This window comes from the organism of the source record quoted next, unplaced genomic scaffold (assembly GCF_019419815.1).
Source record: "Pyrus x bretschneideri cultivar Hongxiangsu unplaced genomic scaffold, Pyrus_bretschneideri_v1 Contig14, whole genome shotgun sequence".
In the NCBI taxonomy this organism is placed as follows: Eukaryota; Viridiplantae; Streptophyta; class Magnoliopsida; order Rosales; family Rosaceae; genus Pyrus; species Pyrus x bretschneideri.
Genome location: NW_025999435.1, coordinates 7948945 through 8021033, shown reverse-complemented (window position 1 = coordinate 8021033; position 72089 = coordinate 7948945). Strand labels below are relative to the sequence as shown.

General features: G+C 38.4%; 3 protein-coding genes and 1 pseudogene across 5 annotated transcripts; 1 reads left to right on the top strand and 3 right to left on the bottom strand.

Annotated features, from left to right (window-relative positions):
* Positions 1 to 9355: 9355 nt before the first annotated feature.
* LOC125475161 lies at positions 9356 to 11425 on the bottom strand (the record flags this gene model as incomplete). The annotated part of the gene is made up of 3 exons (XM_048579534.1): positions 9356 to 10097; positions 10194 to 10300; positions 10694 to 11425. Coding segments are annotated over 3 exons (1581 nt in total), but the record flags the coding sequence as incomplete, so codon positions are not given.
* Positions 11426 to 32767: 21342 nt separating this feature from the next.
* Positions 32768 to 34074, top strand: LOC125475160 (annotated as a pseudogene).
* Positions 34075 to 41785: 7711 nt separating this feature from the next.
* LOC103931903 (proline--tRNA ligase, chloroplastic/mitochondrial) lies at positions 41786 to 45934 on the bottom strand. The gene is given in 12 exon segments (XM_009341433.3): positions 41786 to 42107; positions 42229 to 42312; positions 42551 to 42750; positions 43051 to 43212; positions 44141 to 44278; positions 44487 to 44693; positions 44779 to 44892; positions 44992 to 45078; positions 45192 to 45302; positions 45405 to 45461; positions 45547 to 45698; positions 45701 to 45934. Coding segments are annotated over 12 exon segments (1641 nt in total). The 5' UTR covers positions 45888 to 45934; the 3' UTR covers positions 41786 to 41965.
* A 21090-nt stretch (positions 45935 to 67024) lies between these two features.
* Positions 67025 to 71920, bottom strand: LOC103931904 (NAC domain-containing protein 7). Of its 3 annotated transcripts, none has more exons than XM_009341434.3 (4): positions 71282 to 71920; positions 68690 to 68882; positions 68321 to 68595; positions 67025 to 67885 (listed from the first exon to the last, which is right to left on the bottom strand). In XM_009341434.3, exons 2-4 carry the CDS (start codon positions 68850 to 68852, stop codon positions 67205 to 67207), a joined length of 1119 nt encoding a protein of 372 aa, XP_009339709.1. In that variant the 5' UTR covers positions 68853 to 68882; positions 71282 to 71920; the 3' UTR covers positions 67025 to 67204. The 3 variants fall into 3 exon arrangements, with proteins under 3 accessions (XP_009339709.1, XP_009339710.1, XP_018499169.1); XM_009341435.3 differs by having other exon boundaries at positions 68690 to 68861; positions 71282 to 71919; XM_018643653.2 differs by lacking the exon at positions 71282 to 71920 and having other exon boundaries at positions 68690 to 68948.
* Positions 71921 to 72089: the final 169 nt, after the last annotated feature.

Here is a 72089-nt window from a genome sequence, read left to right as displayed (position 1 = left end):
GCTCACATGCATGCATTAATATATACATGACTGCATTCTCATATGTATGAATGAGGAAAAGCCATCACTGTAAAAGCCTGCTGAGAGCCATTTGTTGCTGTTTGTGGGGATATGAGGATCTTTGAATCTCTCTCTCTCTCTCTCTCGTCTTTGGGGATGGGGGTATGGTGGGGTGATAAAGCTGAAATCTAGTGTTGCTCTGGCGTCTGAAATATTTTGGCATCTCCAAACTAGCCTCTCTTTGAAAAGCGTTCTCGGATTTGAACAATTGAGTTGCTATAATTTTGTTTTTTAATACAGTTATTAAAAAACTATTCTTTTATTCCTATGCTATACCGGTGATGCGAGATTTACTTGACACTCAAATTAAACCCTCGTTTGACAATTGTAGTAGAATGGATAAGTGAGGGATCGTTCTAGACCGGGGATTAGGAGGGCTTGCTAAAACCTTCTAAATTGACTTAAGAACGTAAAAACAATATAAAACACTAAACTAGACTCAAAGAATGCAAAACTAAAATTTAAAACATTAAGACAAACCAAAAGACTCAAAACTAATTTTGGACGAATTTAAGATTATGGCTTGATTCAAAATACTTTAAAACATAAACTAAACAGATTCTAAGCACTAAAGAACAAGAAAGTAAAAGGGGGGGGAAAAGTTTTGATTTGATGAAAATTGAAATAACAAAACAAGTTAATAAACTAAGCGGAATGTAAATATGAATTTGTGATGGAATGAATGGAATGAAGGCTAGCTAAGGGGTTCTTCTCCACATATGTTATACTTGCATACAAGATTGATTCTCAGTTGGTCTTTCAATAAATTATGAAACTCAACACTCCGGATTAATTAGGTCCGCTTAAATTAACCGTCAAGTTTTCCTTAAGTTAATGAATTGGATAGGTTTGCGCAACGCAATTCACAACATTCTCCAAAAGTCCTTTACGTGAACAGCACAATAAAGATACAATCAAAGATCATTAAGCATTATGAAAACTATAAGTGTTGACAAGGCATTCGTTACTATGATGAGCATGAAACTCGTGCCAAGAATTCATTTAACGCGATTGTTTATAAGCAACATCCACTACTTGTGAATATAAGTTCATAACGATTAGGTGAAATTCACTTATATTCTAGCGTCATATTTATGCATGAAAATTAAGCGCGCATTCTTAATAAACATTCATAAATAAGTTATCAATCAAACGGTTAAACAAATTGAATCCACAACTTATGAAATTCCAACGAAAGTTAATCAATTCATATTGCAAATATAAACATAGTTTCGAATCACCCCCTAGCTAAAGGGGGTTTAGTTCCTCATACCTTTGAAATCAAAGAAACACCTAAACATTCCAACAACTCAAAACTTGAATTGTATGAACGTTTAAGCACTCTTCTCTTCCATTCCTTATACGTACAAAACAAAGAGAATTAAAATGAAACTTTGAAATCAAAGAAACACCTAAACATTCCAACAACTCAAACTTGAATTGTATGAACGTTTAGGCACTCTTCTCTTCCTCGTTGTTGTAGCACAAGGTTTAAGGATAGGTTGGTTGGGGGGATGGAAGTGTGGAATGGAGTGGAAATGGAGAAGATGGAGAAGATGGAGAAGGGGAAGTGTTTGTGTATTACAATGGAAAATGAGATGCCTTGGTGAATGGAATGAATGGGTATTTATAGGAGGATTAGAGATGTGAATGGATGATTGTTTAAGGTATTTGGTGGAAGGGAAAAGGTGTGGATGGTAATGGAATGGTGGATGGACGGTTTAGTGGATGTAATTTAGGGTTTATTTAGGTGAATGTGGATGCATGGTTTAGTGGATGTAAAGGATAATGGGATGGTGTGGAATTAAAAGCTAAAAAAATGGGATAATGGGCATTTAAGTGTGAATGGAATGGTGGGGGGGACGGCAATAATGGGAATTATGGAATGGAATGGTGGAATGCACGGATTAGGAGGAAGAATTAGGGTGAAGGGCTTAATGCATGGATTTGGGCCTAAAATGCCCCCCCTTGCATGGCAAGGGAAAGGACTTGGGCTAAAGCCCACGGCAATGGCTCTAAAATGGGCTAAGGTTAGGGTTTAGGTCATCTAAAAGCCCAAAGCCAAGAATAGAAACTCACGACAATGGAAACCTCCAAGAATAGAAACTTCCAACTTTAGAAACTTTGGTTACCAATTCTGACTTCCTTGCTCTTCACTTTCATTTCTTCATTTCTTAAGCTCCTTTGACCTTCAACCTCGTCCATTCCTCGTGCTCCATTTGCATACACCACATTCCAGCTCAGTTTTGCTCCAAAAGCTCCCAATTGCATCATTTCATGTAATATGTCCTTTAAACCTGAAAACACATGAAAGTAGCTTAAAAGACTACTTTAACGAATAAAACATAACAAAAATGCATAAGAACTAGCTAACTAAGGCGCATAAATATGCTCCTATCAAATTCCCCCACACTTAGCTTTTGCTAGTCCTCGAGCAAAACAAAACAACTAAAGTAAACAAAACGCAACAAAACAAACAAAACATAACCTAAACCTTCCAACGTTTTCCTCAGGGATTTCCAATGAAACATGACATGTCTAAGATCATCACACACATAGCTTTTAGTCTTCTTTCCCCTCAAGCACATACTTACTCATAGTCACCATTCACTAATTCGCATTTAATCAATTAAAACACATTTTGAATGTAGTAACATGCCTTAGAGAATTCCCTCAATTCCTCACTAGTTATGCACTCAATTTTCACTCAGACTTTCTGACTACACACCCTATACTAGTTATATGTGAGAAGATTGATGTAAACATGAAAGACTAGTACTCACATATGTTATAACCAAGAACGCAATTTCTGGAATAATTAAACGTGTTTAGATATGATCTCATGAATGGAATGCTACTACTTAAATGCGAGAACCAGTGACACCATATGCTTATTCCAAATTCAAACTCCACAATTGAAATGCACAACACTCAAGATAGAAGTCAAGGGTTGTAACGGGGCTTGGGGTATTGGCTAACAAAGAAAGGTAGGGATAAACAAAAGTTCTTTAAGCAATAGTGAGTAAAGTAAAGAAATTAAGACCTAGAATTCCCTTAGAATGCAGAAATCAACTTTTAGACAAACAGGGGAGATTCAAACAACTCTTAGGGCCTAATTCATTGTTTTGGGCCCTTGCTTCAACAACCAATACTTTTCAACTCTTTTCTTTTCTAACCGTGCCTATGGCACAAAAACTCACATAAATACTCTTTCCCCCACACTTATTTCTGCAACACATTAATCAAAAGGAATTCATTGCTTACTATGCTTCAAGAACAAGGGTAAGGATGGTCCTAATCTAGGCTAGGTGAGGATAATGCGGGTTAACAAAGAAAGTAGGCTAAACAAGGCTCAACAGGGTTAAATCCTACAAAACAAATGAAAAGGTAAATATGGCAATTTGGCTATGGTGGTGGTCACTACACAACTTCATCTTGAATATGTGGTATGCAAATCAATGACATGCTTTGAATGAAATGGGCATGAGTTCTAGCATTTGGAACTAAGTGATGAAACGCCTTCTAAGTAGTAACCAAGCAATGAATAATGAGATCATACAACGACTTAGAAAACAATGATGCATAGATTATAACTCTCCAAATAACGTTTAGGCTCAAGTCTTATAGGGATGTAGCGTTTGTTTAAGTTCCTTCCTTCAAGCATGTTACAAAAACTAATTTTTTCTTTTGTGATTACATGTGAATTCGTAAACTATAACTACAACCAAGCATAAACCAAAGAGTATATCAAACGTCCAACCATGTTTGTAACTTTCTTTAACCATCATGCAATTAAAAACCAAATCCTCATCATTGTGTTGGAAGGTAACCTATGACACAAACACACAAAAACAACTCTTTTTGGGTTTTTCAAAACAATTTTTCAAATTTTTATGGGATTTTCGAATTTTTAAGTCAAAACACACTAAAACAGTTTAAAAACATTTTAAAACAGCAAGGAACAACACTTGAAGTTATGGGTGATAAAATCCAACAAATTTGCATCAACATACTTAGTTACCCCCCCCCCACACTTAAATCAAACATTGTCCTCAATGTTTTAAGCTTAAAACACACCAAACAAAAGAAAACATATAAAACAGCAACTAAACATACTAAACATGGCAGAATGTATCTAACAAAGAGAAGAGTTTTTAGAGATGCAAATCTGGTTATGGAGTGTAAATTCCATCTTCTCCTTGGTGATTGCAGTAAGGCTTCATCTTGAGTGATTCCACAGGCTTACTCTTGAAATGCGCTGCTCCCATCGTTGATTTTCCTTTGTGCTACTCTTGAACTGGGCCGCAGGCTTCCTTTGGTCTCCCCCGAAGGTCTGAGCTTCCTCCTCTTATCTGTTTCTTTGTTCAATCTCTCCAATTCGTATTGAAGAGGGTTAGAGGATAGCTCAGCAAAGCTAGGTAAGCAACCAGGGAATAGAGTCCAGATAGACTCCAAGTGCCGGCTGATTGCTTCTTTCACTTTGCCATGCAAGTAATATCAAGGACAAAGGAAAAGACAGGGAAAGAGCATGATATGAGATACCTTTGCTTTCGCCCTTGATGATATGAGATACCTTTGCTTTCGAAGAGGCAGCGAATGAATCCACATGTTTCGATCCACCGTTTCCTTCTTCCTCATTTGTACTACAGGCATGTGGTATCTTCTTTGGGGGATACATCCATGTTTGAAAGTGTGTTCTCAAGAGAAGGAGAAATCTGAGCATGTTTGAGAGGGTTGGTTGCAGCTTACATTTTTCGGCCGAGAAGGAAAATTATACATTTGTGGGTGTATGCCTTGCCATGAAGGTTGATGTATATAGGAATTGTAATGGCAAATGGCAGTGTGGATGCGGCAATCTCCTCCACGCGTCTTCTGAAAAGCTGGGAGCTTTTGACAAAGTGGCACGCGCGTTCTGAAAAAGCCGGGAGCTTTTGACAAATTTGCACTCGCTTTCTGGAAAGCCGGGAGCTTTCGGCTTTGTCACCCACATTTGTCTGCTAAAGTGTGCAGCTGATTTCTCGCCTTCCACGCGTCTTCTGAAAAGCTGGGAGCTTTTGACAAATTTGCACACGCTTTCTGAAAAGCTTGGATTGCGTCTGAAGAGCTGGCGATCTTTACGCCAGAAAATCCGGTGTTGAAGAGCGGTGTCTCTTCAATGCTGAATTGGTGAACGCCTCTCCTTTAATAGAGGTGATCGATCACCTCTATCTGCACACTTTGAAGACTTCCCAAAAATCATCTTCGGCCCGTCTAGATTTTCCTCCATCCAACCCTTCTCTTTTAACTTCTTGAACAATGGCTAGCTCATCCAACCCATCGAACCTTTGTTTAGATTTGAGTCTAAGCAGTGATCCTGTCGCTCCTCGTCAGGGTAAGGTATGGTGCCCGTCTTTCTTATCTTCCCATGGCCCTCTTACAGAGGAGGACTCTGTGATGACGGATCCCACAACGGCTACGATAGTGGCTCGGAACCTCCTCACTCCCAAAGACAGTCAGCTGCTTTCAGGACGGTCCAATGAGTTTGCCGTTCAAGAGTCCCTGGCTCTTAGTGTTCAGTGCGCTGGCTCTGTGTCCAACATGGGCCAACGCCTTCTTGCTCGCTCTCGTCAGGTTGAATCCTTGATGGTGGAGGTGGAGAGTCTTAAGCAGGAGATCAGACAGCTTAAGCACGAGAATCGAAGTTTGCACGTGCTTGCCAACAATTATTCAACAGGCATGAAGAGGAAGCTTGATGAGATGCAAGAATCTCAAGGTCGGATGCAAAGTGACCGTCAACGGCTTGCGTCTTTCTTCCAGGGGCACCTTTTTCCTGGGTCATCCAGCGTTCCGCCAAGTATTGGGGCCTGGAATGCTCTATATCCTATGCCTCCCGCTTCGATGCCTCCCGCTCCAATGCCTTCTGCTCCGAGACCTCCTGCTCCGAGACCTCTTGCTCCGAGAGTGTTGCCACGTAGTGGGGCCTCACGTACACAACCTTTGTAAAGGCTCCATCTTTCTGCCATGTTTAGATACAATTGTAATTTATCGAAAAAAATCAATGAACAAGCAAAAGTTTTATTTACTGTATTGGGTTGCCTCCCAAGTAGCGCTTTCTTTTACGTCTTGCAGCCGGACGTTGCCACGGTGATCAACCTTCATGGAAACCCATGGCATAGTGGGTTGTCTCCTCAACATCATGTTCTACAAAGCCCTCGTAGTAAGGCTTCAATCTGTGCCCATTCACTTTGAACTCTTGACCTGTTTTGAAGCTACGAACTTGGACTGCACCATGAGGAAAAACGTTAGTAATAACAAAGGGTCCAATCCAACGTGAACGTAACTTACCCGGAAATAGACGAAGACGAGAATTAAACAACAACACTTTCTGTCCAACAGAGAAGGACTTGGTGCGAATCATCTTATCATGAAAGGCCTTCGTCTTTTCCTTGTAAAGGCGAGCATTCTCATAAGCTTCATTCCGTATCTCCTCAAGTTCATTCAATTGAAGCTTACGATGAATTCCCGCTGCATCCACATCCATGTTGAACTTCCTCACGGCCCAATAAGCCTTGTGCTCCAACTCCACAGGTAAGTGGCATGGCTTGCCATAAACAAGCCGAAAGGGGGACATTCCTATCAGTGTTTTGTAGGCGGTCCTATAAGCCCACAATGCATCTTCTAGCCTTAAGCTCCAATCTTTTCTTGTTGGACCCACTGTCTTCTCAAGAATCTGTTTTATCTCTCGATTCGACACCTCGGCTTGCCCGCTTGTTTGAGGATGATAGGGTGTGGACACCCTATGTGTAACGTTGTACTTCTTGAGCAAGGCCTCAATTGTACGATTACAGAAATGTGAGCCTCCATCACTTATAAGAATTCGAGGCATTCCGAACCTAGCAAAAATGTTAGACTTCACAAAATCTGCAACTACCTTGGAATCGTTAGTACGGGTGGCTTTTGCTTCCACCCATTTGGAAACATAATCCACCGTCAACAAGATATAGAGAAAACCATGTGATGAAGGAAAAGGACCCATAAAATCAATGCCCCACACATCAAATATTTCAACAGAAAGTATAGGGGTTTGTGGCATTTGATCCTTAGCACTTATATTACCCATTCTTTGACACCGATCACATGTAAGGCAAAATGTCCTAGCATCCCTAAAGATGGTTGGCCAATAAAACCCACATTCTAAGACTTTAAGGGCAGTGCGTTGGGTGCCAAAATGTCCCCCACATGCATATGAATGACAAAATGTTAAAATAGATTGAAACTCAGATTCATTCACACAACGTCGGACAATCTGAACGGGACAAAATTTCCAAAGGTATGGGTCATCCCAAACATAAAACCTAGCATCCTTTCTAAGCGTATCACATTGATTCCTATTAAGTGTGCTAGGGGTATGTTTAGACACCAAAAAGTTCACCAAATCTGCGTACCAAGGCTCACTTACCTGGATAGACATTAATTGTTCATCGGGAAAGGTTTCAGAAATTGGCATTGCTTCCTCATGTACCATTCGGCTTAGGTGGTCAGCCACCACATTCTCCACGCCCTTCTTATCCCGAATCTCAATGTCAAACTCTTGTAGAAGCAACATCCATCGAATCAATCTAGGCTTGGCCTCCTTTTTCGTGAGCAAATATTTGAGAGCTGCATGATCAGTAAAAATAACAACTTTAGTACCAAGTAAGTAAGATCGGAACTTATCTAATGCAAAAACCACAGCAAGTAATTCTTTCTCAGTGGTTGAATAATTTAATTGAGCATCATTTAGTGTCCTAGAAGCATAATAGATAACGTGGGGTTGCTTGTTCTTTCGCTGTCCCAAAACAGCACCAATGGCATAGTCCGACGCATCACACATTAACTCGAATGGAAGGCTCTAATCTGGAGGTGTGATAATAGGAGCCGAAGTGAGAGCTTCCTTCAAGTGCTTGAATGCCGTGGAGCATGCTTCATCAAACTCGAAAACCACCTCTTTTTGAAGCAACCGGCATAGTGGCTGTGCAATCTTGGAGAAATCCTTAATGAAACGCCTATAAAAACCTGCGTGGCCAAGAAACGAACGGACATCTCTAACCGAAGTTGGAGAGGGTAAGTGGCGAACAAGGTCTACCTTAGATTTATCTACTTCAATGCCTTTTTCAGAAATGATATGGCCTAGAACAATACCTTGCTTAACCATGAAGTGGCATTTTTCCCAATTAAGTACAAGATTCGTTTCAACACAACGTTTCAAGATTAAAGTCAGATTATTCAAGCAATGATCAAATGAATTGCCAAACACGCTAAAATCATCCATGAATATCTCAATAATCTTCTCCACATAATCAGAGAATATACTCACCATGCATCGTTGAAACGTCGCCGGAGCATTGCACAAGCCAAATGGCATGCGTCTATATGCAAAAGTGCCAAAGGGGCACGTAAATGTTGTCTTCTCTTGGTCCTCCGGAGCGATCACAATCTGGTTATATCCGGAATATCGATCAAGAAAGCAGTAAAATTCATAACCGGCTAACCTTTCCAACATTTGGTCGAGGAATGGTAATGGAAAGTGATCCTTCCTTGTCATGGCATTTAACTTCCTGTAATCAATGCAAACACGCCAACCAGTCACAACACGAGTGGGGACAAGCTCTTGTTCTTCATTCTTCACCACTGTGACGCCAGACTTCTTTGGAACAACCTGCACAGGTGACACCCAACGACTATCAGAAATAGGATATATAACACCACAATCAAGTAATTTTATAACCTCCTTTTTCACTACTTCCAACATAGGTGGATTAAGGCGACGTTGAGCTTCACGAGATGGCTTGGCTTCCTCCTCCAAAAGGATGCGATGCATGCACGTGGTGGGACTAATGCCTTTGATATCCGCCAAAGTCCATCCAATGGCAGATTTATGCTCTTTTAACACCCTTATCAACTTGTCTTCTTCTTGAGCTGTGAGTAAGCTTGAAATGATGACGGGTAGCGTTTGATCTTGGCCCAAGAACACATACTTCAAGTGACTAGGTAATGGCTTTAACTCAAGTGTAGGTGGCTGCACAGTTGATGGAAGTAACTTGTTAGTCAAAACCGAATCTAAAAGTGAGATTGGAGACTTACCAGAGTGGGAGGGCAATGACTCGAGGGCAGCGACCATTTCAAGTACTTCCTCACAAGGGGGCACGGCAATATGGTCAGATTGCATGCCGTGGGTTGCCAAGACTCCCTCACACTTATTTCTTGTTCCTATGCCGTTGACTAAGGCTACCTCAAGTGCATCTTCGTTCATTCTATCCAAATGCACCTGTGCCAAAGAATCAACAATGTCAATAGCAAAACAAGAATGGTCCTCAATTGGATGTTTAATGGTTTCAGAAAGATTAAAATGAATAATGTCCCCATCAAACTCCATGGTCAATGTTCCTGTATACACATCAATCTTTGTTCTTGCTGTTTTCATGAAGGGACGGCCTAGCAAGATTGGCAATGATGGAGCATGGCTTGAATCCTCCATGTCTAAAACATAGAAATCTGCGGGGAAAATAAGGTGATTGACCTGCACTAAAACATCCTCAAGGACTCCCTTGGGATAAGCGTTAGAACGATCGGCCAATTGAATTATAACGCCATCTTGTTTTAACTCACCAAGGTTCATTGATGCATAAATGGAATATGGCATTACATTGATGGATGCACCTAAATCTAACATGCATTGTTCAAATCTAGTGTTTCCAATTATGCATGGGATAGTAAAACTCCCTGGATCCTTACACTTTGGAGGTAACTTGCGTTGCAAGACCGCGGACACATTTTCACTTACTTTCACAACTTCTTTGTTTGAAATTCTTTTCCTAGTTGTGCATAACTCTTTTAAAAACTTTGCATACCTGGGTACTTGCTTAATAGCATCAAGTAAAGGAATGTTTACTTGAACTTTGCGAAAGGTCTCCAAAATGTCCTTTTCGCCTTCTTCCTTCTTTGATTGTGCAAATCTGTGAGGAAAAGGAACATTGGGCAGATTAGTGTTTGAAATCACAACATTTGAAACAACATTACTTGAGGTGGACGGTTTGGAAGGTGTAGATTACTGCGGCATGGTTGGTGCCATCTTTGCCGTGGGGTGGGATTGCTCCTCTTCTTCCAATTGTAACTTCTCATCTTCCTTGTTTGGGGCAGATGCATGTGCTTTGCTTCCCTCTTCTTTTCCACTTCGTAAAATGATGGCTTTTGCAGATTCAAAACCACCCTTTGGATTGATCTCCGTAGTGCTTGGTAACTTACCACTCTCACGAAATTGTCCCAAAAATTCGGCCATTTGGCCCATTTGCTTCTTGAGCTCATTCACCTCCTTTGCTTGATTCTGCATTCCCTGCACCATTGTGGTTAATAATTGATACGTTTTATCATCATTCATGGACATACCTGAGTTGGTTTGGGATGATTGTGCTTGAGGAGGTGGTTGTGGTGCCATTGGCCTCGGGAAGAAACCCGGGGGTTGTCGGAATCCACTTTATTGGGCAGGTTGTTGTGCATCCCTCCATCTGAAATTGGGGTGGTCACGCCATCCCGGATTGTATGTGTTAGAGAAAGGATCACTCCTTGGTTGGTTTGGATTCCCATAACCCACGGCGTGGGCAGATTCCCACCCTCCATTTTCAATTAATTGAGGGCATTGATCAGATTGGTGTCCTTGAATGGAACATACACCACACATTGTAGTTCCTTGCGGTTTGGGGCCTTCAACAAACTGTGACAACATGGACGTAAGGTTAGCCATTTGGGATTGTAACTCAGAAATAGAACTTACCTCATTGACATGATGTGGCCGTGGGGCATCTCTTTGCCCAACTCCTTCATATTGTTGTGCGTTGAGTGCGCGATTAGCAATGAGCATTTTGGCATCCATGGGTGTCTTATCCACTAGAGCTCCTCCCGCGGATGCATCCAACATTTGACGTTCAATTGGTAAGAGCCCTTCGTAGAAATATTGAAGAAGAAGCTCCTCCTTCAATTGGTGCTGTGGACATGAAGCAACAAGGGTTTTAAAACGTTCATAATAAGTTAGGAAAGATTCACCTTGGTTTTGCTGAATTCCACTAATCTTCTTGCGAAGAAGAATGATTCGTGATGTTGGAAAGAACTTCTCTAAGAAAGCTCGCTTCATACTTTCCCATGATGTGACAGTGCCAGGAGCCAACTCGTACAACCAATCCTTGGCCTTTTCCAACAAAGAAAAAGGAAAAGCCTTCATCTTCAATATGTTGCTATCCACGTTCACCGGTGTCATACTTGAGCATACGACTTCAAACTCCTTCAAATGCTTATTAGGGTCCTCCATTGATAACCCATGGAACTTGGGTATATGATGTAGCAAACTGGACTTCAATTCAAATTCATCGGTCTTCTCAGGGGCTGCCCTAGGGTATTGGATGCAAAGAGGGGCTGCATTGTCCAAACCCGAGGCGGAAAGCTCCTTGATGGTTCGGTTGTCTACTGCCATGGTTGGTACTTCTTCTTCACACCTTGCTGTGGGCTCTTCTTTAACCTCCACTTCTTGCTCTTCGATTTCAGGTTTGGAACTAGAAGGATTAGATGCTTGTAGTTTCCTTTCTCTCCTCAAAGTCCTCTCAAAATCGTCGTTAAAGTCGAAGATATTCTCACGAACAGGTTGTGAGCTACGAGTCATAAACTAGTACCTGCACACAAGAGCAAACAAGATAAGTAACACACTTAAAAGACTCGGCACAAGTAAGAAAACAATAGGCCTATACACGGCACAAAAACAAACACACACACACGGTGCAAAAATATAAAACAAAACAGAAACTAAACAAATTAAACAAGACTCAAGACAAGGGATTAGCAACTTTGCTAATCCCCGGCAACGGCGCCAAAATTTGATGCGAGATTTACTTGACACTCAAATTAAACCCTCGTTTGACAATTGTAGTAGAATGGATAAGTGAGGGATCGTTCTAGACCGGGGATTAGGAGGGCTTGCTAAAACCTTCTAAATTGACTTAAGAACGTAAAAACAATATAAAACACTAAACTAGACTCAAAGAATGCAAAACTAAAATTTATAACATTAAGACAAACCAAAAGACTCAAAACTAATTTTGGACGAATTTAAGATTATGGCTTGATTCAAAATACTTTAAAACATAAACTAAACAGATTCTAAGCACTAAAGAACAAGAAAGTAAAAGGGGGGGGAAAAGTTTTGATTTGATGAAAATTGAAATAACAAAACAAGTTAATAAACTAAGCGGAATGTAAATATGAATTTGTGATGGAATGAATGGAATGAAGGCTAGCTAAGGGGTTCTTCTCCACATATGTTATACTTGCATACAAGATTGATTCTCAGTTGGTCTTTCAATAAATTATGAAACTCAACACTCCAGATTAATTAGGTCCGCTTAAATTAACCGTCAAGTTTTCCTTAAGTTAATGAATTGGATGGGTTTGCGCAACGCAATTCACAACATTCTCCAAAAGTCCTTTACGTGAACAGCACAATAAAGATACAATCAAAGATCATTAAGCATTATGAAAACTATAAGTGTTGACGAGGCATTCGTTACTATGATGAGCATGAAACTCGTGCCAAGAATTCATTTAACGCGATTGTTTATAAGCAACCTCCACTACTTGTGAATATAAGTTCATAACGATTAGGTGAAATTCACTTATATTCTAGCGTCATATTTATGCATGAAAATTAAGCGCGCATTCTTAATAAACATTCATAAATAAGTTATCAATCAAACGGTTAAACAAATTGAATCCACAACTTATGAAATTCCAACGAAAGTTAATCAATTCATATTGCAAATATAAACATAGTTTCGAATCACCCCCTAGCTAAAGGGGGTTTAGTTCCTCATACCTTTGAAATCAAAGAAACACCTAAACATTCCAACAACTCAAAACTTGAATTGTATGAACGTTTAAGCACTCTTCTCTTCCATTCCTTATACGTACAAAACAAAGAGAATTAAAATGAAACTTTGAAATCAAAGAAACACCTAAACATTCCAACAACTCAAACTTGAATTGTATGAACGTTTAGGCACTCTTCTCTTCCTCGTTGTTGTAGCACAAGGTTTAAGGATAGGTTGGTTGGGGGGATGGAAGTGTGGAATGGAGTGGAAATGGAGAAGATGGAGAAGATGGAGAAGGGGAAGTGTTTGTGTATTACAATGGAAAATGAGATGCCTTGGTGAATGGAATGAATGGGTATTTATAGGAGGATTAGAGATGTGAATGGATGATTGTTTAAGGTATTTGGTGGAAGGGAAAAGGTGTGGATGGTAATGGAATGGTGGATGGACGGTTTAGTGGATGTAATTTAGGGTTTATTTAGGTGAATGTGGATGCATGGTTTAGTGGATGTAAAGGATAATGGGATGGTGTGGAATTAAAAGCTAAAAAAATGGGATAATGGGCATTTAAGTGTGAATGGAATGGTGGGGGGGGACGGCAATAATGGGAATTATGGAATGGAATGGTGGAATGCACGGATTAGGAGGAAGAATTAGGGTGAAGGGCTTAATGCATGGATTTGGGCCTAAAATGCCCCCCCCTTGCATGGCAAGGGAAAGGACTTGGGCTAAAGCCCACGGCAATGGCTCTAAAATGGGCTAAGGTTAGGGTTTAGGTCATCTAAAAGCCCAAAGCCAAGAATAGAAACTCACGACAATGGAAACCTCCAAGAATAGAAACTTCCAACTTTAGAAACTTTGGTTACCAATTCCGACTTCCTTGCTCTTCACTTTCATTTCTTCATTTCTTAAGCTCCTTTGACCTTCAACCTCGTCCATTCCTCGTGCTCCATTTGCATACACCACATTCCAGCTCAGTTTTGCTCCAAAAGCTCCCAATTGCATCATTTCATGTAATATGTCCTTTAAACCTGAAAACACATGAAAGTAGCTTAAAAGACTACTTTAACGAATAAAACATAACAAAAATGCATAAGAACTAGCTAACTAAGGCGCATAAATATGCTCCTATCAACCGGGCTCCCTTGCATAGGTTCCACTGTGAGTGCAAGGACGTGAAGAGCATTTCCACCAACCGGTTGGTACAAGATAGGGATAAGGGTTCTAGGAGCATCTTCAATGAGGGGCTTTATATGGGGTTGGAAAAATGGTGAGTATAGCTCATTTTACAACTCTAAGAAATATTTAAGGCTCTAAGGATGAATATCTCCCAATAAGGGGCTATATACATTTCGAACTCTATATGGGGCTATATATTTATTTATGGTTTAGTTTGATTACACGTTAATGTTTTTTTGTGTTAACTTTTCTTCAGATTATTTTAGATGTGTTATGTTAAAAAAAATTTCGAGCTTTTCAACCTAAAAGAATTCAAAATCGGACAAAGTTAAATTTTATCACTTATCAAATTTAGATTTTATCCCTTATCAAACGATGAACTATGTCTTAAGCATTAAAAGACATCAACAATATCAATATTTGAAGCTGCATTGTTTGGTGTGGGTCCGAGGAGAGAAAAGTTCACAATTTTTTTTTTTTTTTCTTTTGGAACAAAGAAGTTCCCAATTCTAAACTAACAAAAAAAAACAAAACAAAAACAAAACAAAACAAAAAAACAAAACAAAAAAAACAAAACAAAAAAACATACTGGTCCCTTAATTTGGTGAGGGTCCCACTGTTTGTTGGGGGCTGGATGCAGTCAATCTTCGCTACCCAATGAATGAAGCTGTCAGCTCAAGTGCTGGATATAACCCAATTTTCCAGCCATTAGAAATAAAACTTCTTACTCGGACTCCAGATGTAATAGCCTTTAGGAGGATAAAGTCCCTTATTACAAATGCTCTAAACTTGACCTCCAACCCAAAAAGCCACCTCCAACAGTCCAAGAATAAGAGGGCAAGTGGTAGGCCTTGTGAGGTCCGCCCAAAAGCCCGAAAAAGTTATGCCCAACCTTGTGCCACGGGCAAGACTGATGTCAGCATGACATTAATCATTGTTTCAAATTTTTTGTGTCTAGCACATGCATTGCACGTGCGAAAAAGAGAGTGAACCAATAAGAGCTGTAGTGGTGGGCCTTGCTGTAGTAGCTACAATAGAGCATCCCAATGGCTCTGAATTCTACCGGTCTGATGATTTGGATCGTTGGATTTCCAATGGTAAAAACACTCGAAAAAATTATTGGGTAGACACATGGAACGTTCTTGTGTGTTTGATTTTAGATGAGTTTGGAAATCAACGACTATAATTAATCCAATGTCTTATTGTTCTAAAAATACCAAACCAAATTCTTCATTCCCCACACCACAACTCAATATTTAGTTTTACTATAATCTCCTATATTTGTTTTGCACTTTTCAAAGTCCTTTTTTTTTTTTTTTTTTAACCAAAATAAAAATGAGTGAGAGGGCAAAAAATGGGTTTTTTATTTTAAAATTATTAGAGTTAAACAAGGAGTTTTATTTTGGAAGAACAAACTTACTTAAACAAACTTACAAAGCATAAAAAATAAGAAAATATTTTATGAATAGTAATCGCTATTGTCCTTTTGACCTTACCCTTACCCAATAAATGAAGTGCACAAAGGCAAGTACTAGAATTCAGATTAAACAATAATAACAAGTTAACTGCTTTGCCGTTCCCCTTGTCTTTACTCTCCCTAAACTGGTGGAACTGTTCTAATAAAGGAGAGGGCAGTGGTGAAGGGTACTACCTTTACCTGATCATCGATCCTTTAATTTGAGATCCCACACACCTAACCTAACCTAACCTAACCCCACATACTTGCAATCCTCGATCCATGTTTGCATGGGCAATAGCGCGCGGGTGATTTCTTGGTGTTTCTGAACCACAAAAGGACAGAATGGGGCATGTAGCAGTACGTACTCTGCTACAAATCAAAAGGGATGGGGGTACTGTTTAGAGAGAGAGAGAGAGTGTGAACTAGCACTGGGGTTATGCCCTTCTTTTATGAATCAGTCGTCTCCTCCGACACTACTCTGACTCAACTCGGAAAAAGACAAAGGGCACCGCTTGGATTGATTATCAATCCTCTTGGACCATAGCCTGTGTGCCCTGCACAATATATGAGGTGTTATTTCTTCCAACTAGATACTAATTTTTTATATACTTGGAATTGAACACGTATAGCAATAGGCTGGTTTAAATTTTATAAAGTTTTTGTATGTATATATGTCTATATGTGCATCTTCGCATCTATATATATATATATATATATATATATATATATATATCTTCCGTACGACTCGCTCTTTTATCGAGTACAAAGCCTTTATGTGGGTAAATTTTGAGTACTCGCAACTATTAACCACACTTTCAAAACAATGACATGCATTAAGTTATACACGGAGGACAAGACTTTTTGAAATCAGAGATAATAATATATTTTATTAATCAAAACAGACAAATACTATCACGACGACTACATAACTTGAAACGACTTTATCTTGACGAACTGTTTATTTTACCACTTATAAAAAATTCTATTTATAGAAAAAAAACTAAAGCAAACTCTAATCCTTAATACGCAATAATCCTTGGCCCACAATAAAAATAAGGGAAACTTGATATAGGTCCAATTTTTTGGGCTAATTGTAGGAATAGTCCAATTTATTAAAATAAGTCCAATTCCTTAAATCTTATTATTTTATTATCAATAATTATCTCTTAAATGATAAGATTTATTATAAAAATCAAATTTCTTCTTAATTATCTCTTTGATTATTTATTTATTTTGTTCTTTCTTGTTCTTTATCCCGTTTTAAACCCTATTTATAGATTTTAGTTTTTATTTTTATAATCAACCTATATCATAGGTTAATTATATTTATCTACCTATATGACAGATTCTTTTTTATAATCAAGTAAGATTCATGTGTCTTACTTGTAGATATATTATGTTTTTTCTACCTTTTAGTTAAGTTTCATATCTTACTTATAGGTATGATATACATTCATATATTTGTTACTTGAGTTAGGGTAGAATGATTTGCTGATAGATTTATGTCAATATATATATTTTTTGTTATAAGATATTAATTATATTTTTTGGGGTTGAAAATTCATAATATTAGAAGATTTTAATTGATTTTTAATATTTTTAGAAAATATAAAATGAGCATTAAAAAAATAAATACATATAATTAGGTAATTGGACTCACTCCTAAAAACCATCTATGTTTTTGGACTTGGATCTAAAAGCCCCTAAAAATAAATAACAATATAAAATAAAATAATTTTCTAACACTTTCCCGTCAGACTCATGATGGTGAACACTTGAGTTTGCCAAGGAAACCAACGGGCAGGCAGACGCAGATTCCGCTTCAAATGCAACCAACATGAACGAATAGCAACCAACGACGTCAATAATCAACAGCAACCAGTAAGCGAGCAAGCTGATTCCATATGGCGGGCAAGGGGACAACAATCACCAACCAATCAACAAAGCAGGCAAATAGATAGTAGTAGTGGGCGGACAAATGGACTCCGATGAACAACAAATCAACAAAATCGGGCAAATGGATAGAAGTGGTGAGCGGATAAATGTACAGCGAACAATAACCAATAAACAATTCAAGCGAGTAAGGGAGCAATCAACCAATCTAACAATCAACCATTCCAGCAAACAGATTCAACAACAAATTCTGGCAGTCAACCAATTACTGATACTAGGGTTTATGGAAAGAAAACATATGAACACTCTCCATCACTAAACGAACAAAATTTCCATATCCCAATAGCAGCAACAGACAAACAGACGATCTAATTTACCACCATGTACACAATGTTACTCGAGTGGTCACCAATCCAAGCACTCGATAGTGGTGGGCAACTACAAACTCCATATACCAGCAACCTTTCTCAAATCATGGGCCTCAAAAACAAGTTTTTTTTCTCTCTCAGTCCAAGAAAATTTAAAACTTCATGATCCTCTCAAGTATCACAACTACTTAATCATCACACTGATACCCAGATTTCCACGGCATCAACAAAACTTGATTGTGTCCTTTTCCTTTTTTTTTTGAATAGAAAACCTCTTCCTATTTCCAATGCTTTTGTGCAGCCATCAACCAATGCATCCAATCAATCTTTAAGGCCTTAAAAGTTCAGCAGCCTGAACCTTGAAGGCAGACGCCATAACCATGTAACTCGATAAAGAATCCACAATTTTGGAAAAATATTCCAACGACTCCATTTTTTTCTGGGCTCCGATTCAGTCAAAGATGAAAGACTAGGAGCTTCGTGAAATTTCAGAAGCAGCAGCGGGTCAAACATGGTGCAACGACGGCGGGTCAAAGGGTGCGCTTTATCACATTTTAGAAACAGCAGCAGCGAAGACACGATGTAGGCTCAACATGACAACGGTGGTTACAAAAGGTTCAACGGATTCTGGAGGTAGAGAGTCCACCAAGTCGTGGTCAGGCAGCAGCGAGATCTGATCAGACGGCGGGGAAGATCTCCAAGGTTGCAAACTTCAGACTTCGACTATGGCACGACGCGGCTCCGGCTCAATTTCAGCAGTTTTTTTTTTTTTTTTTTCCCTCTTTCAATCAATCAAGGACAAGTCCAAGCCTAAATTAGAAACAACAATTCAATCAATTTAAACTAGGACAAAAGAAACTGTTAATGTTTGATTGAGTTTGTATGATTAATTTATGTTCATTACTTGCTACTGGAAATTAAAAAAATATTTGATTCAGATAGCTGCAGGCAATGAACGAAAGAGGAGGGAGAAAGAGAATTGGAAGACACTGTTTCATTCATCAGATTTGATTACATCACATGGCTACTGTGGAGCTTATGGTCGTTACAACCTCAAACGCACCAAGCATGACAAAGTCACGTGCATTGCACACGGACAACTTAAGTGACTTGGACCATTTCTAAATAAGATGTCCAATCCTTAAGGGCGCGTTTGGTACGTGGGATGACACGGAACGGAATGGGACGGACGCATTATGTCCCATGTTTGGTGCGCTAAATTATGTGGAACGTGTTGTTCCACAGAACGAAAATGGGTTAAATTTTCGTTCCACCTCCCCCATGGAACAGGTCGTTCCGTCCCCTGGAACACAAAAATTATAAAATTTTAAGACAAAAATACCCCTTAGCTTTTTCAATATTTACACCATCTAAATCATACAACAAACCCTAACTATCATCTTCTCTTTTTTGCCGCTGTGAACTTCTTCATCCCTGCATCTCCCCTTCACAACCTTTCTCCTCATCCTCTTATCCGTGAACTTCAGCTCTGCATCTCTGTTCTAGGTTCGATCTGATTGTGATTGTGTAGCCTCTCGGTCTCTCTTTCTTTGTATTTTGTAGTACTTTTTGTTTCTCTCTTGGTTTGGTGTTTGCTGTTGCTTGAGTATCCATGTAGCTTTCAGTCCTTGTGCCACTTTTTGGAGGCTTGTAGTCGGAAACCCTACCCACCTGGACTGATTGAAACTAAACCCCATACCATCCATGCGACAACTATTGAAACTAAACCCCATACTCTTACAAATCCTCCAATCTTAACTTTAATTAATTTTGATGTAAATTTGAAGTGGCATTATTATTCTTTTCTGATTTGCTTGTTTCGATTTAAATTAGTAGTGCTTCAATTTCTTTGTATTATTTTCTAATTTGCTTGTTTTGATTTCTTTGTATTTTGTAGTGCTTCGATCTTCCCAGTACTACATCTGCAACCAAAGATCTACCTCTGTTTATCAGCTTCCACTCCCCTATTGAGCAGTACTGCATTCAGAGGTATCTTTCAATCTGGATTCGTTTTTTTAGTGTTCAAGTTTCAATTTTTATGTGCTGAAATCTATAAATATGATGTCTTTGGGTTCTGTTGGATTGGATTGGGTTACATGTTTTGGATTTTCCTCTGTTGGTTGATTGCTGCTCAAAATATAGTCATTTTATATCTAGTTTTCTGTACATTAAATGTTAAACAAAAAACACAGTAACTATTTTAATTGAACAAAGAATCGTAGTGCTCGATTTTGATTCCCCTCACCAATGTATATGATTGTTGAGGATAATTGCTTGGCTTGGAAGTTTTTGATTTCTAGGAAGGGGAAAAAGCTAGAGTTTCATGGGGGGAGAGAGAAACAGGAGAGCATGGGTGGAAGAGAAAAATGGCTGGGGCCTTTTGTACTAATTTTTTATTTTTATTTATTTGAGGTTTTGTGATAAGGGAGGTTGCTCCACTGCAGCAACAGAAAAATTTTAAATTATTTCAAGGGGGAGTGAAATGACTCCAATTTTAGGAAGTTTGTGCTTTTGGTTTGTATGAGAAAGAGAGAACACGAAGTGGGAGATGAAGAAACAAAATAGTAAGTTTAATTGTAATTTAAAATTTTTTTTATACTGTTAGTGGAGGAACCCATCTGTTGGGTGAAGTGGTAGGTCTAAAAATGGATATCATCTCTTTTTCCAGGGGTTTCATAATTGGACATTGAACCCATTTCATATGATGGGAGTTGCTGGGATGTTGGCAGTGGAAGAACCCATACGTGGTGTTTATTTTTACACAAGATTGGAAGATGTAAACAGTTGGAGGTTCATACCATTTTCCAAGTTCCTTATTAATGTGAATGTTTATGTTATTCTGATTAGGAACTTTAGAAAATAAATCGTTTTCGAATTTGTAAACAAATAATTGCTTACAAATTCATAAAACTTTCCACCATAGTGAACTCCAATCTGCATCATAAATGCATAAACATATTAAAGGGGTAAAAATGCAGGTACTATTTGTTAGCAATAAAGGGCAAGGTTAGCTCCAACTTGGAAATTTCATGGATATTGTAGACATCAAAATTTCGGTGAAATGAATGTTGACCAATAATTAAAATTTCAACGTTCACGTGTCACATAAATTTTACATGTAGCGTGTGATTCAACGAAAAATCGAAATAAATTGGAAAAGTCATCAAATATGACACGTGTCAATACCTGGCAGAAATGATTTATTTCATCTGATTATTTAAATCCAAAAATCAAGTTTTGGAATTCTATAAATAGGAGGCCAAGGCATTCATTTTGGGGAGGGGAGAAGGAGAAAGGAAAAGAAGGAGAAAGGAAAAGAAGGAGGAAGGAGAAGGAGAAAGGAGGAGAAGGAGAAAGAAGGAAGGAAGAAAGAAAGAAGCCTTGAAACTCTAAAGCTCTCAAGCAAATCCCGAAGGATCAAGAAAGCACTCTTCGTTCTTCGTCAAATCGTTCTTCAAGATTCAAGCCCCGACGGCCCTTGAAGAACTTCCACCTTCAAGATCAAGCCCCGACGGCCCTGGAGGAAAGTGTTCATCGTTCATCATCCACCTTCAAGATCAAGCCCCGACGGCCCTTGAAGAACTTCCACCAACTCAAGATCAAGCCCCGACGGCCCTTGAGGAAAGTGTTCATCATCCATCCGTTCAATTCAAGATCAAGCCCCGACGGCCCTTGAAGAACTTCCACCAACTCAAGATCAAGCCCCGACGGCCCTTGAGGAAAGTGTTCATCGTTCATCATCCACCTTCAAGATCAAGCCCCGACGGCCCTTGAAGAACTTCCACCAACTCAAGATCAAGCCCCGACGGCCCTTGAGGAAAGTGTTCATCATCCATCCGTTCATCCTAAGATCAAGCCCCGACGGCCCTTGAAGAACTTCCACCAACTCAAGATCAAGCCCCGACGGCCCTTGAGGAAAGTGTTCATCGTTCATCATCCGTTCAATTCAAGATCAAGCCCAAAAGCCCTTGAAGATCCGCTCATCCACCAACCTTCAAGATCAAGCCCCAACGGCCCTTGAAGAACTTCCACCAACTCAAGATCAAGCCCCGACGGCCCTTGAGGAAAGTGTTCATCGTTCATCATCCGTTCAATTCAAGATCAACCCCAAAAGCCCTTGAAGATCCGTTCATCCATCAACCTTCAAGATCAAGCCCAACGCCCCTTGAAGATCCATTCATCAACTGTGCATCCTTAGATCAAGCCCCGACGGCCCTTTGGATCAACAACTCATCCACAAACCCACACCCTACGAAGATAGAATCAGAGGACCAAATTACAAAGAGATTGTAACCCCAAAATCATTAATACAAAAAAATATATTTTGTACACGTATTCTTGTCTCTTGTGTTTCAGGAATTTCTTCGTGTTTACAAATTTGGCACGCCCAGTGGGACAATCTCTACCTCTCATCTCTATCCTCAAATCATCAAAAAAAAGCAAATGGCATCAAGAAAGGATCAAGCTGTTCCTGCAATCAAAGCAAAGAACAAGAACATCATCGCCGCAAGTGGTGATATTTCGGGCATCATAACCCGAAGTAAGGCAAGAGATCTTTTTGCCGCAGCTTCCGCCCCTGCATTAACTCTGTCAAAGGAACAAGAGCACCTGAGGTACGAGCCTGTGATCACCCTAGCCTCGCTAAGGGCATCAAAAGGGGAGAGCCCAAAGAAATACTCAGAGTCCCTACTCTCCGACGCTGATTCGAGCGGCAGTACAACCATGCAAGTCATGACCACTGGAGCAACTTCAATCGAGGAGCAGCTAGCTCAGATGAATGAAGCAATTGCAAAGCTCACACGGACTGTGGAAGAGAAGGACTTGCAGATTGCCGCACTCGTCAACCAACTAGATGCGCAGTTCGACGTGAAAGTCGACCCAAATGTTGGCCCATTAAAGAAAGAAGAAGAGGAGCCACCAGAGGAGGAAGATGAAGAGAAGCCGAAGCTAGACCAAGCAACGGCATCCATGGGATCTCTCTCTATCCAGCAGCTACAGGAGATGATCACAAGCACTATCAAGACACAGTACGAAGGAAGCTCGCATGACTCCATACTGTACTCAAAGCCTTACTCCAAGAGGATTGATGCTTTGAAGATGCCAAGGGGTTATCAGCCCCCAAAATTCATGCAGTTCGATGGAAAAGGCAACCCGAAGCAACATGTCGCCCATTTCATTGAAACTTGCAACAATGCTGGGACAGAGGGAGACTACCTCGTTAAACAGTTCGTGCGTTCACTGAAAAGTAACGCTTTTGACTGGTACACTGACCTCGAACCTGAGTCTATCAACAGTTGGGACCAGCTAGAAAGGGAATTCCTCAACCGTTTCTACAGCACTCGTCGTACTGTAAGCATGCTAGAGCTGACCAGCACGAAACAGTGGAAAGATGAACCTGTCGTCGACTACATAAATAGATGGCGTTCTTTAAGTCTGGATTGCAAAGATCGTCTTTCTGAAACCTCTGCCATTGAGATGTGCGTTCAAGGCATGCAGTGGGGACTACACTACATCCTTCAAGGCATCAAACCACAAACATTTGAGGAGTTAGCCACCCGCGCCCATGATATGGAGTTAAGCATCAACCGTCATGGGAAGAAAGAACAGATCGCCGACTACAAGAATGACAAAGTTTTGGGGCCAAAGGTGGATAAGGCTACGTGGAAACCCACCAAGGAAGCAATGACGGTCAACACAACTCCAGTCAAAATCCCTACACGAAGCAAGGCGATTCAAACCGAAGCTTTTCGTGATCAAGAGATACGTAGACGCACTTTGAAGGAGCTTGAGGAGAAGACTTATCCATTCCCCGACTCTGACGTGGTTGCCATGTTGAAAGACTTGCTTGACAAAAAGGTGATCGACCTACCTGAGTGCAAACGGCCAGAAGATATGAACCGTACTGACAGTCCAAGGTACTGCAAATTCCACCGCTTCATTAGTCATCCGACGGAAAAGTGCTTTGTGCTAAAGGATCTCATCATGAAGTTGGCTCAGAAAGGGATCATCGAGCTAGATCTTAATGATGTGGTGAAGTCAAACTATACCACCGTCACTTCTGGCTCTTTGAACTCAAAATCTTCACCTCAACCACTGGGGGCATGCTCCAAAACCATGTCAGTCAAGTCAAGTGAAGTTGAAGGGTGGACTTATGTCACTCCAAAGAAAATGCACAAGAAACATAGGTCTCCTCCACAAGTTCGCCAATTGGAAAGGGGGCAAAGCAGCTACCGTCAACCTTCAAAGCTACATGAAAGTGTTGATGATGATGAAGTTATGACACAAAGATCGTCCGTTGCCATCAGAATGCGCGATTTCTTCCCCAAAGACTTCTTCAATCACTCAGTCAAGACTCCTTGCTATGAAGATTGCAAAGAATGCCCCTCTAAGATCGTTTGACAAATTCAAAAAAAGCTCCTCGTTCGCACGAGCCTAAAAGGCGACAACCAAAGCTCCTTGTCCGCACGAGCATAAAAGGCGACAACAAAACGCTCCTTGCCTGCATGAGCTGAAAATGCAAACGGCACCAAGACGCTCCTGGCCCGCAAGAGCATAAACTGTGTACGGCAAAATCATCATCAAAACCATCACTCATTTGAACTACGTCATGACTTGATCCCTCCTCAACCAAGGGTACGTAGGCAACTTGAAACTTCAAAACTTCAAGTACAGTCACATCACCAACAAAAACACAAACACTTTGAAGAAAAAAAAAAAAAGCGAATTCAAACTATGAATACTTTATTTCTTTAAAGGAATGATTTGGTTACAAAGCCGTATTACAAGGGTGAACATCACACCAACGTCACCACCGAGGAAAGTTGTGACCAAAAGACACTACACAGCATAAACTCGCTGCAGTCTTTTGCACAACCACACACGATAAAAGTGACACTTTGGAACAAGCTTCAAGTAGCAGTGGTAAAGAGCCCACAACAAGCAGTAAGGTCAATGTGCACAACAAAGTCACCGCGCGAGGGAAAACCGTGACCAAAAGGCACTACACAGCGAAATCCCGCTGCAGTCTTTTGCACAGCACCATATGGTAAAAAGTGGCGCACTGCAACAAGCACCAGGCAAAGAGTACAGTTGCACCCACATCCTGCTCACTCCGTCACCAATTCCAAATTCACAAGAAGCTGCCACCAATGGTGAACATGGGTAATCCGTCAAAAGACAGCAAGGAAATCTATGAATGCAGTAAGTACCTGTTAAAAAAAAAATATATATATATATATATATATACATATGTTACTATGTAAATATATATATATATTCTCTACTTAAAAAAAATATATACACATGTTACTATGTAAATATATCTATATTCTCTACTTAAAAAAAAAAAAAAATATACATATGTTACTATGTATTAAAAAAATATATATATATTCTCTACTCGAAAAAAAAAAAGAAAAAAGCAATTTTCTTTATTAAAAAAAAAAGAAAGAAGATACTTACATATATATATATATATATATATATGTATATAATATGTAAACAGCCTTCATTGAGTGGTTGACAGCAAGTTGGCTCCCAGCGAGCACACAACTCCAGACCCAAAAAAAAAAAAAAAAAAAAAAAAATCACTCTCTCGCACACACTTCACTTTTGGTTCCATTTCTTCACACCAGCGTGAACAACCACCACTGCAGCAGTTCTCTTCTTAGCAGCTGGGCTTACTACTGCCAAGGAAAGAGCATGGAAGAGTTGAGGCAGTCCATTTTGTACACAACCGTGGAGCTTGAGCAAACAAGAGCAGCAGAAGACAGCCCCAAGGCCTCCAAGACGCTGCAGTGGCTCTAGCACCACCTGCTCAGGCGTCAGCAGCAGCGCCGGCTCCTTGTTCTTTCTCCACCCAACTCGCCAATGAATTCCCCACAAAACCCACCTCTCTAAATCCCCAGAATCCAATCCAGGAATCGTTTTCGAATCCGGGTTTTCTCCCAAAGGAACCAGCTCCTTTCCCTGGTGGGTCCTAATAATCCAGATCTTAGAAGCTTCAAATTTCGGGACCGCCAATCCAAAATCCAAAAAAATTGAGTCGTTGGGTTGTTCTCAATTTCGATTCCGATCCCAAAGATTTCTGCTTTCTTTAATTTCAGATGGATCTTCACAAAAATTCAAAAGACCGCCGCCGAGGACACCATGGTTGCCTACTCCACTGCTCTGCAATCTTCCTTGGCATGACCGAAAAGCTTTCGCCCCGCAATTTGTTGCAGAAAACAAGTCATTTTCTTGAGGGACTTTTCGAGTGGTCGTTCAAAGACGTACTAGTCTGCCTCAAGAGCTGCTTCGCGTTCTTCGACCACGCAGACTCGTCCGGTCTTTTAGACAAACTCATTACTGCACTGCTTGCAAAGATCGCTCAGAATTCTGACGTGAGCAACCTTATTGACACGTCGCCTTCATCTTCGTCTTCTCCGGAAACTGGATCTGGGTTCAGACTCTCTTCCACCCCGGAATCCATCAGGCCGAGCTCGTCCAGCAGAGCGTGGTGGTTCGATGACGTGGCCCTTCTGTCACCAAATATCATTGAGAAACTCCTCCAGATTTTAGGTGCTTACGGACCTGAAAACAACAGCTTGATCCTCACCGCCAAGCTCCAGAAGTGCTCCCTCATCGACTCTCTTTCTCTCTGCTCTAATTGCAAATCCGTCGCCGAAACCCCTGATCATCACTCTCTCTGCTCCTCCAGGTGCTCGACCTTAGCTCTGCATCAGTCTCTCTCTTTACATCCCACGAAGCTACCCAGAAACCCCCAGAGACTGCGAGACTGCGAGCTGAAAAAAAAAAAAAAAAAAAAAAAAAAGAACGAAAAGCTCCAACCTTTTCTCCTTTTTCCCATCACCGACTCCTCCGATTCCAACCCGGCGAACCCAACTCCGGGCACGCTCCGCCACGCCGTCATCCAAACCGAGCCCCTCTGGATCATCTTCTCCGCCGACATGACTATCAAGCTCAAATACGAGCTCATTGTCAACAGCTTCAAAACCATCGACGGCCGCGGCGTCAACGTCCACGTCACCGGCGGTGGATGAATAACCCTCCAGTACAACACCAACATCGCCTCCAGCCCCACCCACGTTGGCTGGCGCGGCAAATCGGACGGCTGGGCTTCTCGGACTCGGCGGCGGCTCACTCTCTTTTCCATCCCAGCTCAATGCCACGTCACTTTCCTACTGCCTCACACTTTCGCCACATGACCATTAGCAAGGCTCTTGAAGCAGCTCGGATTGATGCTCCCAATGGAGTTCACCACCCTGCATTAAAAAGCAATGGTAGAGTCCTCAGCTTCGGGGTGGATGCACCTATTTGTGATTCCATGGCTTCTTCCCTAATCCTGCAGATAAAAAGGTTCCGAATGATACTCGAAATGGTTTACATAAAAGCGAAGAACAGAATGTCAATGGCTTCTCTTCACAAATTCCTTGTCTTCCCGGTGTTCCCTGGCCTTGTCCATGGAATGCGGCAATTCCTCCATTTCAGGCTTGACGCCTTGCACTACCTCGAGTTCGTCATTCTGGCCACCATGATCAAAATCAACGAAGAGCTTCATTGACCGCTGTCAAACGACTAGCCGGTCTTCAAGCTCGACGCCTTACACTCTGCCTCAAGATCTGGCTACTTCTGCACCTTCGCCATGGCTGCTGCCCTTGAATGTGATCAACAAAATCAAAGTTTGTCAACTCACATCCAAAGATCTCATCCGTCTGCTTGCCTCTGCTGCTGCCTTTGAATGTGATTGACAAAATCAAAGTTTGTCAACTCACACCCAAAGATCTCCTCCGTCTTCTCTGGGACTCGCCTGGGTTTTCACCCACGAACTCAGCCTTGCAGATGGCCATATAAAGAAAAAAAAATAATAAAAAAAAAAATAATAATGATGATGCTGGGAAGCATCTTTCAAAAGAATAATAAAAAAAAAAAAAAAAAAAAAAAAGTAGCAATGATGATGCTGGGAAGCATCTTTCAAAAGAATAATAATAAAAAAAAAAAAAAAAAAAAAAAAAAAAAACAATGATGATGCTTCTGGCACCATCTGAAACATATATATATATAATTATAAAGGCTTCAGGCGTGAATGGCAAAAGAAAAAAAAAAAAGGTGGCAATGATGATGCTGGGAAACATCTTTCAAAGGCAGCATCAGCTGCCAATTGTTTAAATTAGCAAAATTGGAAGATGCAAGGCAGTGAGCAAAATGCAGTGGCCTATATGCGTGTGTGTGTACAAGTTTTGGAATTAAAAGAAAAGAAAGTAATGAAGGTCATCATTCATGTGTGGACATATTTGTTATATACAAGTTGTAATTTTGTAGAGTTTGAAACTCACACGGTGCCAGGCACACCGAGAGAAATTACAAGTGCGAAAAAAATGTATCTAACAAAGAAAGAGGAAGATGGAGCCTTCACAAAGGTCGTTCACGTGAAGCCCCACTACTTGGCCAAACTCCAGGAGCGGGAAGCACCAAAGATAGATCATTCGAGGCCCCAATACTTGGTGGAACGCTAGATGACGCAGGAAAAAGGTGCATCTGGAAGAAAGACGCAAGCCTTTGACGGTCACTTTGAATGCGACCTTGAGATTCTTGCATCTCATCAAGCTTCCTCTTCATGCCCGACGAATAGTTATTTGCAAGCACATGCAAACTTCTATTCTCGTACTTAAGCTGTTTAATCTCCTGCTTAAGATCTTCCACCTCTGCCATCAATGATTCCACCTGACGGGACCGAGCAAGCAGGCGTTGGCCCATGTTGGACACAGAGCCCGCACACTGAACACTAAGAGCGAGGGACTCTTGAACGGCCAACTCATCGGACCGTCCTGACAGCAGCCTACTATCTTTTGGAGTGAGGAGGTTCCTAGCTACTATTGTAGCTGTTGTGGCATCCTGCATCACGGAGTCTTCACCTGTAAGAGGACCGTTAGAAGATAAGAAAGAAGGGCACCATACATTACCTTGAAGCGGCGCAACCGGATCACTGCTGAGACTCAATTCTAAGCTAAGGTTCGATGGGTTAGCCATTTTTCAAAGGTGTTAAAAGAGATGGGTGGATGGAGTTAAAACTCAAAAGGCCGGAGATGATTTTCAGGAATGAGCAACCTTCAAAGTATGCATGTTACAGGTGATCAATACCTCTATAAAAAGGAAGAGGCGCTTGCTCAGAAATCGAAGAGGCGCTTGCTCAGAAATCAAAGAGGCGTTGGTTCAGCAATCGAAGGGCCGCTTGTTCAAAAGTGAAGAGACATCGCTCTGCAAATCTCAAAAGCTGGATTTTCCGGCATAAGTTAGGCGACGCTTTCTCGGCTTTCCAGAAAATGCGTTCAACTTTGTCAAAAGATCTCCGACAAAGTTGAAAACACGTGGAGGCTGGCGACGCTTTCGCGGCTTTTCAGAGCACGGGTGCCACTTTGTCAAAAGATCACGTGGAGGTCATCATCGCAGCTACACATCTTTAGCTGACAAGCGCAAAGTTCGGCGACGCTTTCTCTGCTTTTCAGAAAACGCGTGCAGCTTTGTCAAAAGAGGCACTCGTTCAGAAATCGAAGAGGCGTCGTTCAGAAATCAAAGAGGCGTATTCAAAGATCGAAGAGTCGTCACTATTTCAAAAAGCCGGATTTGCGGGATCAAAACGTTTGTCGACAAGGGTAAAAGAACAGTACCACCACTTGCTATTGGGAAATCCCTATATATGTCGACCTTCATCTTTTATGGCAAGGCAGACCTGCGAAAAAAAAAATGCCCAACTCTTCCTCACCTCCGAGAGTACACTCCCAGCAAAACATCTCAAAATACTCAATTTTTTCCTCTTCCCCAAAGATGATACCAGATGCCTGGAGTACAGATGACCCAGGAGGAAACGGTAGATGGAAGCATGTGCTGATTCATTCACCGCTTCTTCAAAAGCAAAAGTATCTCATATCATCAAGGGCGAAAGCAAAGGTATCTCATATCATGCTTTTTCCCTGTCCTTTTCTTTGTCCTTGCTCTTACATGCAGGAAAAAGGGAAATAGAGTTATCAGTCGGAACCTGAAATCAAACTTCCGACCTGGAACTGATTACCTGGAACCTTTGCCTGGTTGCTTACCTTGCATTGCTCTCGAGTACTCATCGTCGCGGAGAAGTAATGTTTTGAAGCACCATTTAAATGCAAAGGTTGCATTCCATTCCTGCATCAGATGACAAATACTACACGAGAAGATGCCAAACCTGCATAAGGAAATACCACTTCTGCAAAGGGAGCAAGTAAGACAAGTGAAAATGATACATCAAAGCATGTGGAGACAAGCACAACAAATATATGTGCTGATTCATTCGCTGCTTCTTCAAAAGCAAAGGTATCTTATATCATGCTTTCTCCATGTCCTTTCCTTTGTCCTTGTTATTACTCGCATGGCAAAGTGAAAAGAGCAATCAGACGGCACTTGGAGTCAGTTTTCCGATCTACCCTCTTCAATACGAATTGGGGAAAGATTGAACAAAGAAACAGGTCATCACTTCCACCTCGTGCTTGCCTGCCATGTGTATGAATCCTGCTACCCAGTTCAAGAGTAGCACAAAGGAAAATCAACGGTAGGGGGAGACCAAAAGAATCCTCCAGCCCAGTTCAAGATCAAGCCTCGATGGCCCTTGAAGAAATCACAAGTCTGATTCAAAATCAAGTGTTCACCACCCTTGAATCAAAGTCAACTCCAGATAAAAGGAGTAAGTTCAAACCTTCGGAGGAGACCAAAAGAATCCTCTAGCCCAGTTCAAGATTAAGCCTGCGGAAAATCAACGATTGGAGGAAACCAGAAAATCTTCCAGTCAAGCTCAAGATCAAGCCTCGATGGCCCTTGAAGAAATTTCCAGCCCAATTCAAGATCAAGCCTCGACGGCCCTTGGGTTGACATCTACATTAAGGGACTTCAAAACGCATCTTCTACACGTGACAAGCACATGCCTACGACGCGCCTTGAAGTGGGGGCATTTGTAGACATCAAAATTTCGGTGAAATGAATGTTGACCAATAATTAAAATTTCAACGTTCACGTGTCACATAAATTTTACATGTAGCGTGTGATTCAACGAAAAATCGAAATAAATTGGAAAAGTCATCAAATATGACACGTGTCAATACCTGGCAGAAATGATTTATTTCATCTGATTATTTAAATCCAAAAATCAAGTTTTGGAATTCTATAAATAGGAGGCCAAGGCATTCATTTTGGGGAGGGGAGAAGGAGAAAGGAAAAGAAGGAGGAAGGAGAAGGAGAAAGGAAAAGAAGGAGAAAGGAAAAGAAGGAGGAAGGAGAAGGAGAAAGGAGGAGAAGGAGAAAGAAGGAAGGAAGAAAGAAAGAAGCCTTGAAACTCTAAAGCTCTCAAGCAAATCCCGAAGGATCAAGAAAGCACTCTTCGTTCTTCGTCAAATTGTTCTTCAAGATTCAAGCCCCGACGGCCCTTGAAGAACTTCCACCTTCAAGATCAAGCCCCGACGGCCCTGGAGGAAAGTGTTCATCGTTCATCATCCACCTTCAAGATCAAGCCCCGACGGCCCTTGAAGAACTTCCACCAACTCAAGATCAAGCCCCGACGGCCCTTGAGGAAAGTGTTCATCATCCATCCGTTCAATTCAAGATCAAGCCCCGACGGCCCTTGAAGAACTTCCACCAACTCAAGATCAAGCCCCGACGGCCCTTGAGGAAAGTGTTCATCGTTCATCATCCACCTTCAAGATCAAGCCCCGACGGCCCTTGAAGAACTTCCACCAACTCAAGATCAAGCCCCGACGGCCCTTGAGGAAAGTGTTCATCATCCATCCGTTCATCCTAAGATCAAGCCCCGACGGCCCTTGAGGAACTTCCACCAACTCAAGATCAAGCCCCGACGGCCCTTGAGGAAAGTGTTCATCGTTCATCATCCGTTCAATTCAAGATCAAGCCCAAAAGCCCTTGAAGATCCGCTCATCCACCAACCTTCAAGATCAAGCCCCAACGGCCCTTGAAGAACTTCCACCAACTCAAGATCAAGCCCCGACGGCCCTTGAGGAAAGTGTTCATCGTTCATCATCCGTTCAATTCAAGATCAACCCCAAAAGCCCTTGAAGATCCGTTCATCCATCAACCTTCAAGATCAAGCCCAACGCCCCTTGAAGATCCATTCATCAACTGTGCATCCTTAGATCAAGCCCCGACGGCCCTTTGGATCAACAACTCATCCACAAACCCACACCCTACGAAGATAGAATCAGAGGACCAAATTACAAAGAGATTGTAACCCCAAAATCATTAATACAAAAAAATATATTTTGTACACGTATTCTTGTCTCTTGTGTTTCAGGAATTCTTCGTGTTTACAGATATATCCAATTCTTAATTTATCATGAGCAATTGTAGAATGCAAAGAAAGACGAGACTTTGTTTCATCTTCATCCATTTTCTTTATAACATGTTTAATGAAGAAATTTTAGAGAGACCAACACAAACATAACACGATCCTGAATGGCAAAGAAACTGCTCAAAGATAATTTAGCAAAATTTTACAATTTGCAACCCCATCCATATGTGAAATCCAAGCATCTTTGTGACTTCTAATTTGTTTTCTTGTTCTGACAATGATTAAACTATAGATGTTAATTAACTTAATTTTTAGGTAATCATAAATTAAAAACTTCATGAATTACATTACAAGACTGAACTGCATTTAGGTCATATAGCATTACTTGAATCCTCATATGGTATCACTCAGATTTTCAGTGCATGACAAGGTTGATGCTACACTTTAAGAATTGCAATTAGGATATGAAGCTCCACTTTGTTTTACCATTTAATCATACGCTTGTAATTGAATCCTGCTTATGTTGATGCTCCATTCATTCATCTGTTATTTTTTTGCATGTGAAGGTATGGATGAATATGAGACTCAATTCTTTGTTCTTTTGAACATTTGGATTATAATGGCACAAGTCTTTACTATGAATGCACAACTGTTGAGGTATAGACAACAACAAAGGAGACAACAGGAAAAAGCTAGTTTAGAGCAGAGGACATTTGTTAGACTTCATGTTAGGAGAGAGGAAATAAATCGTATCACGGGATTAAGTGATACTAACTGTTTGTGGGAGCTGCGAATGGATAGGAATGCATTTGCAGTTTTATGTGATTTACTACAAACTCGTGGTGGGTTGGTAGATGATGGTCATGTTACAATAAAGGAGCAAGTAGCTACTTTTGTTAACATATTAGCCCACCACAATAAAAACAGGTCAATGTAAGTTAGATTCATTAGGTCTAGTGAAACTATTAGTCAGTATATCCGCAAAGTATTGCGTGCGTTGCTCAATTTGCAAGACGTGTTGTTTGCAAAACCAACCCCTATCCCAGAGGATTGCACAGAATCGAGATGGAAATGCTTTAAGGTAAGCATCATAGTAAAATCATTAATAACAAAATTATTTGTAGTTGGTAATTAATATAAGTTTTTCTTTTGTCTAGGATTGCTTAGGAGCGTTAGATGGAACATACATAGAGGTCACTTTGCCTGAGGTCGATAGACCAAGATATAGAACAAGGAAGGGTCATATAGCAACTAATGTGTTAGGTGTATGCACACATGACCTCAAATTCGTATATGTGTTATCCGGTTGGGAGGGATCAGCTATAGATTCGAGAGTTCTTGGTGACGCTATTACTAGAGCTAATGGCTTCAAGGTCCCAACCGGTAAGATAGACAAGTACCTAGTATTCTTCCTTACCTTTGTTGGCCAACAACTAAAATTTATTATCAACTAATATAGGTACATACTATTTGGTTGATTCCAGATATACGAATGGTGAGGGTTTTCTAGCACCATATAGAGGCACTAGATACCATTTGCAAGAGTGGGAAGACAATTCACGTGCACCTAGGAATCATGAAGAATATTTTAATATGAAACACTCACGTGCTAGGAATGTCATTGAGAGATGTTTTGGCCTCCTCAAAAGACGTTGGGCTATCTTGCAAAGTCTTTCCTACTATCCAATCAAGATTCAGGGATGAATGATCACCGCATGTAGTTTACTTCATAATTTTATCAAAATGTATATGGCGGTTGATCCTGAGGAAAATGCAAGGCTTACATTTGATGAATTGCCTATAAGGGAAGATTTACCATAAGTATTAGCCTACATTGAAACCGTTGAGTTAAGCTAGACATGGACTCAATGGAGGGATGATCTTGCAAGAGAAATATATGATGAGTGGAGAGGAAGAAGGGCTTGAAAATTGGTTGACATGGTAGTTGTTGTAATTGTTTTTTATTGTTTGAAGACTATTGAGATGTTTGTTTTTTATTACTCAAATTATCAGCAAGAAGAAAATACTAACAATAAATTAGAAGACAGAGAATAAACATTTAGCAAAATAACTTGTAGCAAACTGATTGCAATGGCCTTTTCATTTCTTCATATTATAGAATCAAGCATATGAATATAAAAAACAAAAAAACGCTGGTTACAATGGCCTTTTCATTTCTTCATTTTAGTCCCTTCTTACTTGCCGTAAGTTGTCTTACTAGCTAATAATTGGGAGAATGCTGCTGGAATTATTCCCAACAAATGCCTAAACAGATGTTGCATTAGTGATGCTGCATATGAAAACCAAAGAGTTGCAATACTGCCCAAAACAACAGTGAAAAAAAAAACATATATATTGTTCACTGGATTACCTTTTCCACTAGTAAGTAATTTAGCTTTGTAAAAAGCTGTAGGCATATATTAACTTAATTGCATCATGTTTGCTCCACTAAAAATATGTTTCTTTGTTCTACATATGTAATATTATGGCTTCTTTGATAGATTATATGACCACCTCATGTAATTGGAATGATCATGACGAGGATGTACTGCTTACCATCCTCGAGGAGATGGTAGTTGATGGTGTTAGGTGTGAGACTGGCAGTTTTAAGGCTGGTACATTTGTAATGGTTGCCACCAAGATGAGGGAGATGATTCCGACATTAATATAGAGCCAAAGCATATACAAAACAAGCTGAAGCATTTGAAAGAAAAGTATTCCTCTGCATATGACATGATGAATACCTCTAGATTTGGTTGGGATAACAAAAAAAAATGTGTTGTTGTGGATAGTAACGATGTACTTCAGTTGTGGGTGAAGGTACATTTTGTTTCTTATTCTTTTTCAATTAGTTGCTTTAAAAGTCATAACTTTGATTTCTTTGGGTTCTTATTGTAGAAACATCCTAATGCATCTTACAAACCAAATAAGTCATTTCTGTTGTATCCACGCTTGTGTATGATGTTTGGGAGAGACCAAGCCACAGGTAGTATGGCTGAATCAGCAGCAGATGTAATCGAAAACATGGGATTAGAAAATGAGGATGGCGATGAGACCTTCGAGATGCCTCTGACTTCACCTACCCCATCTCCTTCTATTGGTACATCCAGTGCATCTCAACCTATTAGGAAGAGGAAAAGGAATAAGAATGATGCTGATGCAAATATTGTAGCTGTTATCTGTGAAGGTTGGGATAAAGCAATTACTGAAATGAACAATTTAGGTGAAAGTTTTACTTTGAGAGAAGCGAAAGCCAGGTTACCTTTTCAGCTTCAGGTCATGGGTCTCCCATATGATCAGGTGCTTAGAATTTCAATGAAATTAGTGAAAGATACTGATATGATGAGTATTTGGTGTACCATGGATGACTCTCACAAGGCAGATTTCATTAAAATGTATATGGATGGCATCTGAGCATTAGGGGGTTTAGTATGATATGAACTATATCAACTTCTGGGGTTTAGTAAGACATTATCTTTTCTTTTTTTTTTTTTTCTGAAGTCAGGACGAATGTTTAATTTGGGATTTCATGTTTAAGTTCTGGATATTTCATGTTTATTGCTTTAGCAAGATAATATCATTAAACTTATATATTTTTCATCCTTGCATGACAACCAATGCCATAGACATCCAATTGTCTCATAGCTCAACTTGTAATATACATATTGTTTGACACAATTTGCATTTCAATGTGATGATGAAGAGATGAAAGCAAATTGTGTCAAAGATTCCAACATAGTCATTGCATCAACGGTTGTTCTACCACGCCAACCTCTTCATATGTAATTCATCACATATACATAACCATATACATATTGTGGCTACACTACCATGTGCCACGTGCCAAGCCAATGGCATGCTCTCACCCTATTATTTTTTTAAATCACGTAAAATTAATTGACGTATTATCCCACTAAATTAATTATATGAGCAACAAAGTACAAATACATGTCTCTTGTTTTCTGTTATACACGGTACGAAATATGAACACATCCAAGTATAGTGTACAAAATATATCATAGATAAGCAGCAGCAAGAAGAAGAAGAAAAAAAAAATGTTCCGTCCCTTCCCAAACATTGTACCAAACAACAGACGAAACAGGGGTAAGTTAGTCATTTTAATGTTTTGGTTCTGTTCCGTCCTGCGCTTACCAAACGCAAAACGAACAACTCTCCTGTTCTGTCCTGCGCATACCAAACATCACATGGAACCACTATTCCATCCCGTCCTGTCTCGTCCATCCTATCCCGTCCTATCCCGTTCCGTCCCGTCTGCGTACCAAACGGCCCTTAATGGAATGTCATTTAATCAAATTTGAAGGCAGGAGCAAGCTTCAATTGATATGTTAATCCTATGTGGAATGACATATGAGTTTTTATACGTCAAATTTTGTTATGAGAAAAGGTGATGTCAAATAATTTTTAATTATTTTATTATGTGGATCTTATTAATCGAAAGGGATCATCTTCGGATCCCTTTCATCTAAGCCTACTGACCACATAATACGGGCTCTTGAAATTTGATCCAATGACTAAAGTTATTATAACTTTTAATGGAGCCCCCTGTTTTTAACCGTTTGATCAAATTTTAAGAGTTCGGATTGTGTGGTCAGTAGGTTCAGATTGAAAGGGATCCGAAGAGGATCCTCTTCCCTCATTAATACACCAATTATAGATCTTGAAAATTTATTTTAATTGATTTCTTTTTAATATGGATCCTACAAATATCAATTTCCATGTCCTTTAGTTTTCAGAACTTTGTCTATAAATTTAGTCTCCCTAACATTACCTAACCAAAAAACATATTAGTTGGAAAAAAAAAAAAATATCTGACATTGCCACATCAGCCATCCAAATTAACATTTGACATTTATCTTTTGACATCTCCATTGAAGATGCTTTTAATTGATATAACAGTTGTCACAAATCTATCCATCCAAAATGTGTTAATATTAACCATACATTGCAACTAAGAATTTAAACATTGAAACAAGAACAAAACCAAAAAACAAATTGCAGAACTTCAAAGATGAATTTGATCTGAAGCAAGCTTATAATTCAACACTCCCTTTTAAACTTGTTGGTGATTTAACTACAAGGATACTTATGAGCATATAGAATCTGTCTTTTGTCAAGGCCTTTGTGAAGATGCCTACCAAGTTTCTCAAATTTGTAGAAAACAATATTGATGATATTTTTTTGCAATGCATCTCTTATGTAGTGATATCTTCTGTGAATGTACTTTGATCTCTAATAGAAGACAAGGTTCATTGCCAGTTGGTAACCGTTGCATAATTTCGTCATGTTATCTAATGTGGAAATATTTTTTTAGTATAATTTTGGCCTATATGCTCTCATAGTTTATATGATTAAATGTTGATGGTTGGATTGCCGAAATTAAATTTACAAAGTCCAAAAATCGTGTATGGATTTGGATATGTTAATAAAGGCCACGAACTTACAGGACAGATCCTCCATCGGCAAACATAAAATATGTGCCCGACAAATACCCTAAACCCTAATTTATGCTCGATAAATACCCTAATGAGTTGCCCGACAAACCATCTATCGCGTAAAATATCGCATAAATATTACTTAAAAGACGGATATTTGTAGCGTAAGGCCGTGGATTTAAAAAAAAAAAGAAAGAATTGATAATTACATATAGTTTATTACAGCAATTGTACATTAATAAACAATCAATCATTGTCGGTATACTCATATGCTTTCTTCTACCAAGGAATTCCGTTGAGTTGGTGGTGTGTGTCCAAGGTCAATTATAATGTATCTATTTCAATTTCTTGGTGGTTCAACAATGTGGTTGCTCCGTACTCTGGGAAGGTTTCTGGTGAATGAAGAAGAACCCGTATCGTGAACATCTTAATCATCATCAGTATCCTCATCATCATATTATTTTCCAACTATCCTTGAGCTTTGGATCATCCAAGTAGAATATTAGTTTCATTTTATTGGCAAGGATGTATGGATCATTTTCAAACAATTGGGTGTTTGTGTCAACAGATAACAAATACATATCTTTAATGACATTGTTTGATTTGTTTGGGTTCGTATCATACCAATGACACTTGAACAACATGACTTCCTTATGGTTTGTGTATAATAATTGCCACAATTAATAGTCTACCAAAAAAGGACGAAGTGTCTTTGCCGCATGTTGGGAATGCCATATACATTAATGGAGTCGCCTAGAGATTTTAGCCCCAATGGTAAAAGACTCATGATCATAAATTCTTTCTTTATGCACCTCTAAAGGGGTAAATTATATAGAAGAATGACCACCGACCAATTGATGTGATCACTGGAAAAATTTCCAAACGGATTGAAGTCGTCAGAAGCAAGTCCCAGTCTTACATTCATTGGCTTTGTAGCAAAATTGGGGTAGATTTTATCAAATTCTTTCCATGCTTCACCATCAGCCAGCCAGATGCTACAGTACATCATCGTCAACCCATCTTTCCTTATGCTACCTCATATCACGTGTTGTATGGTTGGAAATGTACAATCTCTGTAATCTTGGTATAAGGGGAAAATAACGTCACACCTTATTCAAAATCTTGATCTGTTGACATCGAGGCTCATTGCACTTGGTACATTTGTCAACTTCTCAAACTAACAGTTGAACAATATACAATTGTTCTTGCATGCATGGATCTTGTCATATCCTAAACCGAGATCGTTTAAGATATTTTTCAACCCAAAATGATTTGAAAGCAATGCATTTGGTTTTAGAAGCATACGTTTAAGAATACCCATCATCATATCAAAGTTCCAATTGGTCAAATTATATTGTACTTTCATGTGCATTAACTTTACAACGACTATGAGGACGGAAAAATCTTCACAACCACAGTACCATTCGCACACAGCTTCCTTCAACAATTTATCATGCTTATCGGGGTCAGTGAACCCTTCATCTTCCATATTCAGTGAAGCATTTGAAAGAGCATCATTCAAAATGTCCATCACTTGGTCATCATCAACAGGACTTGATGGAGAAGGTTCATGACAAACTGTCCCACTATCGGAGGACGTTGACATTGTAATGAGCGATTCCCATGATAAGTCCAATTGCAATAATTGTGTACCATCCCTTTTGAATATAAGTGATATCGAGCTTTGTCCACCGTCATCCACACCAATTATTCCATTTCACGCACGGACACTGAATATGGTTCTGAGCACTAACATAATTCCTTGCAAATTTAATAAAATTGTCAGTCCCATCCATATATTGGACAAAACTTTGATTTTGTAAATTGATCCACTCCTTGTCCCTCGTTCCTGTATTCAGAAATTTTAGTCATCAAAATGATTTCAAATATGCTTCATCGCCCTTTTATGCCTCAAGTGAAGATCTTATCCCATTCGAAAGTGCACTTTTTGTATTGCGGTTTGCAAATCACCCAATTATTTCTGATCGTAAAAAATTTAGCAGCATCTCCCCAGGGTTCTTCAAGTGCACAACATGAATATTACAGACAAATATCCACTATGTACTAGAAGAACAATAGGAGGATACAACCGAATTTTTCACAGAAAAAACTTAGCCAAGTTCATCGCAAACCCGAAACACATACTAGTGCACTCCTGAACTGCCCGAATTGGACAATTCAAGATTAAGTTAGATCACGGAGCAGCATACTGTGTCTACATGCGTGTCCAACAAAATCTCAAAGGGTCTAAGGTATATTGAACGAATTTAATCAACATAATTAAGTTTGTATAAATTGTCTGTCGATTATATTCAAACTTACCTGACGAACAAGCCGTTCGACAATAAATCTTTATCATTAACGTGCCAAATTATCCCTTGGCACCAAATTTTTGCCCAACAGAAGTAGGTTTGGCCTGCGAATTTTTGCCATCTAAAAAAATGTCAACGAACCTAAGATGTTGATTGTACTAACCATTCGAGAATACGTCTCCTAAGACCATCTCCAACTGAAGGGTCCAGAGGGCCAGAGGGCCAAAAATAGCCCGAAAACCATCTCCGACCAAGGGCCAGGGCAAAGGACTCGTGAGCCCCATTGGACAAAAAAAGGGCCAAAGGGCCAGCCGGGCAGCCCAAATGAGCCAGCTAGCCGGCCCTGGGCGGGGCCACATACTAACGTCATATTTTGATTTTTTTTTTTTATAGTTTTTATTTATATATATATATATATATATTTTACATTAAGTAACATGAAACAACATTAAACAATATTAAACAACATTAAATAACATTAAGTAACATTAAACAACATAAAAAAAAATAACAACATGAAACTTAAACAACATTTTTAAAAACATTTAACAACATGAAAATTATTGACAATCCATAACATAAAATTTTTGAGGTAATTTAATTTAAGTAACCATAGTAATTCAATTAAAATAATAAATTATGTTTGGCCCTTTGGCCCTCGGTTAAAGATGGTTTTTTTGTGACAAGGCTATGATTGGCCTGACCCTTGGTTGGAGATGGTAAGAAATATGACCTTGCAGTGTTCATTAAAATATTATTTTCTTGGGTGGTTGGCTAAAACGAGCCATCTAGCCCTCTTTCGGTTGGAAATGGTCTAACGATCTCCATATGTTTCGACTTTTCGCCCTACTAACTAAAGTAAAAACCTAGCTACCTACCTACCCGAGTAGTACTATATAGTATAATATACTCAAATGAATCCTAAATCTCTCATCTTTCTTCTTCAACTTTCTACCCATCTGTTTAGCTCCTTGTCGTTAACTTCTCTAAGCATCTAGTAAACGGTTAATTCTGGGATGTTCTAACTCCTTTCTCATATCTTATTACTTACCGGAATGTTCTACTTAGTTACAGGGAGTTCTACCGAACCATCAAACTTCTTTCGTTTTCCTAGTTTTGCTGGACGAAATTCATTTTGCCCTACAATTTTCTATACCAGTAACATTGTCTTAGCTTGTATATTCCTACTAATTCTAGGGTTTGTTCATACAGGTTCTTTGCATGTATGCAAGCGGGACGTACCCAACGACAGGGGTGAGCACAAGAGAAAGCCTAGGCTGTGGGAACAGTTGCCGAAATGCTTATGGCAGTCCCTCTTCCCCTCTGCTAAGTGCTCCGCCTCCAGAGCCTGCTTGACTGGGAAGGAATCTGTGATCAAGCTACCGGTCTTTGTGATGTAAAATGATAAAGAGGCATGGTAATGAGTCCTATCAACACCACTGATCACGTACGATATCCCTGTATCGATATGTATATGGGAAAAAAGAAAATGCAGAGCCAAAACACCTGCAAATCCAAACATCAGAGAACCGTAACTGCGTTAACACATTTGAAACAGCAGTCATCAGTCGATGATTATGATCATAACTTCAAAAAGAATACATTGATGAGTAAAAACTTTACGATCTCTTTTTCACAGCTGATATGGTTTTATCTTGTTTTAAACAGTCATTTTCTTAACCTGTACGCAAGCTCATATACTGAAAAACTCCGGCTAACTAAGACGACCAATCTATCAGAAAATTCAATATGAACATCATGAACATCAATTTATTTCGGAGCAGCTACGCTTTTTAGTGTTCCTTCCCGAATGCAAAAAATCAAGACAACACATCAAACTAAAACCAATTCAAAGATGAGAACCAAGGAAACTAGCACATGAACCACTTTCGCATTTCATAGCAAATGATATGTTACATGAATACAAATCCACATCACTTCCTGTTAAATTACAATTAAGAAGAAAGTATTGGAAGTATGACGGAGCAGAGAACAAAGATCATCCGCTGCACCCGACAATATCAGTTCCAAAGGAAGACTGAAAACTCTTTTTTAGTATGACTTTGCAAATATAGCTACTTCCTCCGCTGGATTACCAGTCATCAAGCATGTTTTAATATCTTGCGGCTGTTCAAAAGGAAAACACCTAATGGTTGCCCCTGTTTCTTCTTTTACCTTTAACTCATCTTCATCACTGCACCAATTATTGGAGATACATATTAATAACAGAAAAGCAATTCACCCCAGCTAGAAATAGTATTCATTATGCAATTAGCGAATCAATCCATTTTAAAAGAATTCGGGAATAAACATACCTAGCCGACCAAGGACCTCTTGCCCATTTGCCCTGGGAGATTGCAACTTTGAGTTCATCATATGAGCTGACATCAACAATATTACTGCAAACGAAAAAATAAAAAAATATTAAACATTCTTCAAGTCGATACCTACATAATTTTCCAATCAAAGTGCAAAAGTAATACATGTAGGAGCATAAGAAGGAGAAAAGCATCTTAAGACTATAAAGTGAAGTAATACGTGTTACTATAAATTATCTTTACTAGTACTGTTTCATAAACTCTGAAGGAGAAAGCATATTTAGACTATAGAGTAATTAATTTTGGAGCAAGAACGCACCAATCTCGGAATGATTTTGCTTTTTCCAAAAGTGATGACTGAATCTCATCCAACTTGTCCTTGATATGAGCCTCCAAAATTGACGGCTCCATGGATATTCCGAAGACCTTCCCTTGCTTTCCAGGAACATCTCTTCTACATATAACCACAGTCTGGCTTGAAACATCACGAGGGCCAATTTCAATTCTTACAGGGACTCCCTACAAAATCAAGGGGAGTTGATGAGATAATTGACAATAAGAGAACATTGTCAGACATCAATTTTTATCTTACAAGAATAGATCCAATATACATTCACAATTGACCAATGCCAGTTTAAGAAAGAGGAAACGCAGATTTTATTCATACAAGTGTCGGGCGAACATCCCAAGAGTTATCTCAGGCAAGACAAGTCAAACAATGAGAAAGAAGAGATGGCTAATAGATGATAGCTTTTCAACTCATCTCTCTGAGAACTTGTAAATATAAAAGATGCTCGACTCATAAGAATGAATGCAAACCTTCATCTCCCAGAAATTGAATTTCCATCCTGGGGTTCTCTGATCAGAGTCATCGAGTTTAACTCTAATGCCTGCAGTCTGCAATGCTTCTTTTACAGATGATGCAGCATTCAGAACTCCTTCTCTATCGTCATCCTTCTTCCAAATTGGTGTGATCACCACCTAGAAGCAACCAATGAATGTTTTTGAGAAGAAAAGGCATGCATGCCTACAAACTTGGCATGTGAAGTTTGAAACACTCTAGACAATTGACAATCAAATTGAACTTTAACAAGGCATCCATTCTTAACAAAGAATACTAGAACTACATGATTTTGTGGAGCAGAAGAAATTATTAATCCAACTATTATACATCAGAAGACCAAAAGAAAGAATTTGCACCGAAAATTTTCTCAGCCAAACAACAAACTATACATTACAAAGTTGACAAATACACAATCTGGACAAAGACTCTCAAACAGAAGGAGCCCAGACATTGATGGATTAGATGGCCACATCCATAGAGGAATCATCACCCATTTACTATTCTATTAAGCAATAACAAAACGAACCAAGTCTGTGGAGTTTTAACTTGTCAAACCAGAGTTTCTTGGATTGCAACGTCATAAATGGATTGTAGTTTTTCTCTCCATACTCATAACTTTCCAAGCTGTGAGACACACCTTCGGAATTCGCTATACAATAGCGAGAGACAAAGAATAAACAAAATTGCTCATCTAGAAAATTTTCTATAGTTAGATAACTTAAGAGTACACCAACATTCTTTTGCTCCTATTCTCATTTAGTCAGTTCACATCCATTGCATTTGCAGTAAATAAAAGTAGCAATGATTAGATGTCAATAAATTGTAGTTTTAAGTTTTAACCAAACTAAAGAATTTCCAGCCACCCTCATACTATGACAGCACATTCTTCTCAGAAAGCAGAAATTGTACTGACTTTGATGTATAATAGATTATACTTCGAAAAAGATCTACAACTATAGACAGTCTTACAGCAGGCAGATGCACATCCATATAATCAAAGCACCGCAACTTTAGGAATATGCATTAGTATCATAAAATGCACAAAGTCTCCAGCTATAGCTTTACCTGTATTGGTGCAATCTTTGGGGGAAGCATTAAACCTGTATCGTCTCCATGGGTCATGATAATACCACCAACAAAACGGGTACTAACTGCCCACGATGTCTGCCACACATGTTGCCTCTGTCCACTTTCATCAGTAAACTGTGCATGCAAACATTTTGGTTAAATGGGTCATATACAATTAAAGCATACAAGACCAATAGCCAATCATCGCAAAAAATGATATGTATTGAATACTTAAAAGGAGAACTAGAGATTGTATTCTCTTCTATAGAATACTACAAATGAGACTTCAATTTGTTGAAACATTTGGAATCAAAGAAAGAACCACACATGCATATTCAAGTACCTGTGTTTGAAAGGCACGAGAAAAATTCTGCCCAAGATTGTGGCTGGTGCCAGCCTGTAATGCCTTCCGATCACCCATCATAGCCTCTATTGTATAGGTCCTAACAGCACCAGCAAATGTTTCAACTTTTGACTTTCGACCTGCAATAACAGGTATTGCAGTTTGCTCATAAGCAAATTTTGTATACACGTCAATCATCTGTATAGCCTGCAGTCAGCAGCACTAATGCATTAAACAAAACTCGCTCTTGTTTTGCAACTTTTTAGGGGCAACCATTATGTCAGATACAGACCTCTTTCTCTGCCTCCTCTGGAGTAGCATGAGCTGTATGACCCTCCTGCCAGAGAAATTCAAGTGTCCTGACAAAAGGTTTCGTCCGCATCTCCCATCTTGTCACATTCGCCCACTGGATCAAATTAGACGTGATATAAGACCAAAGGTTAATCCACAATTTCTTTAAATGACAGTTGAAGTGTGTTGCAGTTGATGTGACAAGCAATCTTACTTGGTTAACCATAAGGGGAAGATCACGGTAACTATGAATCCACTGAGTGAACATGTGATTTACTATGGTTTCACTTGTGGGTCGAACCTGCACACCTTCGGTCATAGTTATTCAGTAACTCTACTTGTTCGAACACAATAGCTGACTTCATACAATCAAAAACGGAAATCCGATAAGTTTTGTTGATAGAGGATACATACCACAAGTTTTTCTTCAAGCTCCTTCCCTCCTCCTATTGTCACAACTGCTAATTCGGGACTAAACCCTTCAACATGGCTAGCTTCTTTCTCTATAAACGAATACGGTATAAACTGCAGCATTCCACATTATCAAACAAATCGAAGTATCAACTTGTAAGCATTAACTAATCAAAGTTACAATAACATTGAAAAATCACTGTAAATTTGTAATACCTGTGGGAAATACATGTTACTGTGGCCAGTCTCTTTAAATTTCACATTCAGATAATCCTACAGAATACATAAAATTACTTTCAAACCCCTGAATTCAATACAAATTTACGGCAACCAATAGAGGCGGCGGAGCTGGAATTACCTGAATAGCTTCCCATATGGCGTAACCGTAGGGACGGATGACCATGGTGCCCCGAACCGGACCGTAATCGGCGAGCTCTGCTTGCTCAATGACATCGAGGTACCAAGCATTGAAGTCCTGTGACCGAGGAGTGACGGCTCGTCCACGACTCGGTTGCTGCTCTGAGTCTGAGTGTCGACTCGGCCATTCGTTTCCGACACCGTGCTCTGAGCAGAGAAAGAGGCGGAGCATACGGGTCTTCGTACGCGGTGGTGGTTACAGCGGAGAAGTGACGAAGGACGGCGGGAGATGGCGGGCGAGAAGAGCGCGCTCAGAGATGGGAGTCTTAGTGAGACGACCATTTTTCGGAGGCTCGCGGGGAAGAGTCGGGGGGTGAGGAAGATGAGGTTTATAGAGTACAATGTCTGTAATGGTGACTTCGCTGATGGACCGTTGATTAATTATCTAACGGTCTCTGATGGATTTGTGGCTGAGAACTGGATTTTGGTCATTCTTCTTGTTCGGGCTGGGTTTGGTAATCTATCTGGGCTTGGGCCTTTATATGTTTCTGCTTCGGCTTCACTTACTTTGTTTCTAGTTTGGCAACTCCACCCGTTCTCCTAACAGCATATCTAAGGAAAAATTTTATTCAAACTCATGTAACTACTTTTTATACCAAATTTAAATTTTAAATGTTAATTGACACATCCCGACCCAGAGTGTCCACTAAGACTCCAAATCGAGCTGTGCTGGCTGACATTTGGAAGGTGACGAAGCTAAGTGTAGTGATGTGGAAAATATGAATAAATTTAAACCTAAAAGTGCCTAAATATAAGAGTGCACTGGTGAGAGAGAAAGAAACCATTTCACACGTGATGTCAGAGCATAAGTACAGTACAGTAAAATAGGGTGAAAATTATACGTAATTGCAGGTCTTCGTGTGGGAAGGCGAGTACTGTGGTACTCGGGGCGCATGGCAAGATCGACTCGACGACATGATCTATGAGTGGGTCTTTTTCTTTTTATATTATATATATACATATATATAATTGATGGTTTCCATTTATACATTTGAAAAAGAATCCTCTATGTATGCCTGGATCAAACTAAAGTTTATAAGAATTAGCGTAACGACAAAACTTATGAAATATGCTACATCCTATGGGATGCACAGGTATGGTATGATTATTGATGTCATAATTATGTTTACAGCTATGAATATGTTGATTAGAACTATTGAATCACTATGGCATGACTATATTTGTGTTTTATGCTCATCATTGTTGCACCCCGGTGTTAGTGCTCGCCCAAGGCCAGGGCCAGTTTTTCACTTGTATGTTCACCTCCGCACCGCACGCTTGCCTTGGATCCAAGTAGGTGGTAGTCCTATCATACAGATTGCATTCGGCAACTTTGACTCGTAAGTGACCGCAAATAGCGTCAGTCTTCACGTGATTGTAGCACTAAAGCGTATATTATGATTACACCTAATCTGTCGTACAAGTTGCATTAGGCAACTCCGACTCGTGTGCTAACATAGATTGATGAGTATCAGTTTAGTCGTACAGGTCGCATTAGGCGACTTCGACTTATGTACTAGCATAGATTGATGAGCAACCTGTTTCATTATGCTATTATTGAGATATTCTAGTTTGGCGTATTTCTGGTGTCATTGTTATTTACAGTTGTTTTCATACTTATACATAGTATTATTTTTTGGAAACTATACATGATTTATAGCGAGGGGTTAGTATGTTCGGAAAATAAATGTGTTTTATAAACCTTTGTTTTTGTGCCCACTCACCCTTTTGTTTTTCGCCCCTCCAGGTTCTCGTAGTAGAGCTTTTGTGCCGACAAGGAATATTGGCAAATCTTGGTGCAGAGTGCAGTAACACCAGTCCATCATCACCACCATCACCTCAGTGGCCACCATCACTGCCTTGTCTTTCCCTCATTCCTCGACAGCACTAAGATAGTGCAATCTCTCCAGCGAACCTTACTAGGACCACCTGTGTCTAGCATGACACTCTCACCCTTGTTTTTCACCCCTCAAGGTTTTAGTAGTTGAACTTTTGTATCGACAAGGATTCTTGGCAAATCTCAGTATAGGTGGCTACCTTTGATGGTATAACTCTTACTTTACCTTACTGTACTTTACTTATGTTATGTCATCACGTGTGAAATAGGTTCATTCCAATAAGCGCACTCTTGTATTTAGGCACTTTAGGTTTAAATTTATACATATTTTCCACGTCGTTACACTTTATAGCTTCGTCACCTTCCAGGTGTCGGCCATCATAGCTCGATTTAGAGTCCTAGTGGACATTCTGGGTCGGGGTGTGTCATTAATTGTGTATTTTACCATATTGCATAATTACTATTAAGTACAAAATGAAATTAATAATAAAACTCAAATTTATCAATAAACCCAAACACTATAATTAAACCCTACGACCACTTTTTGTTTATCCTATGTTCATTCTGGCTAAATCCCTAATAGCTCTCCTATAGAAAAACAAGTTTTTTTTTTTATTGATGGATGGTGATTTTGAAGTTTTGAATCCTCCAACCAAGGTATGACTCAATTTATGAATTTTTTATTTGTTTGATTTCAATTTTTTAGAGTTTAGAATATGAGTATTTTGGTTTAATTTTTTTTTTTTCAATCAATCCCGCATAGTTTGTTTATCTTTTTGCAACAGCAAATTGTTGCAGTCGCTCTCCCGCTGTCCATCTACACTCCAAAAAACCAAAACGACTTGCAGATATTGCAAGGACCTTGGATTCAGTTTGCTTCTTTTGTTTTTATATTATAATTTTATCTTCTCTGTCGGTGTTTGACTACACCCCAAAATCATCTCGCATCAATGTAGCTATTTCATAAAGTGCCACCTATCACTTTACTTTCAAGTAATTTCTATTCCTATATTGCAAAATACATAACTTTACTCTTGGTGCAAATATTGCAAGGACTTGCAGACTTGTAGACTTTGCAAGGACTTTAACACATTAGTGAAACTAAGCCCAGAAAATAAAAGGAGTTTCATGCCTGGTACATTTATGCTTGCATACTTTTCTTGTTGAGTACTATCTGAAGTCAAATAACTAATAATGTTTATACCTTAACACTAGACCACCACCTAGATTGCTACTAACATTTAAAATTACTACTTTATGTATTACAACATTAGAATGATTACTACTGAGATTTTATCGTGTGACCATTGGATGATATTTCAAAGTTGACGCGATTAAAATTCGTAGTCTAATTGCTTATAATTTGTCCATTTGTTGTTAATCATAACTTTAAGGTTTTTCACTGTAACCATAATTTTGTCATTTATTTTTTTAGCAACAAGAATAGGTTGGACAAGAATGTGTACTGGATTATACTGACCAATTTACAACTTATGAGGTAATCATATATTTAGTGTCGTTGACGTGTTAGTTAATTTTAGAATTTTACTTCTAAATAAAATATACGTGCAGATATTCAAAGGAAAAGATGCCTTGATTAGATGGGTTTATGAACAGGGAAAGCTGAATAATATGGTAATTGTTATTAAAATGTCTGACTTAGGAGGTAAGTAAGATTGTGAGTCGCCCTCGACTAACACTTGCTTGTGGAAGAAACGGTACATATTTGTCATACAAGTGTGTTGTAGCATATGGTCAAAGGTCAGGATAGATTGGTCAAACAAAAAAACAATTTAGGAGTTCTGGTACGAAAAAAAATGGATGTCCATTCTTGTTGAAAGGTGTGAATATTGTTGATTAGGAAGATTGGACATTGAAGGTAGTATGTGGAGTGCATAATCATCTTGCTTCAGAGTATCTTGAAGGACATTCTTTTGCGAGGCGACTTTCTAAAGAGGAGAATGAATTGTTGGTAGACATGTCTAAGAGTTTGGTGAGGCCCAAAGATATCTTGGTCTCTATCAAAGACAGAGATGCACAAAATGTATCAACTATGAGGACAATATATAATGCTAGGCACCGAAGTAAGATGAAAGGATTTGCCGGAAGGACACAAATGCAACAATTGCTTCATAAGTTGTCAGAACACAAGTATGTTGAGTGGCATAGGAGTTGTGGTGATACTGTGACTGACCTTTTATGGGTTCCACCTATTAATATTGAGATATTACGAGCATTCCCACATGTACTTATCATGGATTGCATATATAAAACTAACAGGTATCGTTTTCCACTCTTACAAATTGTGGGTGTGACATCCACTAATATGACATTCTCAGTTGCTTTTAATTTATGTATATGGAGGCTGAGAAAGAAGACAATTACACTTGGGCTTTGACTAGATTAAAGGCATTCATGGCTATTGTCTTCTTGGGGTTATTGCCACCAATCAAGATTTAGCACTCCTGAATTCTATCAAGTCTGTATTTCCTAGTGCAGAACATTTATTGTCTAGATGGCATATTAACAAAAAAGTGTTATCAAAGTACAAGAAAATGTTAGAGTCAAACAAGCAGTGGAATAAATTTAATAGAGATTAGAACTGCCTTGTGAGTTCGTAAATAGAAGAGAAGTATTAGCGTTCTCTGCAAGAAATGGAATCTAAGTTCAGTAATTATGATGATGTTCTTGAGTACATATGAAACAATTGGTTAATTCCATATAAAGATAAGTTCATAGGCACATGGATAGATAATTGTATGCATCTTGGTACTACAACCTTAAACAGGTATATTTCTCCTTACTTTTTCAATTCTATATGTAGTTTATTCTTACTCATGTATTGTTATAAACAGGGCAGAAAGTACACATGCAAATTTGAAGTGACAACTTCGCTCCAATCAACTTAACTTTGAGATGACGTGGGTACATAAACACTCTTTGTTGAAGTTGCATCATACAGACGTTAAAGCATCTTTTGAAAAAAGTCGATGTTTTGTTCAACACAAATTCAAGAAACCTAAGTTGCAATGACTAGTAGGTTTTGTTTCTACCCATGCCTTGAACTTAATTGTCTGCGAGTCCAAAAGGTAGTTTGGGTTTGCTTTGCATTTACATTATTATTGTTTAGCCTTTTAGACTATATTATATTTCAAGGTAACTTAAATTATATTGTATTTCTTTTAATAACATGTTGGAAAAAGAAAGAGTGACTATTGTATCTTGTGGTTGCACCATTCGCCAAACTTATAAATTGCCGTGTGCACATGAGATTGTAGAGTATAGAAGGCTTCGTAAGCTGATCCCACTTGATGCTCTTCATTCGCATTTGAGAAAATTAGATTTTATCAATGTGCCAAATAGCAGTGAACAACTAGTTCCTCCAGAAAAGTCATGAGTAAAAAGATTTAATATGTGGTATGAAGAACAAGATGATGATAAGAAAAGAGAGCTCGAGATGAAAATTGAAGAGCTAATGAACCCAAATACGACTTCACTTAATGCTCCAAAAGAAAAGATTAAGACAAAAGGGCAACCATGCAAAGTCAACAATTCTACTCAACATCTCTCATCATCATTTGAGATTACAGAGTCTGAACTTGCACAATCTGGATTTGTTAGCACTGTCTCACGAAGAAAAAAGAAGCAAAAAGAGAATGTCATTGCGCCATAAAAAAAACGAAAAGGGAATGTCATTACCCTACCAAAAAAGAAACAAAAGATGAATCTTGTTGCCACATCACCAATCATGAATGCTAGGATTGTCCTTGATCAACTGAGTTGTGACATTCAAACACCAGAGACTAATATATTTCCACAGCGTAAATAGTTTAAGGTAGGTAAAACTTTGAGCATCTCTTGAAATACAATAAAGCTTTCCTCTATTACTTTGAAGAAACTAACGTTCATTTTTTCATTATTTTCTTTATGTCATACTAGATTTATACACCCCTTGAATTTATTGATCCCTTACCGATTAAAGAAGAATTCCGTAAGGCTATCAAGACATATATTATTGGTCAAACTGATGTTAATCCTGATGGAAACTGTGGATATAGAGTCATATCGATGGCATTCGGAATTGATAATGGATGGCGTAAGGTACGAAGAGATTTACTTTATCAACTATGTCAAATGCCTTCTCTTTTTAAGGAGTGTTTTATAGGGAACGACATGTATGCAGAGATTGAGCGAGCACTTGATTAATTTGAAGATGGTTTTGCACTAGAGTATAGTTGGTTGATCATGCCAAATATGAGGCATATTATTGCTACATTTTATAACGTGATTTTGATACACTTGAGCATGACACAATACATTACGTTTCTTCCATACTCTCTAGAGTCATCATCTCAATTAAGTGATACTGACCTACGTGAGGTTGCCATTGGTTATCTAACTGAAGATCATCATTTTATCCAGGTATAAGATATGTTTTTTCCTTTTTACATATATATTTATTTTATCTTATTTGATAACTCTAAATTGATTGATAACTTTGTGTATTGTAAGTACATTTGTGTGAAGGTCACCATATGCCACCAATTTCTACCATGTGGAACAAAAGTAGTCAAATGAGCAATGATATTAGAGTGAAAAACTTGTACTCAAAATACTAGAGGCGTGTGGATCAATTTAAGCAACTTCGAGGGCTAGAGAATGTAGTCACTAATGATATTGTGGATCTTGAAGATGATTAAAACATTGAAGCATTTCTTGACACCTATGGACCTCAATTTGGGTATCAATGCACGAAACTTACAGCTCAAGAGCCCTTGAGAATGATTCTCGAGTGGAAGACAAAAATAAGCTTCAAGTCTTTAATGTGTACATTCTTAAAATTTCATGTACTAAACTAGTATTTACGATTTCACACATTAATTATAATGTGGTTTGATTGCATGCATAGTTATCATAATCCATTGACAAGGAGATGCTATTGAAAATTTCTCTACAATCTTTCTTCTCTCCTAGAAGAGATTAAGTATCCTTTCATCTGTAATTTGGTAAATGATGATATTTTACTACCGGCTTATAAGATTAGTAGCCAAACAATTATAATATGTTATTAGGGAATCAAACAAGCAATATATACTACAAAATTTCGTTCATGAATATCTCATTGGTTACAATGTCATATGTTGTAGATCAAGCGACAAACATACAATACAATACATCCACTTATTAGCATATATAAGGAATTACAATCAATTTTGATATACATCAAGTTTGTTTTAATAACAAAATATATGTATTTAGGTGTTTTAATTTAGAATGAACATACTACGTACGAATGAGTCAACAACTTCTTTTGCATATACTTTCAGTCAAAAGCAACATCATTATGAGCTCAAAATACTAATGCACCAATATTAGTTCCAGCTTTACAAGCTAAACAACAGCCAATGGCATCAAACGATCGAAGCTCCCACGAAGAGCTCTAGCTCGACTTGATTTCTTCTTCTTCATTCCTCATTTGATGATCTCTTCCTCTAGTCCCATAAATTTTTTACCAAATGAAACTGGGTCAAGATATATGCCATATTACTATTGTTTTTTGTTGCACCTTTATGAATAAGTATCCTAGTAATCCCAACGTAGTGCAAACACTCAACAATATGCAGTGCAATCACACCTTTGTTAGTTTGAGCTTCAGCATCAGCTCGTTTCTTTACCAACATCTCAATCACATTTGCATGTCCCGACTCTGCTACCCAGTGCAACGCGATGTATCCATCCTCACCTTCAACATCTATATCCACACCATTTTCACAGCGTTCGAATGACTTCTATCTTCATTTTGAAACAGGCTCTATGGAGAGTAGTCCACCCATGTAGGTCTGTTCCTTTGATTGCCGCACCTATCTTAAGCAGCCTTACAATTGTTCTTACCTCTCTCTTCCTCGCCGCGATACATAAGCTATCACCAAACAGTAATGTTTTCGAATAAACCCAATTTGATTACTAGTGCTCCATGCACTCCATGAAGCCTATAGAAAGATTCCTATGAAAAGGTATGGAAGCAGACACATTATGCTCATGCAACTAGAGACCACATAGAGAAAGATGGTGATACATGGCTTATGTCAACATCTATAGAAGTGTGAGTCTTGTTGTCAGCCATTGTTGAATTCACACCCTAATTCTCAGTGTCCATTTCCAAACAACGTAAAGATAGAGTTAAAAATCAAATGGGTGTTAAAATAAATCCACATATTGAATTGGGTTTATGGGGGTATATTAGGTAGTAAATTAGGGTTTAAAGAGATATTAATAGCTTAGTTAAAAATCAAATGGGTGCAAAGAGTAAGTTGGGTGTAGAAATAGGTTACATGGGTTTAAATAAAATTTCCCTATCTAAGGTCATCTCCAACCAAAAAGCCAAAACATAACCTTTCCAGAATTTTAGTCCTGCAAAAAATTATTTTTAAATGAACAATGTCAGGTCATATTCATATGTCATCTCCACCCGAAAGCACCTTAACATAGCCCCTCGATAATTTATTAGTTTTAACTTTATATTTTAAATGTATTGGTTAATTTAATTAAACTACCATTTGATTCTTTCAAATCTAACCCTTGAATTTGAATCCATTATTGAAAATGAGAAGTTGGGCCCCAAAAAAGGAGCTAAGAGGAGGGCTACATTTGGTTAGCATGATACCCCTTTGGCCAAATAATAGCCTAGTAGACTCCATAAAATTATAGCACAACCATGTGTTGAAGATGAATTTTTTGGCAAATCTAACCATTTTTTGGCTTTTGGACCTTTAGCCATCTCCATTGGAGATAGCCTGATGGGATTTTTATGTAGATTGGCATTCATTTGTGTTCTTCGCATTCGTGTAGTTTTCATGACATACCTGATACCTAAATAGGTCGTGTCATGAACACCCGTTAAAGTGATCAGATAATATGACATGACCCGAACTCGACTTGTTAACATTAACTAGTAATATGACCTGACATGTTACCCATTTAAAAAACTTATTTTTAAATTAATAAAATAATCAAATGAAAAACGTAGTAGTGTGAATATATATATATATATATAAGCTCGTAATGACAAACTCAATAACTTTTTTAAAGAGGTCAACTCCGAAATTGCCAGCATAATCCTATAAATCATAGATTTAAATTTAACCGTTGATCGTCATTTATGTTTATCCTCCATTCTTCTCAGCGAGTTTTGTTTCTTCAGATTTTGTTTTTGAAAACATGATCTTTTAGCGGATGCAGAAAGACGGACGGTTCGGATTGTTGATATCACATTTAGATTTGTATGGTTAGTGAAAGTATTACTCGAAGTTTATAAAGTCTCTAGAAACTATACAAAGTTGACTCGCATTTCAGTCAACCATAGACATCAGAACGTGATATCAACGATTCGAATCATCTATTTTTCTGCATCTGCTGAAAGATCATGTTTCAAAAAAGAAAATTTGAAAAACAAAATCATGTAAGAAGAATAAAGTGTAAATGACAATCGACGATTAAATATAAATCTAGAGTTTATGGATTATGGTGTCGAATTTCGGAGTTGACCCCTTTACGAAAGTTGTTCAAGCTTGTTAATCACTCGTGATTGTATATTTTTTTACACTCTACAAAACTACTTATAAAATTGTATTATTTTGCACTCAAACAAAAATCATAATTCATGATGTTTTGGAGGATTTTAAAAGCTAAATGATGATGTAACCATCGTCTAAGTGTAGAAGATGCAATCATGAACATTTGTTTATTCTTTCACATTTTTCACACTTGTACATTAATTATTATGAATTTTTAGTTGTTTTAAACTCCCCTTAAAAACAATATTCACGAGGGTTTGTATGGTTTTAAAAATACAAACAACGATGTATCCATCATCAAAGTGTAGAGGATGCAATCATGAGTGTTTGCATATGTTTTTTCACATTCACACTTGTAAATTAATTATTATGATTTTTAATGTTTTTTAAAATTATTATAAATTAAGTATTCAGAGCCACCCTCAGATGATTTTCGAATTGTCCTTTTATTCCCCTGAATGGCGTAAAGCCTCAATTTGAATGTTATAACCCATAACCTTTCTGGTTGCATATTATTTCTGGAGGCTGGCTGGTGCACTAGACATCTGGGTCATGGTGCCATGTGCCCATGCCCGTAGCCTACGAATCGTGACCGCACTTATTCTGGTTAAAGTCTTCTAAGCTGCTAACCATTTTAAAGGGGATGGGCTACATAAGGCTTCTCTGGCAGCATTACTTTGAACTTTTTTAGACATGGATTTGTGTGAGGTTTTCGAAGTTTATGTGTTTATCTAAGATGAGTGGAGCATTCCTTGCATCACCAAAAGGAAAGGAAAACACAAAATATTGAACATAAACTAAACAGAGTTCATAATTTCTTTGTTGACGAATTAAGTAGGATTGATTGACATGGGGACGTGATTGAATTCGAGAAGGATTGCCTACATATCTTTGGGAAGGAGAATCAAATCACAGGTGTAATTCTAGGAAAAATATATTATAATGTAAAAAATTACATCAAGGATCACTTTTGACGATAAGCCTATGGTAGGGCCTTATGAAGTTTGGAAGGGAATAAAACTGCACACAGTTAGAATCTAGTACCTTTAAGATAATATTTCTTGAGCTTAGCAATGTTTTTATTTTATTTTTATTTTTATTTTTATTTTTATAATCAAGGTTCCATCCATGTGTTCTAGATGATAGGTTCATTTGCCTCATACTTCAACGATCATGTATGGTCTTTCTCAATTTATCTCGAGTTTGCCTTTTCTTGGGATTTAGTATTTTCAAAGACCTCTTTCAGGATTAAAACCCATAGCTTGCAAGCTTTTGAGTTTGATGCCTTTGTTGTAATAGGATTAGATTTGCTGCTAGAAAGCGACTAATCAAACTTGAGCGCATTCTCATTTTTTAGGATACCTGCATTCTAGAATGGTTTGTTCTGCATTTTCTAGGATGGTTTGTTCTTCAATATACAGATTTGACATAATCATTACTTAGACTGGGATAAGGGCTTTTGTTTCGTAAACGAAGGAGAATGGTGTCTCCTTCATGGCTTTTCAAATTATTATGCGATACGCCCATAAAACTCCAGGCAGCTCTTCTGGCCACTTGCTTTTCTTTTCTAACCTTTTCTTCAAGCATTGCAAGATGATCTTGTTCGAGGCCTTTGCTTGTTTGTTACCTTGTAGATACCTCGGACTGGAAGTGAGATCATGGATCCCAAGTTCTTTGTACCAGTCCGTGACTTTAAAGCTGGTAAATTGCAGCTCGATGTTTATGAGTATCGTTTATGGAATCCCAAACCAGTAGATGATGTTATTTCAGATAAAGGATTTAACAACTACACCAATGATTCTTATTAAAGGTTTTGCTTCTATCCATTTCGTGAAGTAGTCTGTTGCCACTGTCAGTTACCGTCTGTTTGCTTGAGCCTTCTTAAGGGGTCCAACGAAGTTGATGATTCATAGGGGCGTACTTTTGGCATTTGTTGCAACTTTGGGCACAACTGGTTGCATCCTTTCACATGGTGGGCTAATAATATCCTGAAATCAATGCTTTCTGTGCGAATGATTTTCCACCGGCATGGTTGTCGCACATTCCGGAGTGGATGTCATTCAGGACCTATAAGCCGATTTCCAATGTGACACATAAAGTGTGAAGTTTTGAATAGGAATGTTGGTAGTGCATGCCCCAAATGATCGTATATCTTGAAGCTTTTTTGACTAATTTCCTAGTCAAGTGGTGATCTTTCGGTAGTCTTCCATTTTGTATACAATCAATAATTTCATCCTTCCAGTTTTCTTAGCTTTGATAACAACGACCACATTTGGCTCAACCTCATGGATACTTGGAGCTTCTAGGTATTTGAAGGGGATTGTTCGTCGGAGGGAGTAATCCACGATTGAAGCTATCTTGGCGAATGCATCAGATAGGTTGTTCTATCAGTGACCTATAAATCAGACCAGGGACGATTACGATCCGTTTTTGGGTCATTCTTACCCATTTTTCGATGAATCTGACCTGCCCTAGCTAAAATATTCACCACTTACGGAGATACCCATCGGAAGAGATCATCCCCTCTAAATGGCAATCTACACCTATCTGGCAGGTTGCAGACATAACCAGCGCCCTCGCGCAACAGTTTACTTTGGTCATTCAACCCCTTAAGCACATTAATACGCATAACACTCTTGACAAGGTGTCTCGAATTAGAACAAGAGCTAATGACAATATTATTTACAAAGGCGTCTCGACAAACAGCCGCTCAATCAGCCATGAAATAGGTGTTTAGTTAGTGTGCACTCTCTCATTGGCCCGTAAAAATATTTTCTCCAGCCTTATCGCAACTTGGCTAGTAGGCGAGTGGGTATTCACAATTAGGTCCATGCTCTGATGAACACTCAAAACCTGAATTCAAGCAAATGTCTACTCGCAATTGTCACATAGAATTCCTCCCACCTTACACCACATCAGGCAGCGCAGGGAACATGAAGAAACCCAATGACACTCAGGCTCAAGTTCAACTGGCTTTTAACACCAAGCGCAATCATGAGAAAGTCACTCGCTAGCCAGAGATGAATGACATATACTATAACCATGACATAGATGAGCAAACTACAAGGAAAAACAATACATACCTATAGACAATCACTAGAGGTAGCCCCAACTGCCATTACCCCAGTAGATGCAGATTCAAAAAGAAGTGGAGATGCTCTTGACTGAGCCACTGCGCGACTTTCAACGTAATGAAACCACCTACGAGGCGCTCTAGAGATACAAGACAAACATGAGCTGGACATCTTTCACAGACGAGATCGAGCAGATGGACCTATCTAGCAAGTTCAACATGCCTTATTTCACCTTTTTCAAAGGAAATAAAGATATGAAAAATCATCTCAAACGCTACTATAGCACCTTGATCATCTATAGGAAAAACAATGCACTCATGTGTAAGATTTTTGCCACAACCTTGCAAGGTGAAACACAAGGCTAGTTCTACATCCTACTGCCATAGTCAATTAAGAACTTCAACAATCGTCAGATGTGATGGTTAAAACAACATTTAGGAAGAGACTTACAGCGTAGCACACCCTGGTTGGATAATTGATCGTGGGCAAAGATTTGACCCTAGCAAACTCTTATGCTTTGGGAGAAAAGTACACACTCTGTGATGAAGCCAAGTGAGCCCAGAAAACACTTGAGCAACCTCGAAGAGACTCGAAGGCAACTCAGAAGAAGGTAAACAAAAGAAGGCCAGGAAATAAGTGCATAAACGCTTCCTAGGTCAAAAGAGGCTCAATGCCTAAGGCATCATCAAGTTCTTAGTCTCGATCCACTGATGTGATATAAACTAACACAAAAATTAAACCCTCTGTTTGATAGTTGTAGTATGTGAAAGTAGGGATCGTTCTAGGTCGGGGATTAGGAGGGATGCTAATCTACACTAATTAGACTCAAAAACAAAAAAACTAGACTCAAACAACTCAAAACAAGCTAAATTGACTCAAATAACACTAAACTAAGTTAAATTGACTCAAAACAAGAACTAAAGACAAGTTTGGACATGAATTAAACTAAAAAGACTCAAAATACTAAATGAGGGGGGTTGTTTTGACGAATTTAACTAAAAATGAGTAGATTGCAGAAAACAAATTAAGTTAATACAAAATTTGGGTGAATTAAAGGGTGAAAGGCTAGCTAGAGGGTCCTTCTCCACACATGACACATATGCATACAAATTGATTTCCAATTATTATTCCAATAAACCATGAATGACAATACCCCAAGTTAACTGTGAATGCACAAATTAACTATCAGATTTTCCTAATTTCATTGAATTGGACTCAGTGACGCAATCAAATTATTCTTATCAAGTTCCCTATATAAATTGCACGGCATAATATATAAAGGAGAAGGATAGCACAATCCTAGGAGGAAGGGAATAGGACACACTGCAGATTTCTAGGTTTCTAGAAAGGGTGGTGCGGTAGAGATTTTAGGACTGAGGATAGGGCTTCTAGAACCTGATATTTAGGTGATTTAATGTGAAAAGGAGTCCCCTTTGCAGCTGGAATTAAGGTAGGAAAAGATTAGGATATGATAAGTTAAGATAAGGTTGTTTGGATAATGTTTCCTTCTTTATAGCTAATTCCTTATCTTCCAAGTCTTGAATTAATTCTTCCAGATGTCAAACATATTCCTAGCCTCTTTTGATCTTAAAAAACATCCATCCACCTTGCTCCATGCATGTGCTATCCATTCCAAGCCCAAAACTGCTCCAAAATGCCATTTCTTGCCAACTTTGCCATTTGAACCTACAAACACACGAAAATAGCTTAAAACACTATAATAAATAGAAACTAACTGACTAAATACAAGGAAATAGGCTAACAAAGTTGCATAAATATGCTCCTATCATCCACCGAATCCTCCATGACTTCAAAGACGAACCATGACTCAAGTTGTTGCCACCTTCAAAGAAAAACGCCTATAAGCTAGATCCCATGAAGTACTGAACATTCCACCGTGGTCTAGGCTATGCAATAAACAGTTGCTTCAAATGGAATGAGTACCCCGAAAGGCTAGTGAATGAGGCAAGTGTGACAAGTACCTTAACAAGCCATCAAAATAGTCCATATGAGATGCGAAAGCTAATGCCAAACCCTTGCTAAAGTAATCTAAATCAACAACATCGTCGCCAAATCTAAGCACTTGGGAGCCACCAGCAGTTTTAAGAAGAGGAAGATCTAGTAGACAAAATTAGTTTTCCAGGTTCAAGCTTTTAACGCAGTAGCAGAACCAATCATTGACTTCATAAAGCATGACTCTAGAGGAGTGGACTTTCCCCATTCAATTTTCTTCAACATACGCTGCACCGTGCAAGTCCTCAAGGAGTTGAAGAAGAAGTCTTTTGCCTTAGTCATAGCAGCTGAGGTGCAGAAGGATGATTCAACCTCAACCCAATAACAATTACAGCAAGTGGATAAAAAAATCAAATCTAGTCGATTTATCGGAAAACGAGGCAGACTAAAAGCCAAAATGAGACATTGAGTACATTGTTCTTGTTCCCACCCAGCTAAGGAAAATAGTGACGTATTTGCATGGTCACCTTTTTTTATTCGCCCAACAATGATCCTGAGCTAGCTCACCACAAGCTGTATATTGACCCCACTATCAAACATGTGATCCAAAAGAGCGACACTTTACTCCTAAGCAAGTAGAGATCATTGAGGTGAAATATACAAACCACTGGAGGCCAAATTTATCGAGGAGTTGGTGCACTTAACATGGCTGGCCAATGTTGCGCTAGTGATGAAGAAAAAAGAAAAATTCGGGAGTAACGCGTCCCATAGAAACCTATACACGGTATCTCAAATTGATTTACTGGCAGACTCAACACCCAAAAATCAGCTACTTAGCTTCTTAGACGCATACTCAGACTATAGCCAAATTGCAGTGTACGAGTCTAACAAGGAGAAGGCTGCGTTCGTGATTGAGCAAGGCACATGCTGCCAAAAAGTCATGCTTTTTAACCTCAAGAACGCATGAGCAACTTACCAATGATTGGTAAACATGATGTTCAAGAAGCATATTAGAGTAACCATTGAAGTCTATGTTGACGATATCATGGAGAAAGGCAAACAGCGGTCAAACTACATCAGTAACTTGGCAGAGACATTCAACATCCTTCGGGAGTACAAGATAAAGCTCAACCCCGCTAAATGCACATTGAAGTTTCCTCAGGTAGATTCGGAGGTTACCTTGTCACCCCAGCGAGGAATCGAATCACAACCTAAGTAGATTCGAGAGATCCTGAATATGAAGTCCTAGAATAGTACATATACTTGGCTGAATATGGGAAACAGTGGGGGCCTGACTACCTGTATTCTACATTTCAAAAGCTCTCCTTGATCGAAGCAAAAACTAGATACCTGAAAATCGAAAAGGTACTTTTTGCGCTTATTGTTGCAACTCTAAAACTCAAAGGATACTTTCAGGCACATAAAGTTATCATCATAACGCAATATCCATTAAGATCAGTCTTACAAAATCTAGACATGCGACGATAAAGGCTAGGCACTAGCAGACTTCATAGCATGGTTTACTCTATTTCCAACGAATGCAGCAACTCAACCGATGACACACTAGAGGCAAACAAGCATAAGGACACACCAACCTAATTTGCAGGAGAGTTCCTCCAACCACAAGGGATTGGGAGCAGAACTTGTCTCATTATCCTAGACGGTTTAATATTTGACCAACGAAGTCGACGACCAACTATTCACATGGCAAGAAAAGAAGAAAATTAGAGGAGGGGGAACAATATCCTTCCACTTTCTCTCTTTCTTTTTTTGTTTGGAAGAACATTGCTCTCTAGGTTAATTAACTTAAGGTAGAATTAGTAAATTCTTTAGGCAGTTGAACTCTATCCTCCAAAATACTTTTACTACAAGTCAGAGCTCAAAATTCAATGGAATCGAAAAACCCATTTTTGGCAAACTTACTCAACTTGGACTTCCACACCTCATGTATCTCTTGCGTGCAACACAGCAGGTGTGAGGGCATTGTGGAACAAAAAACAAAAATAATACATAAAATGACATTGAACTTTTACATAGAAGTGACGAGAATGCCGCATTAAATTAGTAAAGCTCACATTCGTTCCACACGCAGTTCAAGAAGACTTGAGCTGTTGACTACGACTCCAAGCTCTCATGCCCATGGCAAGGAGAAAAGTTAAAGGAATTAAGTATAGGATTAATAAACAAATCCTATTTTTATGTTTTCCTAATTGAATTCAATCAAGCAAGTAATCACAATCAAACTGAATCAAGGATTCCACAAGATAATTCCAAGATATTGTTTATTCAATAATATCTTTGAGATGATTCTTTCCTACTCCATCATACGGATAACATACCTTGGCCATTTAGCTGATGACACATGGATCGAGATCTATCTCCTCCATGGCCAACCCTAGCTCTATAAATACCTTATTTCTCCATCAAATTTTGGTAAGCTTTTACTATGTAACAAAGCCCTAAACTCTTTCTTTTCAGAGAAATTGACTTAAGCATCGGAGTTCCATTGGCCAACCCCCTCCCACTCCTTAGGCGCATGGCTTTGTTTATTTGTTTTGTAGCCACAAATAAAAATAATAATAAAAGTTTTACTAAAAATAATTAGCATATAAAAAGATTAGTTAAAATAAGGATATTTTAGTAATCATATTGATTTTATTCCGAATTTATGTGTGTTTGTAAATAGTTTATATGAATCAATAACATTCATACTCCGATTCTAGACAATTTTAATTTAACAGGAATTTGATTTTGATTCCACTCCGTTCCATCCTCTCAATTCAATTCCTCTCAAACTAATTACGAAGTAAACGAGGCATTAATGTTTTGTGTTGTCCGCTTTGTGGGTTGTATCTCTTCGACGAGAAGTTGTGCTCACTTCAAGGGGTTGATGTGGCCTTGCTATTTTAGAGATTGGCTTTGTGTGGGCATTGGTTGTTAGCGTGTCATGGCTATCATCTTCATGTGAATTTGTACTGTTGCCTCTAGTTGTTGTGGTGGCCGTGTGGGGGGTTTGCCCTTATTATTTGTTATGTAATATCCTTTCCGTATCAAGAAATTGATCATTAGACAAATTGTACTTATTTGGTACCATATTGTACCAGTTAAATTCTTATTAATAAAATCTCTCTCTCGCTTTGAGTATAAAAAATCAAGCATTAAAATAAAATAAAAAAGTAGATATAAAGAGTAGACATGCATAACTTATAACAAGAGACTTATTGTACTAGTTAAGTTCTTATTAATGAAATCTTTCCATCGCTTTGAGTATAAATTAAAAATAAAAATAAAAATATAGTTATAAAGAGTAGCCATGCATAATTTATATAATAAGAGGCAAATTATGCATGAGGTAGCTTTTGCAAGTTGAGGAGTGTCACAAAAGCATAGAACACACCAAATAAAAAAGAAAGTGGTGGGGAAGAGCCTGTATATATATTCGTATTCCTACAAGTCAAGTTTGAAACCACATCAGCTAAAGAAACCAATTCATTAGTTGCTTGCCCTTTACTTTTCTCTTTCGTCAAGTGGACAAACTTGCATCAACACATTGTACCACCAAAATCAGAAAGCAGAGACTAGAGTGCTATCGAAACATCCATCAATTTGCACTCCTTTTTGGTCGGCCTCCATGTCCCAGCATGACTTATTCCAATCAGCAGATGTTTCCTCTCCTATCAACTCATCCTCTTTGCCCATGTGTGTCGCACGGAGCTATAAACCTAGCCTCGATCAAAAGGTATAATTGTTTTGTATTTCTACTATGAATATATAGTAGGGTACATACATACATATATATATATATATATTATGATATAAATGTACACGTACGTACGCATTCCAATTATTTGTATGTGTAATTTTTACCAATAGCAATCCACAGAAAGATAAAAGTTATATCTGGGCTTTTTTTAATATTTAATAACTCTACAATCAAGATAAGTTTAACATATAGGGCGAAGGATATAGTTGCAAACAAATCCTTATAGCCAGTTTGGCTAAACAAATTAAAGAGTGTATCTATTATCAAGCTACGAACGACAACGAACCAAGACATTTCTGTAGACATATTCCACCTAAATGCCACAGGCTGCAATCAGCAGTGACAAAGAATGACATCACTAAATGAAAACAAAAATGGACTACAAGCTAGCCTAATGTCGCTTATTATATACAAGTAACGTACTCAATATGAAGGAGCTGCCGAAGGATTTTCCAGTAGCCTAACTAGCTAGTAAGTACATGCAAAGTACCTTCTTTTTCTTATGTATGATTCATGTTCTCAACAGGTGCGTGTACGACATAGTGCAAGCTCAAGATAATCTACATGTAAAGTACCCTAGGGTTCGTTTCTTGACCATTTAGATTTCAGTTTTTTACTGAATGGAGGAAAAATGCGCATGAAAAAGAAGAGGGTGTAGTGAATCAATATTTCAGTATAACTCTATCCCATCGTCCGGGCACCACATACGAGATTCTGATTTAGAAATATTTCAAAGGGAAGAATCAATAAGTAGTAAAAGGCAGGTCCGGACTCAGGGAACTGTGGAGCTAATTTGTGACTTATGTTTAGTTTGTTGCAATGGCAGAATCAATAATTAGCAAACGTCTCAGGAGGCACTTGATCAATGATGCTACTTCGCATGCCGTTGCTTCACAATTGACGTAGTGAATTATGTTTGTTTTGTTGACCAAATAAAAAAGATAATGATGTTTATTTTAGTCTACAAACAACATTCTTAATAAACCCTAATTATTCAACGATACACACTGCATGCATATGGATTTTCCAGGGGCATACAGGTCAGGTTGAAACCAAACTCTCTCTCTCTCTCTCTCACATATATATATATATATATGCAGGCCAGCCGATATATAATACAATGATACATGCCTTTTTTTAGTCTGTTTCTTTTACCTTAAGTGACGCAACAAAAAAAGGTATGAGAACTCAGAACGTCCACCTTGGTCAGAAACAAGCACTCACTTCCTGTGCTTTTCTTTTTCTTCTCTGAGGAGTCCATTTCCCAAGCATTCTCTCTCTCTCTCTCTCTCTCTCTCTGTCTCCCTGACTCTCTCTAACTATAAATCCATGAGAGCACGCCCAATGATGTTGTCCCTGAGAAAAAAAATTAATTGCTTAAAAGGGAGCTCCATGCTTGACTTCAACTCAAGTAAGAGAAGATCAGTTAGTTAGCTAGGTCAATATATATTCCATATAGCAACCATATATACTTTTATATCTACATATATATTCATTCTTGTTACTATGTCCCAATCTATCACTCATTATTCCGTGGTATTTACACCCCTCACGTCCCACACCGGGTAAAATTTGAAATGAACAGAGCCGGTCCGTCAAATCTACATCTGCAAGACTTGTTGCTCAACCTGCTGCTGGCTGGCTGGGAAGCTGAGGCGGGAGATTATCCATACCTAAATTTATAAGCACAGTTCTGCTGCATGCATGTTTGAAACTTTTCTGGTACTGCGGGAACCACACTTGTTCAAGAACAGCTTCTGCTGCTCGATCGATCGAGTCATCTTTTTGCAAGGTATGCCAAGTAGAAAATTTCTTTTTGTTATGCATGACATGCAAATTCTAATTATAACCTTATTAGTCACTGCAACATATTTGTAATACTTTTTATGTGTAGCTTTACTTTTCTTCTATATATATCAGTATTTCCTTGGAGGTTTGCCGCCAAAGATCAATTGACCGTTGCACATATATCGTCTTGCATAGCACCAATGGCACCATCTTCTATACTGTCTAGTAACTGCAACTCTTCCAAATGTGTACTACAACCAGAAAGGAAACCACAAATGCGCGCAGTTTTTATTATCTATTCCAAAACCATAGCATTGAGAAGGGAGAGCCATTGGCGATTGTAAGAGTAGTTCGCCAGGAAAGGTTAGTGCGTACGACTACGATACCAATACATAAAGTGAAAGATCCAAAAAGATTTCTCTTCAAGACTTTCTTATTCGACCTACCAAATGGAAGAATAAAACGGCTCACTAGAAGGCTTTCAATACAAAGCCTCTCAGTCCCATTAAATAAGTGATAACCAGTTAGTAACAATATTGCGCTAAACGATTGTTTAGGCCTACTCTTTATATATTATATGATCTGAACCGTTAATTATTTAGGTTCTCATTGATACATCTCCTGTGAAATGTAACTCAAATTGTAAAATCGTTAGCTTATATATTAACGATATATCCTGATTTAAAAGTGTACAAAGTATTGACTCATTTAACATATATAGCCTAACAGACTATAGTACCAAATTAAATCCATCAATCATGCGTGGTCTAAATCTATAGCTGCTGACTTGTGCTGCTGAGAGGGCTGTGAAAGATCTTTCAGCTGTGTGCATATGACGTCCCAAATCACTCTGCTTTTTCACCACCTCCCTTCCACATGCGTGCATGACAAGTACTAAATCAACACACAGAACTCACCGGACAGCTAGCTTCTGGTTATGGTCATCCTTTTATTTTCTCTTTTAATTGCACAAAATATACAACAGCTTCCAACTGGCCTTGCTAAAATACAATTCGAGAAGCATTTCCAATCAATAAATGTCACAAATAATTAAGTCATCTAGTATGAAACAGTAAAAAATTGCATAACAACCTGTAAATTGGTATCATGCACTAAACAATGTTTCGTACCTTCACTGTAAAGTGGTACACATTCAACTTCAACACATACAGTCATGCTAGCTGCATATATATATACTCATGATCACAATTAACACATGCTGCGACTTTATGTACAATATATCAGATCGAGTATACAATAATAAAGGAATTTTACTCACTAAAGTACCCTTTGAATTAGTCACGGGAAATAAGGCAAAATGCATTCAACAAATATTGCAGTCCCGTACTACGTATATAGTAGTCTTGACTACGTTATTTTGTAATTAATCATATAATTGGTCCACCTAGTTGCCCTAGTATATATTCATCAACACAAAAAGTCACAAATTTAAAGTCGAATAGGTAAAAATAATACCATAATTGTGTTTTCTTATGTACAGCAACTGGATTAATAATACTCAAATATCGATCCCTTTAAAGTGCTGTACCTCCTACGATTAATTAGTATTATGTATTGGCTAGTAGTTACTGTAATATTCATGTTCTTGATCATTTCCAGAGATCAATTTGGAAAGTAGAGGTTGATGTTGAGGCATAGTCCTGTCCAATGTTATTATTATTGTCTGGCCTTCTGGAAGCGTCATTGGCAAGCATATTAATGTGTTCAGCCACATGAAATATTTCCTCTGCATGAGAGTAATTTGTTACTTCCTTGGAAGCATCTTGCTGGTCATGGCTGAGCTGTGACGCAACATACTTGTCAAGGGCTCGCCAATCCTTCACTTGATCAACAGCTTGCAGATAATCATTGTTGTTGTCAAGCGCATGTACTGATGGCGACGACGATGATTTGAACAGATTTTGCTGGGAGATGTATTGCGCAAATTGCTCCTCTTGTGTGAGTGTGGAAGACTGCATAACACAATTACCATATGGGGTAGCTGACTGATGAGGAACTTTGGGGCTTTCCAATTGAGGGAGCTGGAGAAAAGAGTCATGATGATGATGTGGCATGTTATACAGCAAATCAAACTCTTGCTTGCATTGTGAATAGTGTAGCTGCTGCTCATTTTGTGATGCATAAGTGCGGGACATTGATGTCCTTGGAGGGTTATCAAGTTGTGGCAGGAATGAGACTTGATCATAGCAATCTGGTGACTCGTAATCTCCCATTCTGCTCACGGCTGCCAACTTTTTCTTGAATACCCTACACACAACCCATCCTTCTTCCTGCACGGTACAATCATAACAATATTTGATGTTAGAAATTTCACTTTTAAGGTATAGAAACATACCTATTGTGGAGGCGCACAAATTCATCAATCTTGTGTTCGGTCAAAAAAGTACAGCGCGTACATGGTATGGGCGGCAACAAACCAATACTTGATTGTCTTGCTTAAATTCTAGATATGCATGGAAAGAATATGCAAAAGCTTGAAATATTAATGTCAGTAACCTAGTAGTAATCGATACGCTTAGCTTTGATACCATGTTCTATACCATTAAAAACAAAAGTTTTTCGATGGAGAGAGTCAATATGTGTGTGTGTGTGTGTGTGTGTGTGTATAGGCAATTAGCACAATCGATGTGGAACTAATGCTCAGCATGTAACATGTAATAAGCTCATAGCTTAAAACAAAAAAACAAAAATTAGTATATACTTGCCTGAGGAGTTCCATTTTCATTAGTTTCTAGTCGATATTCATGCATGATCCAATCTGACTTCTGTCCATTTGGAGCACGGCCTTTGTAAAAGACTAAGGTTTTTCTCATCCCAACGAGGAATTTTTCTCCTCTATAAATAGCCTTATCTCTTCCTGTAGCTTTCCAAAACCCGGCTTTCGTTGCCCTATTTGTACGACTTCCAGTAGGGTACTTCTTATCTTTGTGGCTAAAGAAGTACCATTCATTCTGATCACCACTTCCTATCTTGCACAAGTCTGTCCAATTCAACATTATAATGGTGAACATGATCAGAAGATAATCAGATGAGCTTGCTTATTATAACCAAACCATGAATTAATTAGTAAGTACCTTCAAGATCCCACGGCTCAATCTTATAAAGATCAACATCTCTGATGACATCAAAATCAATCGGTTTCAAAGCAATCTTCTTTCTGAGATAATAATCAACAAGTTCTTCATCTGTGGGACGGAATCGAAAGCCTGGGGGTACATGTGATGAAAGTGTATTCATATTCTTCACCTGCGGATAATAATGAAAAACCTGCATTATAATTTCAAATATGAACACATTCAGGCCAATAAAAAAAAACATGAACAAATAATAAGCAATATGATTAAGGTATATTACAAATTCTTTCTCCTGGTTGTGAGAGGATTATGTGCGAAGGTGAGAGAAGACTGTACTTTTACTGACTTTAAGAATGTGGTTAACATATCTAACCTTCTAATGCAGTAAGTTCATATCAATAGAGAAAGATACACACACACAGAGATAATAGATGATTAATATTCTCGTGCACGACGAGTAATTTGGATGTTGTTTATAAAAAGAATAATATTACACAAATACATGTAGCGCAAAAATAACGTACCAAATTGTTTAGTTACAGAACAATATTTTAGTATAACTGTAAATACATGAGGACATATGCAGCTGCAAAGTTTTTTTTTTTTTTTTTATTTTTTTATTTTTTTTCAAATAACATATGCACCATATCATCCAAGAAAAACAAAACAGCATCCCGTAGCGGGCATGAAGGGTAGGAACCTGAGAATCGCAACTACTTTCAGTATACCTTGTTGATACTTACAATGGAGTATTCCATGAAGAAGCCTTCTATTATCTATAGATGGTTCCACAGAAAACAAAAAACGGAGAAAACACTATGTTTCAATGATTAAGAAAATGTTATGTCGATCGAAAGGCTAAAACATATAGCATATATATGTGTATATAAACCTAGAAAATTGACAAAAAAATAATATATATATCTTAAGCTAGAGAAGAACCCTAGGGGCTAAGAATTCTGACAAAAAAAAAAAGGAAAATAAAAAAGAAATCTAAAACTTACCAAATTAGAGAAAATCATCCTATAAAACCTCCCCTCCTGAGTAGATATTTTTTAAAATTCTTTCTAGAACTTATTGAAAATACCCAAACTTTCCAAGAATGAGCCTATGGGAGATTATGGGAAATCAGTTGGCGAATTAATTATAGAGGAGTACGAATTTCATAGCCCAAAATATTTCCATTAACAATTGATTTACTATTACTTAATCTGTGGTGCTATCTTTCATTTTACCGATTATACAAAATGCATATATGTCCATCAAACTATAGGTGACAACTATAGAAAGCAGGAGTTTGACATTGGCATGCAAGAAGAATTTAAACAAGATGACCGACGTGTAGCAGTTGGACTGGAACTATGTATGTACAATAGTAACATTCGTTCAAGGTATTAGCTTTTTAATCTTGTATAAATGTGTAATTATATACTAACATTAGGGATGTGAAAACTTTTAACCTATGTATAAATCGAATATTGTTTAATATAGAAGAAACAGAAAAGAAAAGGGTTTCTCTTGTATCAAGCATGGTGACCACTACTGAGGCATCTTTCACTTTAAGTTTATAACATAAGGATTGATGTTTGTGAGACTGAAAAATATGGCCACAAAATTTGCCAAGAAAAAAAATGTATGACAAAAAGTTGACTTTAGATTCAAGTACTTAAACTAAGAAGATGGGAACGAAAGGTATAATCATATTTAAAGTTAAACAAACACAAAATGTTTTGTCTACACCACAAGAAACTATCATTTTTTTGTTCAATCGATCGGGTCAGCTCATAAAAAGGAATAACTAAAATCAAAAAGGAAAAATAAAAAGGAACACCCAAACACACACACACACATATATGAGAGATGTGTATTAATTATGCACAAAATAGCTCCTTGTGAGAATTGGAAGATATATATTCAAACTATAATCCATGTAACACATTTTTGTAGTAATAAAAAACGATAACAAAAAGAAGCCAATGCAAGTTATCAGATAACCAGAAACAAAATGATTATACATGTAGGACTCGTCTTAATGATTTTGTTTTTCGTGTAACCATATGGTAATGACATGTTCTGGAGAGTATAGATCCATGTGGTAAAAAGACATGAAAACTCCATCAAGTTGATAAAGAAGAAGACATTTTGATCACTCGGGTAAACCCAAAATTGAAAGGTAATTACTAATCAAAGGAGACTAGTGTTTTTCCACATGTGATAATATTTTGCCAAATTATATATCAGCTATATGTAAAAAAATGAAGCGCACACACCACAAAAACTGGAAAAAAACCAGATCGATTTATGCCATTCCATAATAGAGAAACATGATCGCACCTATTTTGAACTATAGACATATACCATATATATTTTGAACGAACTTAAGTTTGCCAAATATTTGACTAAGCCAAGCTAATATTTCATTTGCTTTAATACCAAAGAATTCAGGATCATTTCAATACATTCACGAGCAGTGACCGTACGATGAATCGAAACCATTACAACAAATAAAATAAATCAAACCCAAAAGAGAAACAAAAGAAGAAGAAGATGATGGTGAAGAAAAATGAGGAGGTGAGAGGAAGAGGTGACAACCTTGGTAATCTTGACAACACCCTATGGAAGTTAAAATTGCTGCATACAGATCTGGTTGATGAACCATAAACCTTTTATCCAATCACCAATCAGCTTTAGAGAGAAGGGGACAAGACAAGAAGAAGCAGGGGCTATTTTTCGTCACTCTTTTTTAACTTTTGTTAGTGAAAGAAAAATACCACTAGCAGACACAAAAAAAGAAGCACAGAAAGAAAGGAACGGCAGTCAACAAACAAACAAACAAGAAATTAACAAAGCAAATCCCCGGGAATTGAACTTACTAATCTCCCCCCTTCAAACAATTGTTTGTACTAGTCCCAGAGAGAGAGAGAGATCAGATCCCGAGGAAGGGAAAATAGGGAAATGAAAGGGAAAGGGAAAGGTGGAGGGTAGCCAGGAATGGAAATTCAGAGAAGAAGTGGAGTTAAATAAGAAGCAAGGCAAAACAAACGAACAAAATATATATTAACAAAACACATGCCCTAATATTATATATCCCTCTCCTGAAATACATTCTCTCTCTCTCTCTCTCTCTCTCTCTCTCTCTCTCTCTCTCTTTCCCCCCTTATCCTTCCAGAGTGTGTCTGTATGGGATGGGTGGATGGCTTGATTGCTGCAAAAGCTTTGCCCGAAAAAAAGGGGAGGCGCTCAAATGGCTCAAGAAAGTGAATGAAATCAATCAATGAATATTTAGAGAGAGAGAGAGAGAGAGAGAGAGAGAGAGAGAGAGAGAGAGAGGGAAGGGGGTAACCTCCAGAGAGCTTGCCACCCACCAGTGATGGAGACCAGAAGAGAAATTAAAGTTGAA

Bases quoted from the DNA above. Each gene is read 5' to 3' on its own strand.
- LOC103931904 (XM_018643653.2), bottom strand. From the start codon at position 68,933: ATGTTTTTTTTTATTGGCCTGAATGTGTTCATATTTGAAATTATAATG. The intron at 68,596-68,689 runs GTACTTACTAAT...TGAATTGGACAG, and splicing joins TGAGCCGTGGGATCTTGAAG to ACTTGTGCAAGATAGGAAGT. The intron at 67,886-68,320 runs GCAAGTATATAC...TGTACCGTGCAG, and splicing joins ATGAAAATGGAACTCCTCAG to GAAGAAGGATGGGTTGTGTG.